Genomic DNA, 62,958 nt, shown 5'->3' with positions numbered 1-62,958 from the left:
CAGACAAGGACAAGAAAATGCAAACACAATGTGGTACGCCAGATATTTTTATTGAACATGACTCTCTGGTCTGCATCCAATTGTCCGGAAAGGAGTGTGATTTAAACACTAACTTAACATTTAAAGCTGGAACATTTCACTAAGATCATTTTGGTCTTGGTAGCTTTTTAGCTTGGTTGACAAGCAGATGAATGTCTCAACTCAGCTCAGGGGAGTTAGCATGAATTGTTGAGATTCATTTTCTTTCATTCATTCATTTTCCAATACTGCTCATCCTTGAAAGGGTTGCGGAGGTTGCTGGAGCCTAACCCAGCTGACTTTGGGCGAAAGGCAGACCACACCCTAAACTGGTCACCAGTAGGGTACATTGATTCATTTTTCTTTTTCTCTCTTTTTTGTTTTGTATTTGAAACTTGCTATATGATATGATAGTTGAATTTTTTTAAGTTTGTGTATTAAATAAACTGTATTAAATTGCCAAAATAAAACAACTTTGTTTGATATTCTCTTTTTGTAGTACTATATATACTTAAATAAACACTTAAAGGTCAAAGAGCTGAATGACAGAAAATCAAAATGATTTAAACTCTGTGCCTTAAATAATCCCTTGGATGAAAAAGACAAAACATTTTATATGATACGTCAGTTAATTTCAGGGGAAAAATCTTACATTGTTCAAAATGCTTGTATCTAATATGATACAGTTGGCTATAGAGGATTAAATGTATTACCTGTTATAATAACTTTAATATTTATGACATAACATGGCAAAAAATGTAAAAAATGAGAGCAAAAGAATGAAAACATCAAAACAGTCTGCCAAAGCTCTTTGAAAGTGTGCCTGTGCATTTCAGCGGCTGTTAGTCCATCATAAAGTACCACATTCGGGGTTGAAAGCCAAAATTAAGTTATTGAATTGAATTCTAGGTTTTTATTGTCATTATAAGGGTTCGTGACCGGATGTTTGGTCGCCGGACTTTTGGTCGCCGGACGTTTGGTCGCGGACGTTTGGTCGCCCGGACCCAAACAACCGGCGACCAAACGTCCGGCGACCAAACGTCCAGAGACCAAAAGTCCGGCGACCAAAAGTCCAGCGACAAAACAAGGTAAAACAACACGGTCTACGCATCAATCAAAGCCAACAATGGCCCTGAGCAGTTTCACTGAGCGGACGTGTGAGTGTATGAGTTTGTATGTACATGAGTTGTCCCCTTAGGAAGGGACGTCAGTCAGGGTCTTAACAAGTTCTCCAACAAAACACAATAAAAGTACGGGAAATTTGGAGCTTTTCTTTAGCCTAATAATTAATAGGGCATTAAGTATGACTAAATAATAATTCGCAGTTTGTATTTAGGTAATTTGAGCAACAATTTTAAATGGTAATTATCAATAACCTTCCGGGCGACCAAACGTCCGGCGACCAAAAGTTCGGCGACCAAACGTCCGAATACCATAAGGGTTAGGGTAAGTATAATGAGATTTAAAGCTCTGACCACGTGGTGCACAAATAACAACAACAAACAGACAAATAAAAAAATCAGTAAATAAGAAATAAATAAATAAGTAGTCCAAGTGAGATCAGCAGAGTGGAGCGGCCTTGTTCCGTCTTGAAGTCCAGGATGAGTTCCATGGTTTTGGAGACGTTCAACGCTATGGACTCAACAACACACAAACACATAGATAATCAATATATAATAATGATAAAGAGATCATCAATAAATAGTAATAGATGAATAAGTGGTCAAAATAATAAGTAAGTAGTATAAGTAGTAGTAATAAGTCTTGATTCGGTCGTAAGTGCAGAACTCGAGTTGAGTATGGTGACAGCCGGTGGGAAGAAACTGTCCTTGAGTCTGTCTGTCCTGGCTCTTATGGCTCTGTAGCGCCTTCAGGAGGGCAGCAGTTTGAAGTGATGTAAGCTGGGATGCATACATATTGTCTTTTATGATGCTCTCTGCCATTCTAAGGCACCGGGATTTGTAGACACTGGACAAGGTAGGTAGGGGGCATTTGATGATCTTTTGGGCTGTGTGGATCACCCTCTGCAGGTTGGTGTTGAGTTGCTCCTTCCTGAGTACTCTCAGGAAATGTAGCCTCTGCTGCACCTTTTTGACAAGTGCTGTGGTGTTTTCCACCCAAAGTAGATCAGCAGAGATGTGAACTCCTAGGAATTTGAAAGTCTCCACTCGCTCCACACATTCGCCGTTGATATACACAAGAGACAGAGCAGCCTTGTTCCGTTGGAAGTCCAGGATGAGTTCTCTGGTTTTGGAGATAATCAGCGCCTAGTTGTTGAGAGCGCACCACTCGCTGAGTCTAAGGACCTCATCTCTGAAGGCCATCTCATTCTCCCCTGTGATCATCCCCACCACCGTTGTATCGTCCGCAAATTTCACAATGATGTTCTCAGGGTGCGTGGGTCTGAAGTCGTGTGTGTAAAACGAGTAGAGTAGTGCACACAGCCTCAGCGAGCCAGTGCTGAGCGTTCGGGCAGATGAGAGGGGGCGACCCAGCTTCACGTGCTGGGGTCAGTTGACCAGAAAATCCTTAATCCAGGAGCATGTGAAAGGTGGGAGCCCCAGGCTGGCAAATTTGGGGTAAAGAATGTCTGGTCTTATGGTGGTAAAGGCTGAGCTGTAGTCGATGAAAAGAATTCTGACATAGCTCCCACTTTTCTCAAGGTGACTCAGTGCAGCGTGGAGGGTCATGGTTATTGCATCTTCCGTGGATCTGTTCGGCCGATATGCAAACTGATGTGGGTCATGGATGAGGGGAGGACAGACTTTGATGTGTTTAAATACCAATTTTTCAAAGCACTTAGTGATGATTGGTGTGAGAGCTACTGGGTGGCAATCTGGTAGCACAGATTGTTAGCGGGTGACTTCTTGAGTACTGGGATGATGGTGGCCGATTTCATACAGGCTGGAATGGAGGCTTGTTCTAGTGAAAGGTTGAAAATGTGAAATGTGCATCTGAGTCTGCGGAAGTCGCAGCTCGGCCCTTGTAGTTGGTGAGGGTCCGTATCCTCTGCCACACCGTTCGGGGGTCGTCAAGTTGCCCTTCTAACTTCCCCTTGTATTCTGCTTTGGCAGCCTTAATGCCTCTCTTCAGGCTGGCGTGAGCTGCGCTGTAGAGTGCCCTGTTGCCCGAAGGCTGCATCTCGGGCCCGGAGAAGTGATCGGACCTGGCTGGTCATCCACGCTTTCCGGTTTGGGTACACCTGGATGATCTTCTCCACAATGACCGTAGCCATGCAGTACATGATGTAAGACAATATGTGATTGTGAAGTTTCCCAGGTCCTCATAGTGGAAAGTTTCCCACTGTGTCTATTATTGCACAATCACCCCAATCCTTTGTCTGGTGCAAGCTAAAAATTGTCAGCTTTAGGCGGCAGTGAGAATGCATGTGGTGCTCAAAAACATTCACATCTTTCATATGTTCATTCAGTTTATCTCTGCCTTACAGCTCACAAAAGTTATTTTTGGTCATTTTCTCCGAACCCCCTTATATCTGTGGCCGGGTAAAGCGCACCTGTAGCTGCAGATGTGCATTACTAAAAGAGTAAATAAGCATTGAGAATGAATATTTTTCATCTTTTTCAACAGTAACACATGAAAATTTTTCTGAAGTCATTCATTAATCTTCAAAGCTGCTTATTCTCAGGAGTGTCACAGGGGTGTTAGAGTGAGAGACCTCTGTTTTCAGCCATTTTCTTAGTGGCAAGCGGAAGACAGGGGAGTGGCTTCCGCTTGCGAATTTCAGCGTGGATTTTTAAAAGGGAGCGTGCCAAAAAACGTGAGTATCACAAAGTACAACTGAAGTAGCCCGACCAAGAAAACGAACGGCAAGAAAAGTCAGAACTAAGTTATGCTGACATCTATGCAGTTAATAAGGTGCAACAAAAAGCACAACAGTGTCGCCGAATAAACTAAGGACGCAAATTCGCAAAATAATCACAAGAAAATAAAACCCTACGACGGCAGTAAGGAAACAATCCTCCGCCAATCAACTGATTTTGGCGGTTCTCCTTATTGACTGGGTGGACCAATCGCTGCAGGTATGTTGCAAAGCAACTACAGCGTAATCAGCTGCTGAAAAGACACAATCATTGCGGAACCCAGACTGTGACAGTGGGAGGCAGACATGCAACCACTTGCCCACCGTGCCGCCCGGTTTTTCAGAATTCATTCCTTCATTCATTTTCTGAACCACTTTATCCTCACAATGGTCACTGGGGGTGCTGGAGCCAATCCCAGCTGACCAGAGGCAGGGGACACCCTGTATCGGTGGCCGGCTGATCGCAGGGCACGCAGAGATGGATAACCAATCACGCTCACAATCATACCTGCGGGCAATTTAGAGTGACCAATCAGCCTACCATGGATGTTTTTTTGGAATGAGGGAGGAAACCGGAGTACCTGGAGAAATCCCAGAGCATGCAAACTCCACACAGGTGAACCAAACAGGATTTTGCACCCAGGACCCCAGAGGCCGTTCCTCTAACCCAGCGGTGGGCAAATCAGTCCTCGAGGGCCGCTGCAGGTTTTTGTTCCAACCAATTCAGCACAAACACTGAGATTTTTGCATGAAATAAAAAGCACCTGACTGCTATCCACTGATTGCACTTGTAGGACACCAGATTGGTGAAAAGGTGTCCTCTTTATGGGTTGGAATGAAAAGCTGCACCCACTGCAGCCCTTTTTGGATTAGTTTACCCATCCCTGCGCTAACCACTCAAGCTGCCGGGCTGCTCATTTTCAGAATTTTGACGTTAATTGTCCTCATACGCCGCCTCGTGGTGCAGAGGTTCAGTCGCCTGACCTCAGTGTGGGCAGGTGCGGGCTCGATTCCAGCTGGTGGTGGTATGATTGGGAGTGTGAATGGTCGCTTGTCTTTCTGTGTGCCCTATGATTGACTGGTGACCAGTGTAGGGTGTAGTCTGCCTTTTGCCCAAAAACAGCTGCCAGCAACCCCCGCAACCCTTTCGAAGATGGGCGGTATGGAAGATGAATGAATGAATCAACGAATGAATTGTCCTCATCTGCAAACTGGATTGAAAAGGTGTGCATGTGCCTAATGTTAATATTTTATTCAAAATATAACTTAAATATGGCGGCACGGCGGCTTGAGTGGTAAGCGCGTCGGCCTCACAGCTCTGGGGTCCTGGGTTCAAATCCAGGTCAGGCCACCTGTGTGGAGTATGCATGTTCTTCCCAGGCCTGCATGGGTACTCCGGTTTCCTCCCACATTCCAAAAACATGCATGGTAGGCTGATTGGACACTCTAAATTGCCCCTAGGTATGAGTGTCAGCGTGAATGGTTATTTGTCTCCTTGTGCCCTGCGATTGGCTGGCCACCAATTCAGGGTATTTCCCGCCTCCTGCCCAAAGTCAGTTGGGATAGGCTCTAGCAACCCCAGTGACCCTTGTGAGGCTACAGCTGATTAAGCTGTAGATGCTCTGCAACACACGTGCAGCAATTGGTCCACCCAGTATTTAAGGACAACCGCCACAATCAGTTGATTGTCGGAGTATTGTTTCCTTACCGCCGTCGTAGAGTTGTATTTTCTTGTGATTATTTTGCGACTTTGCATCCTTAGTTTATTCGGCGACACTGTTGCACTTTTTGTTGTGCCTTACTAACGGTATAGATGTCGCCACACCTTAGTTCTGACTTTTCTTGCCGTTCGTTTTCTTGGTCGGGTTACCTCTGTTGTACTTTATGGTACTCACGTTTTTTGGCATGCTCCCTTTTAAAAATCCACGCTGAAACTCGCAAACGACCCTAGTGAGGATAAAGCGGATCGGAAAATGAGATGAAACAATGGATTGACAGAGAAACAAGAAAACGAAATGGAAACTGATTTTTTAATGGTAAAGTTTTCTGGGAAAATAATTACCATTTTCCATCGAACACACTAGATGGCGTTGTAAATTGATGACACCCACTGCACTACAGAGGCTCAAATGGGGACCCCCACCTCTCTCTATTGTTGAATGACACCATTGTTTCATAATAACACACTTCTATTTGTTAAAAAAGGATAAAGCTAAAAAAAGTTGCAAGGTGACCAATGAAGACCGTGCTTATATTTGCCTGTGTCCACAGACTGCAGTATTGCAGGAAGCTGGGGGAACCGATAGATGATGGTGCATTTGGTATTCAGGGGGGCCTGGTATTTATCTGTCTGCTGTCTTGTCTAGTCTGGCCTGTTAACAGTGTCACACTGCAAGCTCCCTTGGGAATTAAATTGACGCTCTGGACAGACTGAGTGTATGAGTCTGAGTGTGTGTGTATTGTTTAATGGTGTTGGGGTGTTTGTGAGGAGAGGTGAGTAGCAATGAGAGAAAATGAAAATAGCTGGAATGTGCATTAGTGCCCACTTCCCAATTACAACATGATCTTTAGAAAATGAAAGAGTTGAGGCTCTTCTTTTGAACTACATTCATTGTTTCATTTTCTGAATCGCTGCACACTATAAGGGTCGCGGGGTGTGTGGAGCCTATCCCATTTGACAATCGGGCACGAGGCAGGGGACACCCTGAATCGGTGGCTAGCAGGGCACGAGGAGACAAACAACCAGTCACGCTCACACTCATACCGAGGGGCAATTTAGACTGTCTTTGGAATGTGGGAGGAAACTGGAGTACCCGGAGAAAACCCAGACAGGCTCAGGGAGAACATGCAAACTCCACAACGCTGGACCGACCTGGATTTGAACCCAGATCCTCCACAGTGAGGCCGACGCGGTAACCACTCAACCGGCGGGCCGCATGACTTATGATCATTTACATAAAATATATACGTATATGTGACGTGGCACAGAAAAATGACTCACAGTGAGCCTTTAAAAAAAAACTGAAGTTATGGTAAATTCAAAAATAAGATAATGACATCAACAATTAAGTTACATTTTAAATCTGAATCATTATTGTCATTTCAGTTGATTTGATTCAGATAGGGCAGCTGGGTGGACAAGTGATTACCGTGTCAGCCTCACAGTTCTCAGATTCGGCGCCCATATTTGCACACCAGCACACCCCACGACCTTTGTGAACGATTTGCGGCTTGGAAAATAAATTAATGAATGATTCGGATGGCAAGAAATTATGATGGAATATTGGAAGTATTATAAAAAAAATCCATGCACATTTTTACCAAATTTGTTTTAAGTTGAAAACTATCTAGATTTTAAAAAAATAATTACCAAATTTGCAAATGTTTATACTGATTGGCTGATTGTTGAAATCTTTAAGAATCAGAATCTCCAATTTAAATGTCCCCAGGTTAATAAACTCTTAGACTAAAGAGGCAGCGGCCTGGTGGCGGGAGTGGTTAGCGTGTCGGCCTCACACCTCAGGGGTTCAAATCCAGGTCATGTCCATCTGTGTGGAGTTTGCATGTTCTCCCCGGGCCTGTATGGGTTTCCTCCGGGTACTCCGATTTCCTCCCACATTCCAAAAACATGCATGGTAGGCTGATTGGACACTCTAAATTGCCCCTAGGTATGGGTATGGGTGTGAGTGTGCATGGTTGTCCGTCTCCTCGTGCCCTGCGATTGGGTGTCCCCCGCCTCTGGCCCGGAAACAGCTGGGATTGGCCCCAGCACCCCCCGCGACCCTAATGAGGATAAAGCAGTTCAGAAAATGAGATGAGACTAAAGAGGCTTTAAGAATGGCTTGATTTATTAATTTTCAGTATATGTGTGTTTACATTTCTTTGCATGTTGCCTGATTTAGAGAGGATATGGTGGGGCAAAAGGGACACTGGGGGTCACGCCTCCAGACAGCACATGTGGCCCTGAACCACAAGACTGTTGCTGGGGTCAACTCAAGGTTAGCTTCTAAAAAAGGCCTTCTTCATTGGTCGAGGCCAGTCATAACAAGGGAGTGAAACTTGAAGCACTCATCCCTCCCCCATAAACACACCAGACCAGCCCTCTTCCTTCTCCTCCCCTCTAGTCTGCTCTCCCAGTGCCATTGTCAACCACAACCTGGACGTCTGCTACTCCTCTGACTCAAGTCAATGCTTTCAGCCCCTCCTCTTCCCCAAGCCATTCGCACACACACACACACACACACACACACACACACACACACACACACACACACACACACACACACACACACACGCACGCGCGCACAAACACACACACACACACACACACACACACACACACACACACACACACACACACACACACACACATGCATACACGTGTATATTACTTACACCCCTAGCCTTTCTTCATTTGTCTTCTGCATGACTTTATCACAATTTTATTTCTTCTAGATGATATTTTTGAACAAAAGCATACACTCACGATGAACTCTTTACAAAGCATTCATTTAACTCATTGTCTGCGATTGTCGACAAAATGGATTAGACGTCTAATGAAGTCAATGGCACTGAAAAAGGACCATTCACAACCATTCCTCCTGGTTTGTGATCAATACTCAGATACTATTTTAAAGACGCAAATGTTTAAAAAAATAGGTGGGAGTAACTAACTGTATTGTTGTTTGTTTCATTTTTTTCATTCATGTTCCGTACCACACATCCTCGAGAGGGTCGCGGGGGTTGCCGGAGCCTATCCCAGCAGACTACACCCTAGACTGGTCCCCACTCAGCCGTAGGGCACACAGTGTCACGTTTTGTTGTGGATTTGGGTGAATGTGTGCGTGTTTTCCTTGTGCATTTCGCCTCTTGTGTCCCTCTGGGCTCCCCTTCCCTTGTGTGGCCAGGTGTGTGTGATTGGTAATCTGCCCTTGTGTGTGTATTTAAACCCCTGTGTCTGACGTGTCTCATGTTTTCCCTGTCACGTAAGTCATGCTTTTTCCTCTTCGTCGGTGTGCGTCTCCCCCAGTTTGGTCGCCATTTCGTCCCCGTGTTATTTTTGTATGGTTATTATTTCATTAACAGTCCTAAGTTGTGCACCAGCTCTTCCCTCACCTTTTCCTTCCTGCTTCCTGGGTTCTGTCTCGCTATGCAGCCGAGGCATATCATGACACACAGAGAGACAAACGACCATTCACACTCACAATCATACCGCCAACAGAGGGAATCGAGCCCGCACCTGCCCACACCAAAGTCGTGAACCACTACACAAACAGGAAGCTAATTGTGTATAATAATTAGGGATGGGACTCAATTGAAAAATTATTTGAACAACAAACAACTGTGAATGAACCAGCATTTTGTTAGTAGTAGTAGTCGTAGTAGTATTGGTAGTAGTAGTATTCGTCGTAGTAATAGTAGTAGGAGTAGTCGTAGTAGTAGGGGTAGTCATGGTAGTAGTAGTAGTCATAGTAGTGGTAGTAGTGGTAGCAGTAGTAGTCGTAGTAGTAGTCGTCGTAGTAATCGTAGTAGTAGTCGTCGTAGTAATCGTAGTAGTAGTCGTCGTAGTAATTGTAGTAGTAGTCGTCGTCATAGTAGTAGTAGTAGTACAGTAGTGTACAGTAGTGTACTATTTGGCACATTTGAGAAGAGATTTGCTTGTCACTTGTCTTGCTCAGGTTGGCATCATTTAGAAAAAGAACAACGAACAACTGTGAGGGAACCAGCGTATTGGTAGTAGTAGTAGTAGTAGTGGTATTAGTAGTTATAGTAGTCGTAGTAGTAGTGGTATTAGTAGTTATAGTAGTCGTAGTAGTAGTGGTATTAGTAGCAGTGGCGGGCGGTGCATTTTCTGGTAGCGCCTTCAACGTATCAATCCAACCCTCAAAAACTATTTTATGGCTATAAAACCTCTACTGCAGCTACAGCTGCGACACATAAAAAATAATCAATAAATTAATGCACAAAAATGGGGTAAAATCCACTTCCTAGCAGCATTTCATGATTAAATACTTAAATACAAATACTGGAGCTTTTCAGACATTAAAACCAGGCCAGGGGGGCGATTTTCCCGGGAAAAGACAGCGATGAACGTCAATGGCGTACGGGCAAACATTGGGGTAAAATCCAGACGAAAACAGCATTTATTGATTAAATACAAATACTGGAGCTTTTTAGACATCAGAACCGGGCCCGGAGTATCATTTCCCCGGTAAAAAGACAGCAATGAACGTCGATACGTCCATACGTGAAATGACAAAAAATGCACTAAAATTAGGTAAAATCCACTTCCTAGCATCATTTATTGATTGAATACAAATACTGGAGCTTTTGAGACATTACAACTAGGCCAGGGGGGTGATTTTTCCCGGGAAAAGACAGCGATGGACGTCAATGGTGAAACGCCAAAAATTAAACTGGGGTAAAATCCACTTCCTAGCAGCATTTTGTGATTAAATACAAACACTGGAGCTTAAATACAAACACTGGAGCTTTTCAGATATCAGAACTTGGCCCACAATTGAAATATTATTTAGGAATATAGCCATATTTTACTCACCAAAAATCCTTTTTACACAATATCCATCCTCCTTTCTTTCTTCCTTCTTTCCTATCGCCATCGAAGCTAATGATGAAAGTCGAGCCTGTCCTGTCATATTTCCGGCATAGTCCGTTTTGAAAATAGCATTAAATCAACACAACAATATACTATTTGCTTGTGGAGCTAAGTTAGCGCGTTGAAAGGGCCCCACAAACCATTTTCCCGGCTGTAACAGGCTTGCTAGCTTCGGAGTTGATCGCCCTTTCTTAATGATGTCCATTTTTTTCTGGAAAAGTCCGTCTGGAAAATAGCTTTGTGAGCAAACAGAATCCATTTGTTTTTGCTTCTGTCGGCCATTGTGGGTGGAGTTTGCGATCTCGGCTGCCTCGGGTACTGCTTTGGCCCGCCTACTAGCCAATCATAGTTTGTGAAAGCAATGACGTGTCCCAGCCAGCAAAATGCTAACGCCTATGAAAAATCAATGTGGGGTTGCCAACTCGAAATCTGATTGGTTAAAAGCAACAGTCTAGTTTAATGCAGCAGAGCCCGCAAGAACTGATTGTGAAGGCTTTGAGGCAGATCTGATCTGGCAACAAATAATGGCTGAAATGTAATTGGTTAAATGCTTCAATATGAAAATACACATCTGGAAGCAGTGCAACCAGGGGGAAAAGCAATGAAAGGAAGCTAACAGACCATTTGGAATAATAAGTATTGATGGACAAAATATAATATGATTAAGATATTTCTTAGGCCAGCAGAGAAGGGCCTTGAAGGCCCTGATGGCCCGCCACTGCTACTACATTTGTAGTAGCAGTAGTAGTGGTAGTAGTAGTAGTAGTGGTGGTAGTGGTAGTAGTGGTAGTAGTGGTAGTGGTAGAGGTAGGGGTAGGGGTAGTGGTAGTGATAGTGGTAGTGGTAGTAGTGGTAGTTGTAGTAGTGCTACTACTACTAGTAGTAGTACTAGTAGTAGTGCTACTACTACTAGTAGTAGTACTAGTAGTAGTGCTACTACTACTAGTAGTAGTGCTACTAGTACTAGTAGTAGTGCTACTACTACTAGTACTAGTAGTAGTGCTACTACTACTGGTAGTAGTACTAGTAGTAGTGCTACTACTACTAGTAGTAGTGCTACTACTACTAGTAGTAGTGCTACTACTACTAGTAGTAGTGCTACTACTACTAGTAGTAGTGCTACTACTACTAGTAGTAGTGCTACTACTACTAGTAGTAGTGCTACTACTACTAGTAGTAGTAACGGTAGCACTACTAGTAGTAGTAGCGGTAGCACTACTAGTAGTAGTACCGGTAGCACTACTAGTAGTAGTAGCGGTAGCACTACTACTAGTAGTAGTAGCACTACTACTAGTAGTAGTGGTAGCACTAGTAGTAGTAGTAGCACTACTACTACTAGTAGTAGCAGCACTACTATTAGTAGTAGTAGCACTACTAGTAGTAGTAGCACTACTACTAGTAGTAGTATTAGTAGCACTAGTAGTAGTAGTAGTAGCACTACTACTACTAGTAGTAGTTGTAGCACTAGTAGTAGTAGTTGTAGCACTAGTAGTAGTAGTAGCACTACTAGTAGTAGTAGTAGCACTAGTAGTAGTAGCACTAGTAGTAGTAGTAGCACTACTAGTAGTAGTAGCACTACTAGTAGTAGTAGCACTACTAGTAGTAGCACTAGTAGTAGTAGCACTAGTAGTAGTAGTAGCACTACTAGTAGTAGTAGCACTACTAGTAGTAGCACTAGTAGTAGCACTACTAGTAGTAGTAGCACTACTAGTAGTAGTATTAGTAGCACTAGTAGTAGTAGTAGTAGTAGTAGTAGCACTACTAGTAGAAGTAGCACTACTAGTAGTAGTAGCACTAGTAGTAGTAGTAGTAGTGGTAGTAGTAGAAGTAGTAGTAGTAGAAGTAGTAGTAGTAGTAGCAGCACTAGTAGTAGTAGCACTAGTAGTAGTAGTAGCAGTAGTAGTAGTAGTAGCACTACTACTAGTAGTAGTAGTAGTAGCACTACTAGTAGTAGTAGTAGTAGCACTACTACTACTAGTAGTAGTAGCACTAGTAGTAGTAGTAGCAGCACTACTACTACTACTAGTACTACTAGTAGTAGTAGTAGTAGTAGTAATAGTAGTAGCAGCACCACTAGTAGTAGTAGTCGCAGTAGTGCAGTCGTGTACTATGTACTTGGCACATTTTAGAAGAGATTTTCTTGTCGTTTGACGTCCTCCTCCGAAAAGTCTAATTGGTCGAGACCAGCTGTCAGTTTGGATGTGGGCGGGGTCGAGCGGACCCGTCTCCTCTGTGGTCTAGTTGGAAGACAGCTGCTCGCGGCGGCGGCAGCGGCGTCGTTCGCAGCGGAATAAGGGAACAACAGCACAATGCGAAAGACGCCAAAAATGGCTTAACCTAGAACTGGCAACTCCTTCACTTCCCTAGGTCTCTTCGAGATAAATATGGCGTGAGAAAATACGTGCGAAACTGACGGGAGTCAGCCGAAACGCCGGACGCTGCCTGGAAGTTTTTCGTTGTTTCCCCGTCGGGGGTCCCCGACGGTGGCGGCGGCGGCTCTTTCCCCGGAGCGGTGTCCCGGTCCACCGAGCCCCATGCAAAACCTAACGGCCTCTGGCGGCTCCGGCAACTCCAATGTCACCTGCTCCTGCAACTGCACCGTTTCCCAGCCACAGGGAATGGAGATATGTGAGTATTCCAGACTTGTGTATTTTCCGTGACCTTAAATCCGACCCAGAGACGATTGGAGAGTCTAATCCGTCACACATATACAGTTCTCCAAGTATAATTCAGCTTTAGGATGACACATGTGTATGTCTTCATCCAAGAAACGTCGAAGATTTCATCTTTTTATGAATACGTAGATGATCCTTCAATTTTCCATGCGTCTGCGCAGTACAGTACAGTAGAAACTTCAAGAGGGCTCCATCGTGATTTTTTTTTCATTTATAGCTGGCTCTATGACTTTAAAGTTTCAACTGTGTAGTCACTTTAAGTGTGACGGCAATTTTAGATCGTACACTAAAGCATTTACATTTATCGACATGGTGCAATGCTGTCACAATGGACTATTATGTACATTCGACTCTTAACGTGCATTTTTGATCTAGAATAAGTAGGAAAAAAACTCGACGTCTGCTTTGTTGCTCTATGATTTTATTGGCCTGTGCTCACATAGTATATATAATAAGGGATCCACCCAGAGGGTTAAATAGTTGGCGGTCAGCACTAACAGGAAACGCTGGAATGGTATGATATGTCTGTCTGCTGTCTGAGCAACCCACAGAGAAACTGTCATTATCAGCTCTGCTCTGTTACATTCATTGCAGATGTTCCTCTTTATGACTCAGGCAGGGCAGACAAATACTGAATGCTGGGAAGTAGAACTCAAAAACAGCCACAGCATGCAGCCAAAGCCGAATAAACAAGAAACACTTAGAGATGCCTTGGCAGCTAGACAAGAGCCATGGCAAAAGTGTGTTCATGCACTCCGACATGCCGACATACAGAAGGGCAGAGCTCCAGTTATGTTATTTCCGTTGTGGCAGAGTCCAGACTTGGTTAGTGTTGGGTGAATGTAGGATATTCCATTTAGATTTGGCAGCAATGCATGGCTGCAGTGACGCCAATATGTAACTTAGAACTTGCATGTGTTTATTTAGCACACTGACACATGGCTCACCTTGTCTTGCTCACGTTGGCATCATTTAGAAACAGAATCTATCTATCTAAAAAATAAAAAATAAAAAAATGAAAATCAAAAGACGTCAGCGTTGAAGGTAGTTGATGGAGACCACTCAGTTCAACTTGCTTTAAACTCAGACAGTGATATCTTTGTTGATTTACACAGTGGTATTTGGACATGTTTTTAATTTTTGTTAGTTATTTATTATTATAAATTTGTCTCTATTTCTTATTTCCTTGTACACATTCATTCATTCATTCATCTTCTGTACCACTTATATCAATATATTAACCTGCCTTTGAATGAAAATACAACGGAAAACATAGGAAATTTATAACATTGTGAAATTGTAATTTCTATCATTAGCATCAGGTTCTCATCAAGATAGACTTATTTCTTTTTTCAAATTGAATAATTTGATATTTTAAAATTGCCTTAAAAACGTTGAATTTTACAATTTCTCTCGTATGATGCCCCCTGATATTGGTTCCAATGTCGAAATGTCTCGATTCTTTCGATGGTTCACATTACTGCAATAGTTGTGACTTTTGAACAAGACAAAAAGAAAAAAAAAAAAACGCAGAATTTTGTTTTATTTCATAATCAAAAATGCACAATCATTTCCTTTCTGTGTTCCGAAAGGGTGTTGCCTGCATGTAGACAAATTCAAAATGGTAGTAACGTGAGCAGTACAACCAGGAAGTGTGTCCGTAGCGGTCTAGTGTTCAACAAGTCTCTGGGTGCAATAATAGCATGAGATACACATTACGCAGGTATCAAGGCTGATATTTTAATGGTCGACCGCCAGCCGCAGCCTTAATAACTATTGCGATGTGCTGACATGGTAAACACTACGAACACATCTATAAAGACTACCCGCGTCTGGCCAATCAGAGCACTTTTAACTACGGTAAGATGGCGACGCCCTGAGCGAGCAGTGGCAAGCACAAGTGAGTGAGTTTTTTCACGTTTTATGCAAGATACTTCTGGAACGAATTAATTTTGAAAGTAAAGGTACCACTTAATCTCAAATGTTCAATTGAAACTTTAAATTTTACATTTCAATCTAGAGAGAGTTATTTCACTGTAACAGCTTTCACTTAATATTTATCTTCTATGAGAAAATACCAAATAAATATTTGGGTTATTTTCACAGATCGTCCACTATCCGTTCTTTGAGTTTACATCTTTAGACAGAGTTTACGTATTTGCTCTCTAGGGCAAGCAATTGAGGTCACTATGCCAGCATGTTGAGTGGCTGAATATGTCTCTGTGTTTGTAATAGTCTGCAGTATAGGTCAGTCGGATGTAAATGGTCTGATCTGTAATTCTGCATAATGAGTGCTGTTAGTGTGTAGGTCAGTGTTTCCCAACCTTTTTTGAGCTGCGGCACACTTTTTGCATTGAAAAAATGTCAAGGGACACCACCATCTGAAAATCTTTTAATTTAGAACTATGTCGCCTATACTAACAATAGAAATTCTCATCAAAGTTTTATCAGCAAGAATCAGATAAACCTCCAAAATTATTCAAAAATATAATTTTTCACACTGACCCAGAAGTTGATGTCTGCAGACCCTGAATAACTTGTGGTTCAAGTTATGCAAAAATAAGTAATTTATTTTTAATTTGTTTTTAATCGCATAATTTTATGACTTTTCTCTAAATATTACTTAAATCTCCTAATATTAGGCCAAAGAAATGTGCTCACACAGACTTTACGCCGCCAAAAATTGATCCCCCAGAAACAAGCAACTTCCGGTTCATGTTAGAGAAAAATAAGCAACATAATGACTGTTTCGTAATTCTATTCTCATCTCATCTCATTTTCTGAACCGCTTCATCCTCGTTAGGGTCGTGGGGGGTGCTGGAGCCTATCCCAGCTGACTCCGAGCCAGAGGCGGGGGACACCCTGAATCGGTTGTCAGCCAATCGCAGGGCACAAGGAGACAGACAACCATGCACACTCTCACCCATACTAGGGGCAATTTAGAGTGTCATATCAGCCTACCATGCATGATTTTGGAATGTGGGAGGAAACCGGAGTACCCAGAGGAAACCCACGCAGAACATGCAAATTTCACACAGGTGGACGTGACCTGGATTTGAACCCAGGACCCCAGAGCTGTGAGGCCAACACCCTAACCACTTGCGCCGCCGTGCCGCCCTGTTTCACAATTTGAATCTTGTAATAGTATAATCTATAATTTAACATTCATCATGTTTTGATTTTAAACTTGTAATAGTTCAATTTTAATCTTGTTATATTCATATGAATTTCTCTCTCTGAATATTACATTGTATGACTTCTTGCAATTTTCCCCGGCAGACCTGACCATTGCTCATGGCACACCAGTTTGCCGCGGCACAGTGGTTGGGAAACACTGGTGTAGGTGGCTTACATATGCACAAAGCTTACTAAAAACACACAAAGGCATTTGTGCTCATATTTACACCTGACAGACGTCACACGACGTCACACACTCAGAATTCCGAACGTCCATTAGTTAGTTGTCTGTTGATGTGCTGTTAATTTTGAATGGGGCTATTTTTTTCGTCAGACTTTTACATTACTCCTGTCTCAGAAATAAACTGAACCATACTAGTTCATTTCAAAAGAAGAGTTAGGTGCTGGTTAAAGTACAACGATGGAACAATTAATTACATTGGTACCTCTACTACTTATAAATACCTCGATGGGAAACCCTTTGTTCTAAAATACAAAAACAGTCCAAAATACTAAATGTCAAACAAAATCAAAAATCCCCCAAAACATAAATACACTTCCTTTATCCAGTATTTTATTTAGAAATAATCGTGACTATCTCCCAACTATGATGTCGGATCCCAAGTTAGCGCGCTGTTGTTGTACTCTAGAGCCAGCTTGTGGAGGCTAGAGGCCAATGGGTCCAACAAGGGGGTACAGTGCCCTTTAATACCAGTTTAAAGCTCCAGATATTGACTAGTATTGACACCATACCTAAGCGAGGGTTATGTGTGAGAAGGGACTCTTTTGTCCACAGTGCCCAAGCTATTTCATCATTTTTATCAGGAAAATGTTTAATCTGCGTTGTTTAGAAAATTGCGACAACACACACTGCGGATATAAAATCAGTGTATTGGATTTAAACATTAATCGGAAAAGGATAGAGTGGAGTGGAGCAGGGGAGTATTTTGTTGTTCCGTCAAAACGTTTTACTAAAGACTGCTTTTAGCAAGTTACAAAGGAATTGTTTCCAATTAAAGAGTTGTTGACAATGGCATTGGCACCAAAACAAAAACGTACCGTATTTACTCGCATATAAACCGTCCCCGCGTATAAGCCGCACCCGTAAAATTACCGTAAAATTGTTGAATTTTACAATTTCTCGCGTATAAGTTGCCCCGTGATTCCCAATTTTCACCTCCATATTCATGGTTTTAATAGAGAGTACAAATGTGTTACTTTGAAGGGAAAATCTTAGGGTCAATATCATAAGGAAGTTAATAGGCCCGCCTTTGTAAATACAAAATATCAAATTATTCAATTTGAAAAAAGAAACAAGTCTATCTTGATGAGAACCTGATGCTTTTTAATGATAGAAATTACAATTTCACAATGTTATAAATTTCCTATGTTTTCCGTTGTGTTTTCATTCAAAGGCAGGTTAATATATTGATTCTTTTCGTTCAGACACCTAAGTGCGCAGCTCAGTGTCCTTAAGTTTTCATGGTATGTTGTTTAGGCACTTAGGCGGGCAGCTTGGGGTCCTATATGTAGTTGTAGTTAGAGTTGTAGTTCTTTTGCATGGAGTACCACGAACGTTTTCAGCTGAGTTTTCAATGTTCGTCTAATAGGTGATTGTAACGCGTTCGCGGAGAAGAATGCCATGCTCTGTCAATTTCTTGGAATTCATATGAAGGGAGCTGATGTGTGTGTCTTCGTCTCACTCTCTGACCGAAGTATCTGTGTAGATGAGGTGTCCCAGCGCTATCAACAAACACCGTCGCTAAGAGTTTTATCTGTTTTTCGTTTCTCTACTTTGAAATAAATGACCGTATCGGCCGCATTGTCTTGCGTTATGGCGTTTCGTCTTTGTCACTTTGCAGTTTCTTGCATGTCGTCATTTTATGCGCATATAAGCCGTACCCTCGATTCAGTCATCATTTTTTTGTCCCGACAAATGTGGCATATATGCGAGTAAATACGGTACTTACTCCCTTCTGACCCATTTTCAATTCTGTATTCCGACTTGTTGAATGATAAAGTCGAGAAGTCTCAACTAGTGTTTCCATTGATTTGAATTCCTCCTGGCAGAATCCTTCTCTTTTGATACCTCAGTGTCTACTATGCTGTGGCAAGGGAAGTTTGTCACGATATGCAATAAATAAATTTATAGCACGATGAATAAAAATGAGAACAATACTTTTCACGGATGGGTTTTCTCGCCGGGGCATGTGCACATGCTCTCGACACACATGCATGTTCAAACTTCGTCCATTGATTGCATGCAAGACTACAGTTCGTATCGGGTTTATTCATCATCAACACCTGTTAGATTTATGTGCTTTTGGTGTTTGGTATTGATATAGTCTTGACATTTTCTCTTTGTAACTTTTCCTGATTGTCCATTGCTTTCACCTGTTGTTGCCTCCTCATGTGTCTCAGCCTTTCTGTTGCCCTGTGGGTCACCCACCTGTTCTCAATGTCTGGTTAACCTATGTCTGTGTACTTAAGTCCCTTTTGTTTGTTCATTTCTTATTGCATCCTTTTCCATGTCACGTCTGTGTTAGGTGTGCGTCCCAGATATGTTTTATTCCGCGGCTTTTAGATTCCCTGCTTTTGTTTACCCTTTGATTTTGGTCTCTTTAATTAAACCCTTTGCGTACAGTAATCCCTCGAACATTTCAAAATAAGAGCACATCACAAAGAAATTTTAGTTACTCTCAAATATTTCAGAGTATACACTACGATTGCTTTGAAGTGATTGGCAAAACATTAAATAATTCGTCTTTAAAATTGGTAACATACACACTTTGCAGGACAAGATTGCAGCCAGTTTGGATCAAATGAATGTTTTGATGGGCTATAATAAACAAACACCAAACATTCAGGTGTTGACCTAATTCATATTCAATGCTAAACTACCTTTCAAAAGACGTGTTATTAATTGATTACAAATATTTTTTAATTTTTTAATATAGTTTGCATATTTTACTTAAGAATGACCATTTATTGCATTTGAATGTGTGGTTTATTAGAATATACAGTGACAAGATTCAATCCCTTATTGAGTGTGGAAATGTTGACGTGGGACTTTAAGTCAGGTCTACATTGTGTCTGTTATCGTGGATCAAGTTTTCACTCATATTTTCAAATTGAAAAAAGCTGTTACCACTTAATACAGTCAGTCCATGGGCAAGTTGAAGTTTTGCGGTGTTATCTTGGATAGCAAAACACGTCGTGCTTCTTTGTGTGTAATGTAACATTCATGGCCTTCCTAAATGAATTAAAGGATAAGTGGTGGCGGCTTGAGTGGTTAGCACGTCGGCCTCACAGCTCTGAGATCATAGGTACAAATTCAGGTGGGTCCACCTGTGTGGAGTTTGCATGTACTCCCCGGGCCTACGTGGGTTTTCTCCGGATACTCCGGTTTCCTCGCACGTTCCAAAGACATGAATGGTAGGCTGATTGGACACTTTAAATTGTTCCTAGGTATGGGTGTGAGTACAAATGGTTTTCCATCTGCTTGTGACCTGTGATCGGCTGGCCACTGATACAGGGTGTCCCCCGCCTCTGGGCCGAAGTCAGCTGGGATAGGCTTCTGCACCCCCCGTGGCCCTAGTGAGGACAAAGCAGTTCAGAAAATTAATTAATGAATAAACAAGTGGTCACACACATGCTTGATCACATTAATGCCTCTGTCAAGCAGCTGGTTGTCGATGACATTCATATATCTATAGTTGATTGCCAAAAACAGCGGTGGGGAAACAATTCCACAAAGGGCCGCCCGCACTGGGTGCAGGTTTTAATTCCAACTCATCAATACATACCTGTCAACTTTTATGATGTTCTCGTATTTTATGTTTTTTCATCATTTCAAATTATGTATGCCGGGTAACAACTTTTCTACAGATAAAAAAATGTCACAAAAAGTAAGTTTTTTTGTAAAACCGATCTTGTTTTACCCTCTAATGCAAGAAAATACTGTAATTACTAGAAATAAAAAAATTGAACGCCCGTGACCTAAGGACGTCAACATCCAAAAATAATTAAAATGCACACATATATAATAGTATCCCAGAATAACCCCAACAACACTCAATGCTCGAGAGCCACACAGAACCCCCCTCGCCCCAAACAGATGAGGACCTCGTTGAAATGATCCCATTGGGGAGGGAGGAAGAAGAGGCACTAGACAACGATGAGGATGAACAACTTGGTCTACCTTTAAGACATCTGCAGGAGATCTTCAATATCCTTATATGCGAGAAAATACTGTAATTACTCGGAATAAAAATATTGAACGCCCGTGACGAGAGGACGTCAACACACTCAATGCTCGAGAGCCACACAGAACCCCCCTCGCCCCAAACAGATGAGGACCTCGTTGAAATGATCCCATTGAGGAGTGAGGAAGAAGAGGCACTAGACAACGACGAGGATGAACAACGTGGTCTACCTTTAAGACATCTGCAGGAGATCTTCAATATGGCACGCAGTTTGCAACAACGGGTCCAGGGGAATGATGACAACATGGTCGCAGCCCTTGAATTTGGCAATCGTCTTGACAGTGTCAAATGCATATTTGTACAAGAAAAGAAACAGCGGCCAGCATGTTGCTTGTGCGCACAAAAACCTCTCGCAGAAAGAAGCTCCTCCTGTTGCCCCTACAGCGTCTCTTGAAGATTCCATCAAATCTGACAGAGCTCTTGGACTAAAGCTCCCCATAACCTGTAATTTATTTATTTTTCATTATTATTTAAATCAAGCGGTGAGGAACTAGTACAGGACCAACTGAGTACAGGACTTTAAAGTATTTACATTTTTTTTAATTTATAGATTATATTTAGCTAGTAAAACATTACAGTCTTCATATGCATATAACTGTAATATTTAATACATACGCTTCTTGATAATTGTACTTATTGGTACTTGTATTTTTGTATAGGCGCAAAAACATTTACTATGGTACTAATAATAGGGGTAATCCTACTTTGCGGTTTGTCGATTATTGTGGCCATGACTCGATTATATTATCCGCAATATTTGAGGGATTACTGTATGTCAACAATTTAGCCATAAATTGCTCACTCTGGACATTTTCAGCTCTCAAAAACATGTATGTACTGCAGAAACAAAATCACAAAAATTACTTGATGTGCCCTAAGTTTACCACTACTATAGGTCAGTTTGGCTGTGACAGTCCCAAGTGATAAAAAGTTAAAGTCCTTTGTGTCCTGGGTTCAATGACACCGTGTAACACTAATGCTTCAATAGCACCCAGCCACTGTGGCTGCTAGGATTCCCTTTGTGTCTAGATTTTGCACCCCCATTCAACGCGCACACACACACCAAACTAGGATCCTCCCATGGCTCACAAAGTGGCCTTGGGACCAGGGCAAATTCTGCAGTCTGGTTGTGTTTGAGACAGTCCATCCGTCAAGTGTATGTTGGGGTGGGCATCTAGTGGATGGTGGCAGGGACTTTCCTCTATTTACACAGTTTGACTATCTGAGATACAAAATACTTCAGGCGAATGAATCAGACTGCTGTGTGTCTCATGACTACAGGTCTGTGGACACAACGCTCCAGACACATATTGGCAGATGGTAAACAAGAGCACAGTTCCTTTTCCCCCCTTCATGAGCTGATTTGTCCTCTATCCAACCTACAATTCAGCTACATTTAATGGTTAGCATACTATGTGTTCCCTGTGTCATTGCATTGGCACTACAGCAAAGAAAATCAAGCAGATGGGCTAATCTCCCACTGCTCCTGTCAGTAATCTTATATTTTCAGACATAAGTGTACCCACTGTTCAGTAGATCTTTGTCATGTTTTAAGGGTGTACCATGGATTTTGGAGAAAGGATAGCATGTGTGATGAGTATCACTCCAGGGATTTCATGAAGAAGATCCTTTTACTGATGTCTGTCTTTAAGAAGCATTTCAATAATATGTCTGAGATCACTTTCCAATACAAAAACAACCCATCTGCTCTTGAAGGTTCAGACAGCCATGGCTTGTGTTAACTCTGAAGATAAAATGCAGAATGTTTAATGACCATTCATCTTATTTTCCAAAATGTTATGTTCTTCAATTAATTGATATGATCCTCATACAGTGGTACCTCGTCATACAACCGCTCGTCATACAAAATTCTCGTCTTATGGCGGAAATTTCGATCGAATAATTCGCCCGTCATGCGATCAAAATTTCGTGATGCGACCAAGCCTGGTCTTTTTTGCATATCTTTCGTGTATAACAATATCTACGAGCATGGAACGATTAATCCAGACGAGTTTCTCCTAAGACCAGGAAACGCACAACGCGCATGCGCGGGCAAAAAGAGGGCTTTCTGGGTAATGAAGTATACTCGTGCACACAACACCCATAGGCAATGGCAACCTTTCTCAGAATAAAACTTCATTACCCACAATCAATTCGTGGGTAAGCTCAACTATTGTATTTCCTGTTATTCTTTCTAAGGAAAGAAGCTCCCGCGATCGTTCTTTAAAGACTATTTCTCGTTGGCAAGTGGTCGTGCGTTATCCTATTGTGAGGACATTTGTGGTCATCATTTTGGGAATATTTTGAAGGCAATACAACAGCAAACAGTCCATCGATAGCGAACGTGAGGGTGGAGGCGTGGCACACCGCCAACGCGGAAAACGAAGGTAACAAAGGATTACAACAAAATTAGAATTCAGTTTTGTGTAAAGTTACATTAAACGTATGTTTGAGTGTTTGTATATGTTAATCCAAGTTAATTTAAATTTGTTTGTTCCGTTTACGAGTGCGTTGTCGTGGGAAAAAAACGAACCCCACGCCCCCAAACGTCTCTGTCTCCCGTCGGCGAAATCTGCCCAATTTTAGTTAGATTAAACACATTTTATTACTATTAAACCACTAGTTATGTGTTACTTTGTTAATAGATGGCGAATTAGAAGAAATAAAACATTTTTTCCAATCCAATATCCTGTTTTTGGTGTTTTTTCAGAGGGCTGGAACAAATTAATTTGTTTTCCATTCATTTCAATGGAAAACGTCCGCTCGAGTTACGAGAATCTCGTCATACGAGCTCAGTTCCGGAACGGATTAAGCTCGTATCTCGAGGTACCACTGTATTATTATTTGGGAATCACCCCAGGTTACCGTTCTAGGGTTAAGACATTTCCATGGTTATATAAATGAAAAATAATCGAATGGTTGTATCAAAAACGCCCATTATTTTTTTTTGTCCCCCACTAAATGGCATGTTTCATGCGACACAAAACTGCCATTCTCACTGTTTCATTATAATAAATTTTAATCCATAAACAATTGTCCCCTCAAATATACGCAAGGAACGACACTATTTCGTTCCAACAAAAATTCAAATCGAGTAGGCCACTACCAAAATAATACCTTCTTGTTAAAAATATGATCAAAACTCACTTTATCTGAACCTGCTACTTAGTTTGGAATAAACTGTTGTGAAATAAATGACGTTGTTGAGTGACCCATACGTATAGCTCGCTACCAATAACCACCTGCTCCATTTTTCCGACCCTTATTTTTCTTGAAGAAGGAATACCGTATTTACTCGCATATAAGCCGCACCCTTAAAATTGCCTTAAACTCGTTGAATTTTAAATTTCTCGCCTATAAGCCTCCCCCTGATTCACAATTTTCACCTCTATTCATGGTTTTAATAGGGAGTACAAATGTGTTACTTTGAAGGGGAAAATCTTGAGAAAAATCATCACACATGGTATTTCTGAGATAATATATGAATCAAAAGCACATTATTAGGGTCAATATCATAAGGAATTAATTCATCCAGTAATGTTTGTTTTCTTACTGCAAAACAGAAAATAACCAACAAATAGTAAATGTTACTTTGCCAATATCTACTGGTGAAAAAGTACCACAAGTCTTGTGCGCATATAAGCCGTATCGTTGATAAAGTCATATTTTTTTCGAGTTACAAATACGACTTATATGCGAGAAAATACGGTACATCTGGGTCCAGAAACTTACTTACTTACATTTTTTACATTGTGACTCGACAATCGTCAAAAAATCTCAGGTGAGTATTAATCGTTGCGTGGGCACACTTGTGGCCAAATTAACATTGTGTTGTTATATTGTTTTTAGTCCGTCATATGCATTTTGTTTTTGTGAAGTCGAATGAAAAGGAAAAGCATGTATTGCCATTCCCCCCCAATTTCAGAAAATAATTAACATTTAATCAGCCATGTTACCAATGCTACTTCAGGCATTACAATAACTATTTAGTGATTATAGAACAGGGGTGGGCAAACCGGTCCTCGAGGGCCGCTGTGGGTGCAGGTTTTTGTTCTAACCGATCCCCCACAGACACTTTGGCCAATGAGATTTCTGCAGAAAACAATAAGCACCTGACTGCTATCCACTGATTGCACTTGTAGGACACCAGATTGGTGAAAAGATTTCCTCTTTATGGGTCGGAATGAAAACCAGTACCCACTGCGGCACTTTGTGGAATTGTTTGCCCACCCCTGTTATAAGTTTTAACCATTTAGCATATTACTGAATAAATCCATGATTGATTTTTTTTTTCATCCCCCAAAATGGTTTGTGTTATACTTGAGACTCAGCATATCTTGACCCACTAACAGTCCAAATTTATGTTCCCCCAAAGGTTGTCGTTCTCTACTGCAACAAGACACCAATCATGTTTGAATGAGTCAACAAGCTCCCCCTGTGACAATAAATGGCCCCTGTTGCTGTTTTGTAATTGCCTGAATATAAATGCTGTATGTGCAATGATTGAGTAAAGATTGCATCCTCCTTAGCATCACAAGGATGCCTCCCACTGGAGGAACACATTAGTTTGACTGTAACACAATAAAATACAGAAGGCACAATTGATTATTTTATGGATAAGTTATTTCCTTTTTATTTTCACATCAGTAGGTTTATAATAACAGACCTTGCTGACTCCAGCACTTTCCAGTATACTCCTTATGTTGTCTGCTGCCATAAAATTTTGTAGTACAGTAATACAGTGGTACCTCGACATACGATCTTAATCCGTTCCGGGACTGAGATCGTATGACGAGATTCTCGTAACTCGAGCGGACGTTTCCCATTGAAATGAATGGGAAACACATTAATTCGTTCCAACTCTCTGAAAAAACACCAAAAACTGGATATTGGATTGGAAAAAATGTTTTATTTCTTCTAATTCGCCATCTATTAACAAAGTAACACATAACTAGTGGTTTAATAGTAATAAAACGTGTTTAATCTAACTAAAATTGGGCAGATTTCGCCGACGGGAGACAGAGACGTTTGGAGGTGGGGGGGGGGTCGTTTTTTTTTCCACGACAACGCACTCGTAAATGGAACAAACAAATTTAAATTAACTTGGATTAATATATACAGACACTCAAACATATACGTTCAATGTAACTTTCAATGTTTGCTGTTGTATTGCCTTCAAAATATTCCCAAAATGATACACACAAATGTCCTCACAATAGGATAACGCACGACCACTTGCCAACGAGAAAAAGTCTTTAAGGAACGATCGCGGGACCTTTCCTAAGAAAGAATAACAGGAAATGACATAGCTGAGCTTCCCACGTAGTGATTGTGGGTAATGAAGTTTTATTCTGAGAAAGGTTGCCATTGCCTATGGGTGTTGTGTGCAGGAGTATACTTCATTACCCAGAAAGCCCTCTTTTTGCATGCGCGTTGTGCGTTTCCTAGTCCTAGGAGGAACTCGTCTGAATTATTCGTTCCGTGCTCGTAAATATTGTTATACACGAAAGATATGCAAAAAAGACCTGGCTTGGTCGCATCACGAAATTTTGACCGCATAACGGGCGAATTATTCGATCGAAATTTCCCCCGTAAGACGAGCATTTTGTATGATGAGCGGTCGTATGACGAGGTACCACTGTACTAGTATTTGTATTTGCGACATCAAATGTTGGATAAGCACTGGGGAAAACACCGTTGATGTGTGTGGTGCTTACACTTAGAAAAATTTGTGGAGCTCAGGATTTCAGCGGGGCATCAGCCAACCCAATCCGCTCGTGTCACTATCCTTGGTTACGCTCGGGGAAAAACGCCACCGATGTGTGTGGTGCTCACGCTTAGAAAAAAATTATGGTGCTCAGGATTCCAGCGGGGTATGTGTCACCCCTGTCCGCCCACAGAGCACTGTGCTCGGTGAAAAACCCCTCCAATGTGTGTGGGGCTCAAATTTGAAAAATTTCTGGAGCTGCAGAAATTCAGCGGGGCGTCGTCCAACCCAGTCCGCTCACGGTGCACTATTCTCGGATAGGCTCGGGGGGGAACCCCCGCCGATTTTTAAAGTGCTCAAACTCGGGAAATATATGGAGCTCGATAATGAAACTCAGCATGTGTCATTAAAATCCGCCCACGAAGCACTATTCCCGGGGAGAAACCCCTCCGATGACCGTAGGGATATGATTTACCTACTCGGCGGGCCGGATTAAAAATCCTAACGGGCCGTATATGGCCCGCGGGCCGAGGTTGCAAAACATGTACACCCACGATCCGGGGGCGGGGCGAGCGCGCGAATCCCGTTTCAGCGAAACCTCCGTTCGGCCGAACCTCCATTCGGCCGGACGGCCGAACGACCGTTCGGTGGAACGTCCATTTGGCGACCTGTCCGTCTGTCAAACGTCCGTCGGCGAAACGTCTTTAGGCGAATCATCCGAGTACCATGTTTCCCATAGAAATGAACTAAATACAAAAAAAAACGTTCCCACCCTCTGAAAAAAACACCAAAAACAGAATATTACAGTGGAAAAACATATTTTATTGGTTGCAATTCACCATCTACTAACAGAGTAACAAATGGTAATGATGTTTAATAATAAAATGAGGCATTATTTTATACAACGGGGAGTTCGTGGATGGGGAGAAAGAGAGAGAGAGTCACTTGACGGATGCGCTCATAACGTAACATATGAACTAAATGAACTTAGATTCCTATACACATAATTTAAAAAGTTTTAATCTTTTGTTACACTAAATTTAAACCTTCTTGTGCAATAACCAAGGCAAAGAGGTTCAGGTATTCCACCGCGCTTTCTGGGCGAACTTCCTGCTTTTCCATACGTATTGACGAGCCAGCTCAGTCACGCGTATACTACTCATGTTTTTCGATTACTTCGTGCTTAATATCGATTTTCATCATTCGCCTTTTCTTCGCACTACCCTCCATTGCACCGGCTTGCTTTGGATCCATTGTGTTTCCCTTAATTCTGCACTGACTAATGAAAAAAAACGGAAAAGATGCAACGCTCTGCCCAGTGCTCGTACAACTCTGCACGAGGGAGATGCGGCGAGAGAGACAGTGCGGTGAAATCATAAAGCAGCCTCTCGCGGCCTGGCCAACTGGCTGTCTCAAATGCTCGTATCTCAAAATTTGTCTCATTTCTCAAGGTAAATATTTGCTCAGAATTTTACTCGTATCTCAAATTCCTCGTATGTCGGGGCACTCGTATGCCGAGGTATTACTGTGGAGATTTTGGTTGGACATCTGCGCTCATACTCCGCCAGTGACCGCTATTCCGCTAATAGACATTGGCAGAGAAACTCATGGAAATTTACTCATGGAAATAAAATACAGGATGCTACAAGAGGCTGTTTGAATGTTTGTACAACTGTATTTCATCATGTTTTTCAGTCACATTTTCTGTACTCCATTGTTTTCAGATGCCTCAAACCAACACAAATTGTAATTTTAATGCAAGCTAACAATGAGTCATACACTACAAAGTTAAAGAGGCCTGACCCATTCTTTTCTTTGAAACATTTGCATCTTCCTTTAATATCATCTTGAGGCGGTCTTCATGATGTTCACTGTTTGGTAAAGAGGCATTCACTGGTTAGTTTTGTGTGCTTCGGTTATATCATCAAGTCGCCGAGCCAAATAGGATTCTTACCTTATTTTTGGCAACTCGCTCGTTCCCTCTGGTCTTCCTCCTCTTGTTGGCAGTCAGCAGCTGACCCTAATCAGGCACAGAACTGCTCTATTGTCTGCCTGGGGAGAGGGGAGTGCTCACTCAGACACCGACAAACACACAGACAGAAACTGACACACAAGCAGAGGAAACAGGGGGGTTGGGAAAGAGAGGTTGTCTGGCCTGGCTTGCCTCTTGACTCTCAATTCCAAAGCTGTTTCTTTTCTATCTTACCAGCATGCAGGGTGCAACGCATAAACCGTGTCAAGCCAAGTTCACAATAATCAAAAGAATGTTGGGAAAAGTATGTAACTGCTCCAAAATTCAAATTGTGTTGATAAAATGATTAGGTTGTTTATTAAGTAACAGTATAATACACTACTACAATCCCTCAAATTTTGCGGATAATGTAGACCAGACATGGTTGCGATAATCGAAAAACAGCAAAGTAGGCTCACCCCTATTATTGCTACCATACAACTTGTTTTCGCACCTGTACATAAATACAAGTACAATTATCAAGAAGTGTATTACTATAAGTATATGAAAAGACTAATCTATTAATATCTAAATATACATGGGCAGATGCTTGCTTTGCTTTCAAGTCCATGTAGATTCCGCTGTCTTTTTCGCAGATTATCGAGTTGACCACGCTATCTCCGCTAACTGTTTATCTTTTAACGATGTTAAACGAAGGCACCCGGGGAAGGACCTGATCCCTGACCTCGAGGACATGCTATGCTACCTTTTTCCGACTAAGGACCATGGTCTCAGATTTGGAGGTGCTGATTCTCATCCCGACCGCTTCTAACTCTGTTGCGAATCGCTTCAGTGAGAGTTGGAGATCACGGCCTGATGAAGCCAACAGAACCACATCATCTGCAAAAAGCAGGGATGCAATACTGAGGCCACCAAACCGAACCCCCTCTACACCACGGCTGCGCCTAGATATTCTATCCATAAACGTTATGAACACAATCGTTGACATATGCAGCCTTGGCGAAGTCCTACCCTCACTGGAAACGGGTCCGACTTACTGCCGGCTACGTAGACCAGACTCTAGCATCGGACATGCAGAACCCCATACTCCTGGAGTACCCCCCACAAGACTCCCCGGTGGACACGGTCGAACGCCTTCTCCAAGTCCACAATGTAGACTGGTTTGGCGAACTCCCTTACCCCTCCGAGGACTCTGCTGTGGGTGTAGAGCTGATCCACTGTTCCACGGCCAGGACGAAAACCACACTGCTTGTTCTCCATGGCCTCACTGAACTCATCCCATGTTTTTGCCTCGGAGACGACCAGAGCCGCGTGCTGGTTGGCTCAGCTGCCTCCATAGTTCCGTGGGCTAAAAAGGCCCGATAAGACTCCTTTTTTAGTTTGACGGCATCCTTTACCGCTGGTGTCAACCAGCGAGTTCTGGGGTTGCCGCCACGACAGGCACCTAACACCTTGCGGCCACAGCTTTGGTCTGCTGCCTGAGCAATAGAAGAATAGAAGCGCAGAACATGGTCTACTCGGACTCAATGTCCCCCGCCTCTTCCCGGACATGAGAGAAGCTCTGTCGGAGGTGGGAATTGAAACCCCTGACAGGGGACTCCGCTAGGCGCTCACAGCAAACCACTAATGAAACTTTGCATGCCACTTAAATATTTTTTCCGAGGCAACATTTCATAACACGGTGAACCAAGCATGCAAAACAAAAACGGTTTGATACGCTCATGAAAACGGTTAGAGCCAAATATGTGGTTTTTACACTTACAGTGGGAGTCCTGGGTTCAAATCCAGGTCGCTCCACCTGTGTGGAGGCTGCATGTTCTCCCTAGGCCTGCGTGGGTTTTCTCCGGGTAATCTGGTTTCCTCCCATATTCCAAAGACATGTATGGTAGGCTGATTGAGCACTCTAAATTGGCCCCAGGTATGAGTGGGAGTGTGAATGGTTGTTTGTGTCCTTGTGATTGCGATTGGCTGGCCACCAATTCAGGGTGTCCCCCGCTTCTGGCCTGGAGTCAGCTGGGTTAGGCTCCAGCAACCCCTGCGCCCCTAGTGAGGATAAAGCAGTTCAGAAAATGAGATGAGATGAGATTAAATTGAACTAGGCGAGTTTTACAATGAGATGGAGGTTGAGTCTGTCCTTTTGATTTGGAAACTCTTGCCACTATATAATGGTACTAACTTAAGGAGACCTTGATAGATGAAAAGGTAGTATTACTGCTAATGGAAATAATTTAAATATAGAAGACAGAAATCTCACATTTGCAAAGATTTTGCAGTTCTTTTACTGAATGCATAAAAAGATTTTGTTAATTAAAAACATTCATTCATTCATTTTCTGAACCGCTTTATCTTCACTAGGATCACGGGGGGTGCTGGTGCCCATCCCAGCCGACTTCGGGCCAGAGGCGGGGGACGCCCTGAATGGGTGGCCAACTGATCGCGAGGTACGAGGAAACGGACAACCATTCACACTCAGACTCATACCTAGGGGCAATTTAGAGTGTCCAATCAGCTTACCATACATGTTTTTGGAATGTGGGAGGAAACTGGAGTACACGTAGAAAACCCACGCAAGCCCAGGGAGAACATGCAATTTCCACACAGGTGGTCCGACCTGGATTTGAAGCCAGGACTCCAGAGCTGTGAGACTGACGCGCTATCCACTCAGGACGCCTAATTAAAAACAAATCCTGCAAAATGTTTTCTTCCCTTAACAACTGTTTTCTGCTTGGAATTCCTCTGGAAGCCGATGTGGCCTCTTGCTAGTGTTGCTAATTATGCCTAGAACTCCTGCTCTGAGCAGCGTGGTGATCCTGTTTGAATTATTAATATAGGTCATGGTCACAGCATCTGTCCTGGCCCAACCCTGTGCTGTTCCATTGCTATCAGAGTACTCACACCCTGCCCCATCTGTCAAACAGATTATCCCAGCAGATCACTTAAACTGAGCCACCTCGTGGTGTAGATGTTCACTCGCCTGACTTCAGTGCGGGAAGGCGCGGTCTCAATTCCCGCTGGTGGCGTTATGATTGGGGGTGCGGATGGTCGTTTGTCTCTCTGTGTGCCCTATGGCTGACTGGCGACCAGTCTAGGGTGTAGTCTGCTTTTTGCCCGAATACAGCTGGATTAGGCTCTGATTTGTGCAGTTTCAATGGTGGCTCTGCCGAGCGTTGCATTTAGTCATGCGTCCGTTTTGATGCACATCGACCAACTCGTCAACGTCCTTATTACTGACAATGCGGCCCATCGCCTGCCCCCGCAGTACAATTTAACCCACCAAAGGCTGCCGTTCAGGTCGAGGCAGTGGCCCCAGCTTCCCCAAGCATAAATAAGTTTAAGCAGACAATGGGTTAAAGAAAATGGACGGTTGTTGTGAGACAGCCAATGAGAGCCCAGTATATGGTGGAGTGAGCTTTTAAAGCGAGAATCAATGCACCCGCGACAATATTTTCAAAATAAAATGACGGATAAGGAATGCTAGTACTTTTGGGGAGTTCTCGTAACTTGGAAATTTTTCTTATTTCGAGGCACTCATTTGCATATAAAAAGCTTTCATAACCTGGAAATTTCGCACCTAGAGGCATTCGTAAGTAGAGTTATGACTACTGTATATTGGAAGGAATTTATCAAATTATTTACGCTAAATATTGCCTCATATGCACACCGCTAACTCAGTTATTATATCATTCATTCATCATCCGTACCATGCATGCTTGCAAGGTTTTGGGGGTTGCTTGAGACAATCACAGCTGACTTCGGATGAAAGACACTAGATTGGTCACCAGTCAGCCATAGGGCACACAGAGAGATAGACAACCATTCCCATGCACAACCATACCGCCACCGAGCGGGAATCGATCACACGCATGCTCGCAGCGAAGTCAGGCGAGTCAATCACTACACCATCAGGTGACGGTTTTTTTTCAATAAAACCTTTCAGACATCGTCTTGTGTACTATTTTTATCACCCTATACCTACCCTTCCAACGACCTCAACATAGTATTCCATTTTCTCTGTTTTATAAAATTTGTGATCATTCCAACTGGACATTTAAAAAATATATAGTCACATTCTAAATATTGGGACACTGATACAGCCTTTTGATGCTGAAACACCACAGCAATTGAATAGAAACATAACAACGGTTTTAATAACTGCAGATTTTAAGATTTGATTTGTAAAACCAAGTCAGGTTAACGATGTAGGAATTACAACACAATTAAAATTGGTGTCTTGCTGGTTCTTCGGGGCTAAGTAATCCGACAAAGTGACGATCATAAAACAATGTATACCAATTTTTCTGATTTTGTTTCTAATTGGCTGATTGGTATAGGGTGGGACATTTGTTATAAACACAGAATTTAGAACAATATTTTTCACAGGCTCACAATCAACTTTTAAAATGGAAATATATCAGCTTGACCATCGAGAACCATATTAAAAGTACAATGGTACATGTTTCTTTAATGTCTATTGAAATATTAAGACCATTCTTTTTCCCCGGTACTGTATATCTTCAAAAGGGCTGCGGGGGTGCTGGAGACTATCCTAGCCAATTGTGGGAAGTAAGCGGTGGACACACTAAAATTGGCTGGCACCCAACCCGAGGCCACAAAGAGACGAACAACCAACATAGAATATATGAATAATTGAGAGGCAAATCTTGCATATGGCTCCTTTACCACCCTGGTCTGACCGACTATATAGCCACCTTAGTCAGCAGTTAGTAGTTTCTTTTCATAGTACGATCTTCACCTTCATTTGAAATCCCAAATTAATGCTTCTAGAAGTGCACAAAGACAGAGTAGAAAATGAAGAAAGATGGTGGTTGGGTAAAAAGGAGGATTGTGACAAATGAGAAAGCAAAAATAATATACCAATAAAAAATTGACAGTAGTAGAGGGACTACCTTCTCACATAATCTCCAACTACAACCTGTGAGGTTTTTTTTTTCTTCAAAAATGCATAATTTGGTAACAACTGAGATGCTTTTTTAATAGAGCTTTTAACTATCAGGGCATTTGTCAGAGAATGCAAAGAACCTATATTTTTTACCTACTAATCGACGGGAAATGTAGGCGGCCCGGCGAATGAGTGGTTAACGTGTCGGCCTCACAGTTGTGGGGTCCGGAGTTCGAATCCAGGTCAGTCCACCTGTGTGGAGTCAGCATGTTCTCCCCGGGGCTGCATGGGTTTTCTCTGGGTACTCCAGTTTCCGCACACGTTCCAAAAACATGCATGTAGGCTGGTTGAACACTCTAAATTGCTCGTAGGCATGAGTTTGAGCGTGAATGGGTGTTTATCTCCTCATACCTTGCGATTGGCTGGCCAACAATTCAAGGTGTCCCCCACCTCGTGCCCGAAGTCAGCTGGGATATGGTCCAGCACTCGCCACAACCCTTGTGAGGATAAAGTGGTTAAGAAATGAATGAATGGACAGTAAATCTGCTACAAGGACAACCCATATTCATTGCATCAACGTGATGGAAACTTCGCTGAAAATGTCAGTTGTTGTTTAATAATAGCACCGTGCAGGAAACTGCATACTCGTCAGCAGTTTCATATCCGTACAATTTAAACTGATAAAATTTGTTTCCTCCAGCAGATTGTTTACTGATTAGAAAGTAAACACTGATAGTCCTTTTTACCAATGTTATTCATTTGCAATTCCTACTGTATGAATAAATAGAAATATTATGAATGGAATGTCTAATTCATACATTAAAGCGGCTTGTCTTTGGCAATATTCGAAACGATTAACTCCTTGATTGTCAAGCTTGCAAAACAATGAAATAATTTTCTTGTCTTTTCGGAAATTTCCCCTTCCGTGTCTCATGCCAATTTCAACAACCTTTAAAGGTCCTATGAAATGGTGATTGTGAAAAAAATGGAAATAACTACCTACACTAATGTAATTTCATGTGTAGAAAATAAATTTTACTGTGTTTTACCATTTCAGAGTTATTCCACCCAAAACAATGCATCAGGGTCCTAACCTATGGATAGCATAAATCTGGTTTTGCCATTATCTGTTTGGAGATTTATTTTATTTTTTTACGGAAAAGATTTTTGGATGCTTGTTTGTAAGATGGCGACCCGTTGGAAAGTGGTTAGTGCGTCGACGGCACTGTCTCGGGGTCGATGGTTCAATCTCTGGTCTTTTCTCACTGTATGGAGTTTTAATATTCTCCCTGGGCTTGCATGGGTTTTCTCTGGCTACTCTGGTTTCCTCCTACATCCAAAAACATGCATGCTAGGCTAGTTCAACGCTCTAAATTGTCTGTAGTTATGAGTGTGAGCGTGTATGTTTATCCCTCTCTTTGTGCCCTGTGATTGGCTGGCCACCAATTCGGGGTGTCCCTCGCCTGGTTAGCTGGGATAGGCTCCAGCACCCCCATGACCCCATTGTATGAAAGTAAATCAAAAGGCTTACCTGAATGATGATCGTCATTATGACATCACTTTACCACTTTTTATTCTAATCATGTGCAACCGAAAATGTGCTACTGCCCATTTCACCATAATGAGGCGATATACTCTGAACCTAAGCTTTGGAAATGTCCTCTTTACTGCTCCAAAATGGCAGATTTTTTTATATTGCAAATGTAATGTGGGTTGTAAACACGGTAAAACAAGATGCAACTAGTACTTCAGAGTACTAGTTACAGAACAGTTACATAACTCTACTTTATTTTGTGCAGCCGTCAGTCTACGTTTCTGAACGCACACTCTGTCTGCTTCCTTTCTCGTTACCTCTCAATTACTTCTGCCAGTCGCCCTCGTTTGGTCAACTTTGATGCCCACCCATTAAAAATACTTCACTCAACACTTTCAGTTACCAGAGTATGAGGCTTCATACGCTTTTGAACCTTGACTGTGTTTCTTGTTTTTCTTCAACTTCAGCATCTGCTGCTCAGCACCATACCAGGTTCAGCTTGCGGTCATGGTCCTCTAGGGTTCTTAGAAAAAAGACTTTTAAACATGCATTTGGTTCATGTTGTACTTTTCTTTCCCCTATTTACCATTTGGATGTTACTGATTTTGCTTCCCCTTTGTCCCACTCACACTGTTTAGCCTTGTTTGTTTCCTTCTCTTTTTCCTTGTGTTTCTCACTTCCTCTATTTTCTGTCTGAGTGTCTTGGTTTTACATAATCCTATCTGCAAGGCATCGCTTTATAGTTAAGCATCTCAATCCGATGCATGGAATACAGAGAGGAAGGGTTTTTAGTTATTTTGTCAAGTGTATTGAGCAAAGTAAGCATGGATGGCTTTGCTGTGTTGGATTAGCACAAATAACCTGTAAAAGACATGTTTACAACCCTTCATTTGTTCCTAGATTGTGAGTTTAAACATAGATTTCGAAACCCAATTTGCAAGTAGCAAAATGAGTATTGAAAAGATTACACAGGAAAAAATAAATACAATTTGATCAAGATGATACATTCAGAGGCACAGCGGCTTGAGTGATTAGCACTTCAGCCTCACAGCTCTGGGGTCATAGGTTCAAATCCAGGTCGGTCCACCTGTGTGGAGTTTGCATTTTCTCCCTGGGCCTCAAGTTATCTGCTGAAACTATGCTAAAATGCTACAGGTACTTTGACTCCTACAGTAATCCCTCGAATTTCACGGATAATGTAGAACAGATATGGCCGCGATAGTAGAAAAACAGCAAAGTACGATCACCCCTGTTATTACTACCATACTATATGTTTTTGAACCTATAAAAATATACAGGTACAATTATCAAGAAGTGTATTTATTAAATGTTATATTTACAGCAATATTAAAACACTAATTTATATTGAAATGTAATCTATATATATTTAAAAAAAATGTAAATACTTTAAGTACTGTACTGACAAAAATAGTTCCCCTACACTTAATTTAAATTAAAAAAGAAAAACAGGTCATTGGGATCTTAAATCCAAGTCCTCTTCGTCAGATTCAAGAGCCATTGGAACATCGATGGAATCTTCAGGAGGCGCCGTAGGGGCAGCAGGAGGAGCTTTTGCGAGAGGTTTTCGTTAAAGGCAAGGAACTTGGTAATGGGGAGTTGTGACCACTTTTTATTGTTTTGTACAAATGTGCTTTTGTACAAGGAAATGTCTTCCCCCATATTCTTAGTAGCTTAGTGTCTTCCGCTTGCGAGTTTGAGTGTGAATTTTTTATACTTAATGTAAAAAAACGCCAATGTTGAAGCTGTGAAGTGGTGAAAGATCAAAGTACTAGGAATCTTCCATAGTTTCCTACGCCAGTCTTTACCAAACTACAAAATACCGTATTTACTCGCATGCAAGCCGCTTTTGTCGGTAAAAAAAATGATGACTGAATCGAGGGTACGGCTTATATGCGCATAATCTGTTTTTCCCCCCTACTTTTGTTAATTACTCCAACCCCGAACCCTTAAGCATGATGCATTGTACCACATTAGACTTCCCAACATTAGTGATTTCATTCCCTTTTCACAAGCTCTAAAAAGATGGTTTCAGGCAGGGGAGGCCAAACATTTCCACAAAGGGCGAAAGTGTGTGCAGGTTTTCGTTCCAACCCATTAAGAGGACACCTTTTCACCAATGTGGTGTCCTTCAAGTGAAGTCAGTGGGTTGCAATCAGGTGCTTTGTGTTTCCACAGAAACCTCATTCTTTACACTGTCTAAGCTGGGTCACTTTGAACAAAACCTGCACCCAAATTGGCCCTTAAGGACTGGTTTGCCGAGGACTGGCAATTTTATTTGTATAGCACAAATCAACACAAGGTAACTCAAGGTTCTTGAGGCTACGTATGAATGTACAGCAAAGAGCTCATTCTACTAAGGAAGAGAGTCATCCGATTGTGGGACGAATGCATGTCATGTTCCATCTTTAGCCTTCTGAATGGTCAAACTGGCTTTCAAATCCTTGAACTTAGTTTTTGCAACTGTCCCTGAAGGGGTGTGCCAATTTATGTGTTCCATTGATATATTTGTGTATTGTGTTCATACAATGTTTTGAGTTATGTGTATTTTGTTCCTTTTCTTTCTATATTTCTCATAATATAAACCGTGAAGTGAAATTTTGAGTTTAGAAATGACGTGAGGACATGAAAGAGTGGTCATGTGACCAACACAGAGGGCTGTTGGGAAGGACGTACTCTCAGTTGAGACTTGTAGTGCACTTAAAAGAAAATGCGTGCAACAATTTGTTAAGGCTTTAGCTGCTGCTAATTGTTCAGTCAGAAGGCACACACAGTAAGAGGAATTATAGTTGTTGTCTATTCTGTTTATAAGATATTCCTTTGTTGTAAAAATAACAATGTTAAATTGTGATATTTATGTTGTTTGAGTTTTTCAAGGTATTGTCGTTGTTTGACGCTTGGAGGAAATAAAAACATCACTCCCGTCATACATCAGTCGATGCTTGGTTTAATTCTGACCAGGTGAAGAGAGTTAGGGTCAGCTCAAGTTTTCCTGTGGAATTGTACTGTCAAATATTTTAATTATTTCTTAGAATATTATTTTGTACTTGATGTTTAAAGATAGTTTTATTTAGTGCGTGTGCATGTATGCGTGTGTGTGTGTAGAGCTAGCCTAATTTGCCCCTGATTTCAAATCCGTGTGCACCTCAAACCTCATTCAAAGAAGTTACAATCAGGAAGCCCCTTGGAGATACAAAATGCATGAACCGCTACCCTAAAAACACCCCCACTCACTGTGACCAAGGCTTACCATGATCAACACATATACAATACACACACTTTCTAACCCTGACATTAGTCTGACCCTTCCAGTCTGGTTCAATCACTCAGTGAAGGTGGGGAAGGAGGGGGTGTCTAGACGCTATCCTGTCTGTCTAGTTCCGATAATGTACACATGCATGCGCACAGACACACACAAACACAACATGCACATGTGCACACACACCTGGGAAACAGGCTTTTTCTGTGCTGGGGTGTGTGCCAAATGTTTTGTGTTTGATTCTGCAGGTGCATGTTTAGCCAGAAATGTGCGCGTCACTCACTGACAAGATAAATTCATTTTGTATTTTGCATCAACAGATCTCTACAGTTCATAAATGTTGCACCATTGAAATGTTGATAATATTAGATTATATTTTAAAATTTGTAATAACTTAGGCTTACACTTTTGAAAATCTCTGCTCATATACTATTTATGCACATAGAGACGGCAGATGTGTAATTAATTTTCAGGAGGTAAGGGAAGTAAGTTTATTGCCAGCTCAGCATTGGGTCTCATATCAGGCTACTTCAGCAAAAAGTGAACTTAATCGGTTCAAAATGTGTCCTGTGAATAATATCAAAGCCTTTTATGCATACAGTACTTACACAACTTAAGGACGTAGTTAACATTTTCAAGCTTCTAGCAAGATCTGGATGTAGCTTCATTTTTGTAGCATGTTTTTGGGACGGGGGAGAGGAAACCGGGTGCCCAGAGAAAACACCCATGGGCATGGGGCGAACATGGAAACTCCACACAAGCAGGGCAGAGCCCGGGATTTAACCAATGATCTAAGAACTTTGAGGCACACGTGCTAAACACTCCTCTACTGTGCCGTCCCTTGTAATGAGCAATCAAATAAAAATACAAGAATGGTGATTAACTTACCGTATTTTGTCGCATATTAGCCGCCTCCGCGTATAAGCCGTACCCTTAAAATGGCCTTAAAATTGTTGAATATTACAATTTCTCTCGTATAAGATGCCCCCTGATTCACAATTTTCACCTCCATATTCATAGTTTTAATAGGGAGTACAAATGTGTTACTTTGAAGGGCAAATCTTAAGAAAAATCACTTCAATGTGGTATTTCTGAGAGACTGTATGAATCAAAAGGATCATCTGCTAGATTGCACATTCCAAAAAGGTGTTGCCTGCTCGTAGACAAATTCAAAAAGGAAGTCACGTGAGCAGTACAGCCAGGAAGCGTGTCCGTAGCGGTCTAGTCTTCACCAAGTCTCTTGGTGCAATAATAGCATGAGATACACATTACGCAGGTATCAAGGCTAATATTTTAATGATCGACTGCAAGACCTTCGATCAGCCTTAACAACTATTGGGGATGTGGTGACATTGTAAACACTAAACACTACAAACACATGTATCAAGTCTATTCGCGTCTGGCCAGTCAGTGTACGTTGAACTACGGTAAGATGGAGGCGCCCTGAATGAGCAATGGCAGGCACAAGTAAGTGAGTTTTTTCACGTTTTATGCAAGATATGTTTTTTTATCTTGAATTTCATTCATAGAGGTCCAAATAAATTTTGTTTTGCATTTTATCTGTTTATCTTTTCTCTATCTGAAATAAATGACCGTATCGGCCGTGTGTTGGCTTTTATTGATGCGTAGACCGTGTTGTTTTACCTTGTTTTGTCGCCGGTCTTTAGGTCGCCGTCTTTTGGTCGCCGTCTTTTGGTCGCCGGTCTTTTGGTCGCCGGTCTTTTGGTCGCCGTCTTTTGGTCGCCCGGACCGCGACAACGGGCGACCAAAAGACCGGCGACAAAACAAGGTAAAACAACACGGTCTACGCATCAATAAAAGCCAACAATGGCCATGAGCAGTTTCACTGAGCCGACGTGTGAGTGTATAAGAGTTTGTATGTACATGAGTTGTCCCCTTAGGAAGGTACGTCAGTCAGGGTCTTAACAAGTTCTCCAACAAAAAATCAATAAAAGTCCGGGAAATTTGTAGCTTTTCTTTAGCCTGATAATTAATAGGGCATTAAGTATGACTAAATAGTAATTCGCAGTTTGTATTTAGGGAATTTGAGCAACGATTTAAATGGTAATGATCAATAACCTTCCGGGCGACCAAAAGACCGGCGACCAAAAGATCGGCGACCAAAAGACCGGCGACCAATCGACCGTGTACCGTATCGGCCGCCTTGTTTTGCGTTATGGCGTTTCGTCTTTGTCACCTTGCAGTTTCGCGCATGTCAAGTGTAATTTGTGCGCATATAAGCCGTACCTTTGATTCAGTCACCATTTTTGAGCGACAAAAACGGCGTTAATGCGAGAAAATACGGTACCTGACGTCATTGGTAGTGTGTTTTCAAACCCGTGTCCCCCGGCTCGTTCCCGAATTCAGCTGGGATAGGCTCCAGCACCCCCCGTGACCCTAGTGAGGATGAAGCGGTTCAGAAAATGAATGCATGGATGAAAATGAATGAACGAATGTTTGTTTTACATTTTAAAAAATCTGGCCAAGAAAACTATGCCAGGCAAGTGTGGCAGTATAATGGGTCATATAATTGTTCTAGCTCTTGAAGAATGGTTGACAGATCCCTCAGTCTCTGATTGTCTTGATTTGCTTACACCAAATTGGTTTTAAAATAATTAAGTAGGTCCAAGCAGCTACAAAGGGGTTTCACAGACCTGAGCACATTGTGGTACTCGCATGTCAGGCAACCATCACATTTTGGATAATCTCTAAGAAGCTTGTTGCACATTCTAGGGCATGTGTAAACCTCACTTGGTCCCCACCATCTACAAAATGTCAGCTGTGACTCACCCTACCATATGGAAAGATTTGATTCATAGGAAGCTAGTGGTAAACTCAACAGATTTGTTTACTCATCAGTGTGACGCAACACCAAATGCATTTGATGAAATGAAACCAATTTATCTTTTCATCTTTAACATCTTTAGAGGTTCAGATGGTCAAATGACAGTTAGTTATTAACTTATTAAGGCTATTGCAAAAGATTTTTTTCCATATTACCCAGCACTACCCTAAGGTAGAGCCTAGACACCTTGTGGAGGGAACTCATTTTTGTCATTTGTATTGCATTACCATTAGTGAAGGTAATAAATGTAGGTGTAGTGAGCGCTTTTCCTTTTTGTTTGTGTATACTGCTGTTTTTCTTTTAGTGGGTAGAGGTATTTGGACACTTGTGGAGTTTCCTAAATTCATCTGGAAATTGGAATAACTTTTTTTTCAATTCATCTGGAAGCAGCATGTCATGATATCAGAAAAAGAAAATGCACAAACTTCTCGAAATATGACTTAGTCACTTGTTTACTGACAGTTTGTTTTGAATATCATGGGCCTCGCCTAGCCCTTTTCAGTGACTTCACTGTGGAATTAATGGTTCATCTGATTACTGTGAGCTGAGTAAGGAATAAAGAAAGAGGCAGCAGACAGGCGGACAGCAGTATTGTAATTATTTGTTCTGATGCCCTGAGTCACTTTTGCATGTCTAGCACCTTCCATCTCAGTGTTTCTCTTCCGCTTCCTTCCCTCTCTTTTAACAGTCCTTTTTTTGAAAACCCCTTTGTCTCACCCTTTATATATTTCCTACCCCGATGATACTTTTAAAGGTCTTGTTTTTATGATACACACACATACTGTACAATCCTAACATAATCAAGCCCTTTATATCCTGGGTTGAACAGCTGTAAACTAGGTATTAAGGCTAAACTTACTGAACTATGGAAGGCTGAGTTCTCTTGTGTGCTGCGTTACATATTCATCCTAACACAGGCGGGGAGAAACTGTTTCTCCAAGGCTGATGCCAGACGTCTAGACGTGGCGGAGAATTGCTCCCTAGGGGAAAGAAGTGTGTTTGCGTGCGTCCGTGCGCGCGTCTGTGTGTGTGTGTATGTGTGTGTGTGTGTGTGTGTGTGTGTGTGTGTGTGTGTGTGTGTGTGTGTGTGTGTGCGTGCGTGCGTGCGTGCGTGCACACCAATGCTCTATTGTACCTTTGCAGTCTTGCATTTTGTCACTTTCCTAACCATTGTCATTTCCTTTAACTTGTACAATCTTTTTCAGTGTGGGTGCTCTTCACTGCCACTATCCTCCCACCTTCTATTTCTCTGTGCCAGCTAGGTCGCTGCCATGGTGCCCCAGCAGCTTCGGGCCTTGTTGATCACAGCGGCATGCTGAAATGTTACCATGGTAACGGCAGTGGCAGCAGACAGGGCTGTGTGTGTGTGTGTCTGTATGGTGGGCAGCAGGCTGTGAACTCAGCAGGCTTCTAGCTTAGCTGGATCTATCAAGAGAACCAAGTTTAAGCAAAGAAAGCATCCATTATTTTTGGTCTCTGCCTCAGTTAACTTTTTGGATTTTTGCAGAGCAGTTTGGTTGAGAAGAAGTGAGTTTAGGTCTCATGCCCAAAATTTGAGAATCAGCGTAGTAATACTGCACTGGAAGTATGTTTAAGTTAACGATAAAAGTACTGTGTTGAATTTATATATCATGTTTATTGCTAGGTCTAACTTTGGTGGTGGTTATTTTATAACTCTCAGACGTACCATAGTTACAGAAGAAATGATCTGATCTAAAACTGAATAAGCAGTCAGGGCAACAAGATTTCCCTATTTTCTATTCCATACCTGATTTGCCATCTGTTACAATGCTTCTTAAACTCCTGCCTTGGTTTTTGGGGCTGTGTAGTGTTTGGCATTAATGGTGGGATTTAGTCTGTCTGATTATCTGAAATTAGCAGGTGGCTAATGTTTAATTCTCTGCATGAATGAAGCTCCGCATTCTGCATACATCAACAATACACAAATATATTCATCTCAGCTTTATGATTAAGGAAAAAACTGACAAAAAAACAAGACAGTAGCTAAATTCTAATAAGAGATCCAATTGCTAATGTTAAATTCATTGTATGAGGCTCCAATGTACAACTTTTTCTATTTAGGCCCAAAGTTAATACGATTGCTTTTATTAGTCACAGAAGTGAGTTTCTAAAAAGGAATTCACTTACTTAAAAATAAAATAGTAAAATAGCTAAATGCTTTTTCTAAAACGATTTCATTTTGCTTTATTGCAAAGAATATAACAACACTACATGACAGTCATCTGCCTATTGAAGTAATAGACAGGTCTGAATGGGTCCACAATCAGTCTGTACCTGTTTTTTATTGACCGCCTCTTTCAACTGACTGGTCTGTTGAACTGTTCGACCTCTTGTTGGCCCTCAACAACCTCTCTCTCTCTCTTTCTCTCACACTCACTCACTTTCTCTCTCCATGTCTCTCTCTATCTGCCTTCATATTTAATCTCTTCTTCGGCATGGTTGATGAGATGATGAGTCCATGATATCTACCAATTCTCTTCCAACTTTGGACAGTGGTTCTGTGTTCTCTGTTACACTCCCCTTTCTCACTTTAATAATGATATAATATTGGTTAAATCCCAGGCGGCCCAGCGGCTTGAATGGTGAGCACATCAGCCTCACAGGGGTCCTGGGTTCAAATCCAGGTCGGTCCACCTGTGTGGAATTTGCATGTTCTCCCTGGGCCTGCACGGGTTTCCTCCCACATTCCAAAAACATGCATGGTAGGCTGATTGGACACTTTAAATTTCCCCTAGATATGAGTGTGAGCATGAATGGTAGTCCGTCTCCTTGTGCCCTGCTGGCCACTGATACAGGGTGTCCCCCGCCTCTGGGCCAAAGTCAGCTGGGATAGGCTCCAGCACCCCCCACAACCCTAGTGAGGATAAAGTGGTTCAGAAAATGAATGAATGAATGGTTGAATCCTTGAGTGGGCTTTATGTAATAAGCAATTAATGGATTGTTTTGTCTTTACGTTGCTGCTGCTTTTATTGAACATATGATAGGTATATTCAATGCAATTTGAAGCACTGTGTTGTGTGCTTGTCGTGACAAAAAAAAAACGGCCAATATATTGTCTCATGAATTATTGCATATATGTTACATTATGAGCCTCGTGGTATAGAGGTTCACTCGCCTGACTTGGGTGAGGGCAAGCTTTAAGAATCCCCCATTGTCGGAATGCTTTCTGTGGTTACTGTAAGTGTTACCTGAATAAACAGTCTGAAAGAACAGTCATTCTGAGCTAAATGTCTCAAAAAAACAAGCAGAAATATGTTCACATAAGGCAGGGCTTCTCATTTATTTCCTGCAGTAAGTAGCGTGTCGGCAAGAAAGGAAACCAGTCAGTCAAGCGTTCAGGGTCATACAAAATTTTAAATTTAGTGCATAACCAAGGCACACTGAATGATTGGGGGCCCTGTCCATTTTAGAGAAAATTTTAGACCTAAAAGTGTGAACATACGGGAAACATTTTGCGCCCCCCAACCATGTATCTGCTGCCACTGTAAATAATTTCATTTTTGTTTAAAATTCCAACTACACTTCTGCATAAGATTGTATCCTTGTTAAAATTAACTACAGTGAGCACACCACTGCCAAACACTGAGTGAATGTGCAATTGCATTTAATTCTAGTAAAAAAGTATTGTTGTATTGTAAAAGTAATGTTTCTAAGTCAGCTGCTCCCAATAAGACAAATAAATACTTGGAGTTACATGGAATAATTATGAATCCCAACCAACCACGGGCAGCAAGCGGGGGGACACCTGAATTGATTGCTAGCCAATCACAAGCCACGCTCAAACACAACCACTTATGCTCACAACCGCCACTGAGTAGGAATCAAGCTCATACTGCCTGCACCAAAATCAGGTGCAAGAATCACTGCACCACAAAACAATCCTAATGTATGTTACCTTCTTGACTATTTTTCTCGAGCATTGAACTTAGTATATAAAAACTATGTAAATGAAAGACATCTATTGCCTTATAGAAGCTCATTGGAGTTGTCATCTCCTTTGGTAGCAGTTTGAATCATTTGTTCATTCATCTTCCATACCGCCCATCCTCAAAAGAGTTGCTGTGGTCGCTGGAGTCTATCTCAACTGTCTTCAGGCGAAAGGCAGACTACACCCTAGACTGGTCGCCAGTCAGTAGTAGTCGCACACAGAGAGACAGACAACCACTCACACTGCCAACGAGTGGGAATCGAACCCAGACTGCCCGCACTAAAGTCAGGCGGAAGAACCACTGCACCATCGGGTGGCTAGTTTAAATAAAAAATATTGAAAAAAAGGAGTTAATACACAGTAATTCAAGTAAATCACATGTTTGAATTCATCTCAGTAGTCCCACTGCAACAGGAGCTGCAATGGAAAATTCATACTACTTAAAGAAAAAAGGGTACTGCAGACATCAGACTGATATTGTTTTGACAAGCGGATTACCATTGTAATAACATCTGACTGGTGCTGGTAATGCAGACTGCCAGCACACAGTGTTCTCTAGCCCTTTGCCAGAAAAAAGTTGTGTCCATTATACGATGGAGACACTGAGCTTAGTGTATGCAGTGGTTTTCAGTATTAAAGGCCTTCTTCACCTTCATTTCCTTATTTCTTTAATATACATACTCCTCATCCTTCCTCCCTCACTTACTTTGGTCAATTTGACTGATCAAGCATGATGAAGACAAGACAAATACACATAGTTTTGTTGCCTCTCTAAGTGAAAAAATGGTGACACACACATTGGGCTGGTTGAAATAGACTCAGAGTTATTATTAATGAAGAAATGCTTAGTTTATTCAGTCAAGTTAATTCATAAATAAAAACATTATGTAATTGTAAATGTCTAAAATCATGTATCATTACTGGTTCATTTCAATGCGTATACATGCATTATTTACTTTTACTGTAGATAATGAAAACATGTTCAAAGTCTGGTTTTGTAGAAGAATTGGGTACCTCCTAAGATTTCCATCAGCGCTATAGAGGATGCTTTTGCGTTTGACTGATGCTACCCCCTGCTGTTAAAGGACCGTTAAAACAGCCAGGCTACGTTGTATGTATGTATATAGTCATACCTCTTTTTACGTAATGAATTGGTTCTAGAACTTTTTTCGTAACTTGAAAATTTCGTAAGTAGAGCAGTACTTCATATGTAAATTCTCTAATTCGTTCCACGGTCCTCACACAACTACCAATTAAACCATTAACAATTGGTAAAGTGTTCCAATTTTGATGTGAAAAACACAAAAATGAGAGAATTATAAGAAAAATTATTAATTTCTTTAAATTAATAACAAGCATACAAAATCTATCCATGTTGAAGCATGATATGCGCACGAGCATTTCCCTATGACCCAACGGCGTCAGAAAGCAGTCCACATTGTTGTACATTTTAGACTTTAACGTGTGACTATGTGTGTGTGTGAAAATATGTGCCGCGTTGCATTTGTACTGTTTTTACCGCTAAATAATGGGAATTGCAATCATTATAAGCGGCGCATTTAGCCGAGGTTGACAGGGCATGATATGCGCACGCGCATTCCCCTTTGACCCAACCGCGTCAGAATGCCGTACACGTTGTAATACATTTTTAGACTTTTACGTGTGCCCTATGCGAGGAAATATGTGCCTTGTGTGTAAATATACGCCGCGTTGCATTTCTAAATTTTCTCTCAATAAGGGAAATTGCAATCATCAAAATGGGAGCATTTAGCCGAGGTGTGATATGCGCATGTACATTCCCTTTGGCCCGATCGCGTCAGAAAGGTGTACACTCCGTAGTACATTTTAGACTTTTATAGTGAGGATAAAGCAGTTCAGAAAATGAATGAATGAATGAACGTGTGCCCTATGTGTCTGTGTATGTGCCAATTTATAAGTTCCATTGATATATTTGTGTATTGTGTGCATACAATGTGTTGAGTTATATGTGTATATTGTTCCTTTTCTTTCTATATTTCTCATAACCTTGGTCACAGTCTGCAGAAGTTCCCCATCTTGTGGAAGACTTCCTGTGTGTGGTTCCAGTTTTATCCAACTCTACAATGTCTTTTTCTTGAGTCTATCCATTTTTGCTACTGCAACCAAGATGGCACCGCTCATTCAATTCAATTCAATTCAATTCAATTTATTTGGCAAAAAAAAGCACTAGGCTAAGGGCCATGTAACAAGACACAAGAAATGTGCAACAAACGCGGTGTAGTCACTGGTTCACGGCCAAAAAGTCATCCAGAGCCCGCTTGAACTGGGCGACCGTCGGCTTCTCGACCACACCCTGCGGAAGCCGGTTCCAAGGACCGGCGATGCGCACTGAAAAAGCCGCCTTCCGCCGATTCAACCGGAACCCGCGAGGGTACAGCTTCCACGGATGACCCCTCAGACCACGATCAGGTGCGGGCGTGAAGAAGAGGTCGCGGGGCACGCTGTAGATGCCGTGGAGGATGTTGTAGGCCAGTATTAGGTCCCCTCGCAGACGCCTAGCCTCAAGGGTCGGCAGGTTGAGTCGCTGGCATCTTTCCTCGTAGGACAATAGCCTGAGGCCGCGGACCATCCTCGTTGCAAGCCTCTGGACCCGCTCCAGATGCTGGATGTCCTTGGCGAGGTACGGTGATGCGGCTTGGATCCCATACTCGAGAATGGGCCTCACCAGGGAAACATACAACGGAAGGAAGATGTCTGCTGTGATGACGGCAAAGGACCGGAACATTAGGAACAGAACTCCGCGAGCTTTGTTGGCTGCTTGGATGCATTGGGCCGTTGGTTTGAACGTGTCGTCGACAATGATGCCCAGATCTTTGCACCGTTGAGTTCGTTCCAGTTCCAGGCGTCCCGGTTCAAAGTCAAGAGGTGAATCAGGAGGAGCCCCAATAGCCAGATGACTGCATTTCGTGATATTGAGCCGCAGGTCCCACAGGTTCGACCAACTCCACACATGATGAAGGCACCTACGCAGGTCCTCATAGTCGCTCCGGGGAGCAACGAGCTTCACATCATCGGCGAAGAGGAGAACCCGCTGGGAGATGTGCTCTGGCAGGTCGTTTACAAACACCACGAACAGCAGTGGTCCAAGAACGGAGCCTTGGGGGACACCGCTGGGGGCGTTGTGAGTCTCTGAAAGTATGCCATTGACTTGTACTTGAAAGGTGCGGCCAGCCAAAAACGCATCAATCCACCTCACGACCGCTGGGTGAATCGCATACGCTTCCAACTTGCGGAGTAGCAAGCGATGGTTGACCGAGTCAAACGCCTTGGCGAAGTCCAGGAAGACCAGGTCGGCAATTTGTCGATCGTCCATTAATTGAGTGACCCATTCCTCCATCATCAGCAAGTTGGTGAGGCAGGATCTGTTGGACACGAATCCATGCTGACTATCGGAGATCGCCGCTGTGATCTGGAGATGGGCCATCATGGACGTTTTGATAATTGATTCCAACATTTTGCAGATTACTGAAGTGAGGGAGACCGGTCGGTAATTCAACGGGTCCTCTCGGTCTCCTTTCTTGTAGATAGGGCAGATGACGGCCCGTCTCCAGTCTTCGGGGACTTCACCTGATTGCAAGGACAGTGTGAAGAGATATGCGAGGGGAAGTGCTATGGTCGGAGCGAGTGCCTGGAGGACCCTCGGGTGAATACCATCCGGACCATGGCTTTTAGTGGCGTCCAGACACATCAAGGCTCGGTAGACCTCAGGAGGTGTAATGGCAACTGCAGGCATTGGGGGAACATCCCGAGCAAATGGGGGTGCTGGTCGCCCATCATCGGCTTTGTAAATGCCTGCGAACACCCTAGCAAAAAGAGAGCTTTGCCCCTCTGCATCCGTGACACCGACTCCATCAGCATCCCTGAGTTTAACCACTTGATTGTGCAGACGTTTGTTGGCTTGAACATGGGCGAAGAAGCGCTTGGGGTTTGCACGAGATGACTGCGCCAACCTCAGCTCATACTTGCTCCGCTCTTGCCTTTCAGTGAACACTGCCCTATTTCGTTGCTGCTTATAGACCTCATATGCAGCTGCCGTGCCTCGTTCCTGGAATTCGCGCCAAGCAACGTCTCTGAGAGTCCGTTCCCGCTTCACCTTTTGCGTCGCCCAGGGTTTGTGCTTCTGGTGCCGTGGCATCGACAATGGTACTGAGCGCTCAGTCACCTGGAGTATGGATTGTTTGAACAATGCCCACAGCTCGCCGACTGAAGTGATCTCCATGAAGGAAGCCCAGTCCACAGCCTCGGAAGCCTCCTCCAGTGCGTGATGATTCAGGGTAGCAAACCTTCTCTTCGGAAGCATCACGCTCTGTAAGGCCGGAATTGTTGCGTGCCAGTTGAACTTGAGCACCGCATGGTCAGACATGGAGAGCGGCGGGAGGATGATGAGAGACGATACCGACGACGGGTAGCACGTGAGTACCAGGTCCAGAAGAGACGGGCGTTGGTTACTGCGGAAGCGTGTCGGAGCTGCAACATGCTGTGTTAAAAAGCAGTTATCAACTGTGTCGAGGAGTGCCTGGTCGAACCGGTCGGCTGATGAGCAGACGACATCGCTCCAGTCTATTGATGGTGCGTTGAAGTCGCCAACAATAAGGCAGTCCTGGTGTGATGAGACCGAGCGAATTGCACTGATTACGTGGTTGTCGTCTTCGGCGGTAGCTTGCGGAGATCGGTAGACTCCCAAGATAGGCAGACAGACTCCGCCCACAGTTACATTGCATCGCACAACCTCAAAGAAGTCGGTCTGTTGAGCAGCGGGAGGGAGAGGACAAAGGGAGGGCTTTAGCTCGCCCTTAGCATAGATGATAACTCCACCACCACGTCTGTCTCGCCTGTCGCACCGGAAGGGGATGTAGCCCATCAGGTTTATCTCAGCGTCGTGCACTTCAGAGCTTAGCCAAGTTTCAGTAATGACGATCAAATCAGGCTTGAGTCCTGATACAATACTGAAGAGGTCACTGAACTTGGCGATCAAACTGCACGCGTTGGTGTAGATGATGACTAGGGGTGGACCACCGCCATCCCTTGTTCCCTCACCGTCACCCAGTTGTTTTGAGTCTCTGTGGTCACCTTCAGTGGCGGGTGGATGTAGCTTGTCAGGGCTAGTTGGCCGTTGCGGATGCACAGACCTCTTTCGCCCTTCTGCCGCCTCGCTGCCAGCTCTGCTACAAGGTTGCGCCAACGAATCCTCTCCCTCAAAGAGTACTCCTTCCGAAAATCCAGTTCGAGATCAGGCCATTGGATTTTCTTGGCGCTTGTTAAGAAGGTCTCGACTTCAGATGGAGTGCCAAGAGTCATCTTTAATGGACGGGGGCGCGCGTCAGCAGAGGATGGTGGCTCGCGTCCAAGCCTCACCGATCTTCCGAGTGAGAGAGATGCCCCGGGTGCCAGTGTCTCCAGGACCGACTTGATACAATATATGGCCAACTCGCGATCTTTCATCGCGCTGCCCACAGCTGGGAGTTCGGGCGACTCGGGAACACCATAGATGATCACACTCCTCTCGCGTTCCGACACTGCCTCTTTACTGGATCTCACGAAAGCAGTTGAATTTGCAGGGGCTTGAGTTTCAGGCTCACAGCTTTGCCTACCGATGACATCACTGCCACCTGCGGTGTCTAGGCAGGCTGACACGTAGTCATCGTCATGATCTGGCGCCTCGCCAGCGCTAAACTCCGCGGCTGAAGATTGCTTCGGAGCCTGTTTGGTCTTTTTTGCCTTCCTTTTCTTTATTGGACTATGGCAATTTGCTGTCTGTTCCGCACCCGTGCAGGGGGCAACAGGCAGACTCTGCGTCGTGGCTATACAAACAGAGCTCGCGTTTGATATCTCATCCAGCCTGATGTGTATCTCTGAGATAGCTTGCTGCAGCTGGTCATACTTTTTCTGGAGATCTAAAAAGCGATCCTCCCAGGGACTGCACTTACATGAGCAGGTAGGTGCAGCAGATGAACTTGGAGGTCTGTTCATTTTAGATCTTGTAGTCGCGGGCATTTGGAAGTTGAAAGGTCCGTTACGTAGGAGCGGAAAACTTTTGCTAACAAGCTAATGCTACCAAGCTCATGCACGCACAATCAACTCTAAAGCTGATTGTTGAAGTTGTGATCTAAAGCTCAGTAATCAAAAAAGCTTCGCGATGGCGTGGCAGCAATAGTAGTCCAACTCACTAGCTTTTCCCGGCTGATTTTGATGAAATGTCGACAAGAGCTCCCTTTCTAGAGCTATGATGTCAGGCATGCGTGCTAGTGACTGCTCATGTGGCAGCCGGTAGCGGTAGTTCCGTCTGCTCTTGCTCGTTTTGTGTTTTTGCTGCTTTTCTGTCTTAATGATTTGATTTAATGATTCTTAATGATCCCACATACTTTGCTTTGCTTTGTACTTTGTACTTTTTGCTTTGTTGTTCTGTGGCCTTTGCGACTGTATTTTCTAACTTGTAACTATGTGTAACTATGCCTTTCCTGTATCTGTATTCTCACCATCTTCCTACCGTGACAAAGAAATTTCCCGAATACGGGATGAATAAAGTTATCCAACCCAATAATTTAAGCCGTGAACGTGAAGTGCAATTTTGAGTTTAGAAATGACGTCAGGACATGAAAGAGTGGTCATGTGACCAACAGAGAGGGCTCTTGGGAAGGACATGCTCTCAGTTGAGACTTGTAGTGCACTTAAAAAAAGATGCGTGCAACAATTTGTTAAGGCCTTAGCAACTCCTAATTATCCAGTCGGAAGGCACACACGGTAAGAGAAATTGTAGTTGTTGTCTTTTCTGTTCATAAGATATTCCTTTGTTGTTAAAATAACAATGTTAAATTGTAATATTTATGTTGTTTCAGTTTTTCACGGTGTTATCGTTGTTTGATGCTTGGAGGAAACAAAAACATCACTCCCGTCGTACATCAGTCGATGCATGGTTTAATTCTGATCAGGAGAAGAGCATTAGGGCAGCTAAATTTTACATATATATATATATATATATATATATATATATATATATATATATATATATATATATATATATATATTTATATATATATATATTTATATATATATATATATATATATATTTATATATATATATATATATATATATATATATATATATATATATATATAAGAAATTTATATGTCTATATGTAAAATTTAGCTGTCCTAATTTGATATATATATATCTATATAAATATAAATGTGTGTCTATCCATTTTCCTACAGAAATACCAATGCCGTCAGCTGTTGTTGGTTTAACTGACCAATGGTCACTTTGTGACCTTATTTATACAGAATAGATGTACTTTGTTTTTAGAACCACAAGATAGCCTTTATAATGAGGCTTTCTCTTTTATTTCTCTTGTCTGTGTTTGCAGCTGAACTGGAGTTTGTTCAGATCATCATCATCATCGTGGTGATGACAGTCATGGTTGTGGTGATCATCTGCCTGCTCAACCATTACAAGCTCTCCACCTTCATAACAAGACAGAGCCAGGCCCGTAGGCACAACCATTCCCTGCATCAGGTTAGTAACATTCGCTGCAACTGTGAGCCTTTATAGACTAAAGAAAACCCAATGCTGAGTCATTCTATTTCCCATGTTCAGTGTAACTGCTAGATGTGCTACTGTGACCCCCATGTGCTTTTATTTTTTTCTATATTCTGTTTCATTCGGTGTTGTTACAAGTATTATACGTTTCATCTTTTCTACAGCAAGACAAACAGAGCGTATACTTTGTTGTCTGTAATGTTGTCTTAAGCCCAAAAAACCTTTCGCTACAGCAACAGCATTGCTGCTAACTGAGAGGTGAAGCTCCTAAATTGGTTTCTTTGGTGCCTTGATGTTTAATTCAACTGAGCACCGTCTAGACTCTAGACTGTGGCACCTTCTGAAATGTCAAAACAGTGGGACATGTCCCCAAATATACATGCAATATAGTCAATATATATAAAATGTGCTGTTAGGGCAGTCAGTGACAAATTATGCCATTTTTGTATAGTTTAAACTTTTAAATCGTGAGATTAACTATTTGTATGGCAGACTTTATTGGACAATTGTAAGAAATAGAGCGAAATCAATATTTTTCAGAATTATAAGGATGCTGGTACCACCTTCAGACCATAAGATGCACTTAAAATGCTTTATTCCCACCAAAAATAAACTGTGTCTTATAATTCAGTGCAGTTTATGTACTAATTTTGTATGTGCTTATTCAAAAGGAACCCATTTTGTTGGAGTTTAACTGTGGGACACTGTCATTAACATACACCTTCACCAAACCCATAAATGAAACAATAAAACAAATACTTTAAAAAATGAAAAAATCAATTTTAACAATGTTACAATGCATTGGCGCCTGTGCTTACAAACGACTATACATACAAAATTTTCAGGTTACAAAAAACTGCAATGGGAACATTTTGTCTCTAGATATGAAAGAAAATTCAAGTTACTAAATGCGGTCTTTCAAATATCCTTTGTAGCATCCTGTATTTTAATTGGAAATTGTTCTGATAGATTTGTTCTCCCATTAGCTCCCAACAGTCCGCTGGCCTCCAATTGGCTAGAAGGAAGCTGCGTCCAGTTTAATTCATTTTTAAAATAATTGTTAGTTACAACCCTACATAAGGAATTACTGGTTTATCGCTACTGCACATGCCGCTAACAATGAGTGTGAATTTTGACACCCAGGGGTCATAAATTCATTCATTCATTCATTTTCTGAACCGCTAAATCAGAGCTGCCAACTTCTATAGAATTTCCGGAGTTTACCCAGACAAGTAACACAAACTCTGGGACTCCGGACAACTTCCCTAAACTCCGGAAATCCCCAAAAATTGTCACTTAAATTTTTTTGAAGCAACCATTTCGGAAAAGTACCAAATTTCCAATTTAAATGCCTCGAAATTCACACCATCACTACAGCTTCCACATCTTAATTCCGCATTTGATTCAACTGCACTGTAAACCAGATAAATTCGGTAAAGTTCTGACAAATCATTCGTCTTATGCGACTTCAGCGTGGCAATAGATTCGGAATCGATTGCTAGGTAGCCTCTATCGCTTTAACATTTTCATTTTCGTTTTTTTCACAAGGTAAGCAAGTATTATTAAGGCTGACTAAACCACCAGTCTTTTGTTTTGAAACAAATCCTATCATTTCCGGGGTTGTTCTAAAGGAAATAGGCATACACAGCACTGGTAAGTCTTATCAATATGCCTGCTCCGGATAAGTGCAAAATGGATGGCAATTTGGATTAAACTTCTAATAAGAAATCCAGACACTTTATTGGTTCGTATTCGACGAAATATCCCATGTTGAAGCCGTCTGCAAAAGGACCGACATTTGCACATTGCACAAGTGCGACTTCAGCGTGACACATGGTGGAATTATACTGACTGTAAAACGCACGTAGAAAGACTCAGATACAAAGATAAACTGATTTTCATTATGCTGCACTTTTTCAATAGTTTGCAAAAACACAATATTCCAATTAATGTAAAAACATGATAATAACGGTTTGATTTAAATTGTCCTGCGTTATTTTTTTTACATTTTATATCGATTTTGCGTGTATCGCATTCACTCTGGAAAAATTCCGGGAATGGGAATATGGTACTCCTGAAATGGGGTCGACGGAGGGCGGCTGCTCTGCTTTGTCCTCACATGGGTAGCGGGGGATGCTGGAGCCTATCCCAGCTGACTTTCGGGCACGAGGCGGGGGACACCCTGAATCGGCGGCCAGATAATCGCAGGGCACCAAATAAGAGTAGCATGAGAAATCCCCCAACTTTCCTGTCGGGCTTTTCCACTGTGTTGTATTTAAACACAAATTATTTAAAAGAAGCAGCCAAGAATGTAAAAATAAATTCAGCATAAACGCCACATGCCACTGAAGCTATGTTTCTTAAGAGACACAATATGACCACCTAGTCTAATCGTGCTTGTTTAGTTCAACTATTGGAGTAATAAGCGCTTCGGCCTCACAGCTCTGGAGTCCTGGGTTCGAATCCAGGTCATGTCCATCTGTGTGGAGTTTGCATGTTCTCCCCTGCATGGGTTTCCTCCGGGTACTCCAATTTCCTCCCACTTTCCAAAAACATGCACGGTAGGCTGATTGGACACTCTAAATTGCCCTTAGGTATGGGTGTGAGTGTGCATGGTTGTCCGTCTCTTTGTGCTCTGCGAGTCCTTGTGATTGCGATTGGCTGGCCACCAAATCAGGGTGTCCCCCGCCTCTGGCCCGGAGACCTTTTTCAAATTGAATAATTTAATATTTTGCATTTACAAAGACCGGCATATTAACTAACTTCCTTATGATATTGACCCTAATGTGCTTTTGATTCATACAGTATCTCAGAAATACCACTTTTGATGATTTTTCTTAAGATTTTCCCTTCAAAGTAACACATTTGTACTCCCTATTAAAACCATGAATATGGAGTGCAAATTGGGAATCAGGGGGGCGAGTTATACGCGAGAAATTGTAAAATTCAAAAAAATTCAAGGCAACTTTCAGGGTGCGGCTTATACGCGCGGGCATCTTATATACGAGTAAATTCGGTAAGCATTTTCAGTGTGGACTGATACTATCATGTCTAGTCATTTGGTAGCTCCATCTTGTTGTTGTGGTTTCTATGCTACCTCTTGAATGTGGGAAGGGATATTTATTTTCCTCGCGACTGAGATACGTTTCTTTCATCTGTGTTTGCTCCGTAAGTTGTTTAAGTTTGCATTTCTTTCCTTTTTGGTTTGGGAAAAAAAAAAGATTTATTGGTTTCACAAATAGAACATTTGAGTGTGTTTAGTATTATCATTTATGCCAGAATGTGTGACAAAAAAATCGGATCATCTTGTCACCACAGGACAAAGAGAGACAAGTTACGTTTTTATTCTTAAATAGCATAATCATGCATTCTTCTTTGTTTAACCTTGCATAGGATGGGTGTCTGTGGCCTTCAATCAGCAACTCTCGGCAAAGAACCGCAGAGGTAACAACATATTGCGACACTGAACTTTTACAGTTACACTGTGTTTGTAAAAGTCGAGCCGGAGTCAAACAACTTTCTGCACCTTATTTTGATTAAATGCATTTGACGTGAGATCCCACAAGGTTCTTGGAACCCATTTGTTCAGACGCTATAGAACTTGAATGTGCACTATCATGGCTTTGCATATGCTTACAGTTCCATTGTGATGTTGTTTTAATGACAAGTGTATGGCGTAAATTTTCCCACAGCAAACTAAACAGGTTTCATGTTAGAAAAGACCTGCATTTACCTCTTTCAAAAATGTCAAATCTGAAACGTGTTATGTCTTAATAGATTTGAATCTGACCCTCAGCATTTGCATCAAATCAATCAACCAAAATGTAATGACTAGGGATTATTGTAACGGTATTTTAATTGAACTTCCCCAAAAGAGCATTTAACAACTGGGTCTCATTCAGAACTCGGTAGCTTGGGTTGAACCTGATACAATATGAGTAGATGACCCCTGTTCTAAAGTCTTAACACAGTCAACTACAGAATAGAAAGTCCTGCTCTTGGTCTACAAATCATGAGAATGGATTCGTACATTCCTAATAATAAAACAGCCTGGTCTCTGTTACCAATACAGGTTAGGTCAGGACAATCAATCAAATTTTGATCATGATTTTACTATCTACAATTAAATCAAATCGCCCGTTGGTTGTAAATACAATTAAAATGTGGGTTCTGGTGCACTTCTAATCTGGTTCTTTTTTCTCTTTTTCAATGTTTTGTCAAGAAAGTATAGTTGCGAGTTACCTCAGATTTCCAAATCACATCGCAGCTGGCCTTTTCTAAAAGACAAATCCCTATCTAGTCTAGTCTCTGTGACCGTTGATCTGCTTGCTTCATGAGGCCCATGCCACACGGAGAGATTTACAATTCTCAATGGGAGGGGACATACTGGCAATATTACAAACAGCTAAAGGGCATCACATGATTAGGACAATAATTAGTGAATGGTTGCAAAGAGAAGTTAAGTTTTAGGAAATATCTATAAGGTGAACTTTGGTTTCCTATTCCGACTCATTTGGAAAGGTTGCCTATATCTGGCATTCAGAAACATTCCGTCTCAACAAATGAAGCAATCTTGCTCATGCTAATGCGTTAAAAGCAATATACAGTGGTACCTCTACATACGAGCTTAATTCGTTCTGGGACTGAGCTCATATGTCGATCTTCTCGTAACTCGATCGAACGTTTCCCATTGAAATGTACTAAAAACAAATTAATTTGTTCCAACCCTCTGAAAAAACACCAAAAACAGGATATTGAATTGGAAAAAAATGTTTTATTTCTTCTAATTCGCCATATATTAACAAAGTAACACATAACTAGTGGTTTGGATTGGATTGGATAACTTTATTCATCCCGTATTCGGGAAATTTCATTGTGACAGTAGCAGTGTTTAATAGAACTAAAATTAGACGGATTTCACGGAGGGGGGGGGTGTCTTGGTCGGGCCGGGCTTGCCGGGGGGGGGGGGGGGGGGGGCGTTTCCACGACAACGCACTCGTAACTGAACAAACAAATTTAAATTAACTTGGATTAATATATACAGACACACTCAAACATACGTTTAATGTAACTTTACACAAAACTGACTTCATTTTTTTGTATACCTTCTGGCCGGGTTAGCTGTTTGCCACGCCTCCACCCTCACGTTCGCTATCGATGGGCTGCTTGCTGATGTATTCCCTTCAAAATATTCAGAAAATGATGCACACAAATGTCCTCACAATAGGATAACGCACAACCACTTGCCAACGAGAAGTAGTCTTGAATGAGCGATCGCGGGAGCTAACAGGCTAAAGAAGGAACAACAGGAAATGCAACAGCTCAGCCGACCCACGTATTGATTGTGGGTAATGAAGTTTTATTCTGAGAAAAGGTGCCTTTGGCTATCGGTGTTGTGTGCACAAGTATACTTCATTACCCAGAAAGCCCTCTTTTTGCCCGCGCATGCGCGTTGTGCGTTTTCTGGTCCATGTGTAGGAGAAACTCGTGTAGGAGAAACTCGTGTGAAGAAACCGGCCAGTGCTCGTAGATATCTGTTATACACGAAAGAGATGCCGCAAAAAAGACAGTGCGCTACAATGATAAACAGCCTATCATGTCATGGCCACCCGGATTTCTCGCATCTCGAAATATTTCTCATATCTAGAGCTAATTATTTGCTCGAAATTTTCCTCGTATCTCGAGCATCTCGTAGGTAGAGCTGCTCGTATGTAGAGGTACCACTGTTGTGTGCAACTGCGGTTGTGTGTATGGTATGTCATTAATCAGCAGCTCCTCCCCTGACACTGTCTAGACAGCCGTCTGAGAGCTACCCTGCTCCGTTGCGCTCTGCTCCCTCTATCAGTTCCACACCTTTTTCCCCTCCACCAACCCCCAGTCTATCAATCTCTTCAGTCTGCGGCTATAGTTCTTGCCGTTCTTTATTCCACCTCTATCTCCTATTTCCGCCTGTGTCTCACACCTTTGTTTCGGTTTCCTAATCATGTAGTCTGCTCCCATGTTTCGTTGCTTCTCTTGTCATTGTTCTATTGTATTGTCTTTCTTAAATTACAAATAGTCCCATCATCCCCTCCTGATTTTCCAGTCATCTGTTCTTTCTATACAAATTAGCTAGCTGTGGGGGTGTACTTGAAAAAATGCTTCACATAATTGTATTCCCTCTGCATACAGTGGACTTTTGAATTGGTGAGAAATGACGAGCTAGTATATTTAAGGTGAATGATTTTGAATGTTTTCGGATCAACGCAGCTGTGTAATTAGGCTCTTTAGTCTAATATTTTCCACTGCGAGAATCATTTTATCTATGTATAAATGATAGTAATGTTTGTAAAATGTATCTCTATAAAATTTTATTTTTTAAAAATTTTGATTTTTTTTAGTGTCCAAGATATTGTAACGATTCACGTTTTAATTTTAAAGTTGTATTTTCTTACTGTTCCTGAACGAACCGTCAGAGTGAGCAGAGGGAAGAAGGGACGACAACAGACATGTGGAAGTGTTATACAAAGGTTTTCCGGTTCGTTTGTGGCCGTGTTGTTTTTGAAATCCAAATAAATTATTAAAAACCTCACACAGCTGGCGACTACTTTGCCGATGTTACAATATATTTTAGCGTTGCGCCTCTCCACCCTCAGTTAGTGGCGATCTCTCACGCTCGCTATGCCTCACAAACGTGAATGTTACTACGTTTAATAAATGATGACAATTGTCGTGAAGAGGCAAGTTCTCGCTAAGGCCAGGGAACACTTACGCTGCCATCTCGGTCAATTTTAGAGTAAACGAGTCTACCATTCGCTCTATCAATAAGGACTTTAGTAAGACCTATTACATCACTTTTAGTAAGACAGCAAACAGGATTGCTACATCTTATAAGACTATCGTGTGTGTGTGGAAGCTACCTTGACCATAGAAGAACAGCCTTGGATCTTGGAACCTATTTATTCTGCTATAGTTTAGGTATGACATACACTGGCAATGTAAATTATCAACACAGGCCTAGAGCACCCTCTTGCATTTCAATGTAAAGATAGCAGGTTGAATGATATCATATTGTGGGAATAATTTCACTCATAAATTGCACTGGAGTATTAGTCGCACCGCCGGCCAAATTATTAAGGAAAAAATAGACTTATAGTCTGGAAAATACGATAGTAGATTTTCTTGTTGAGAGCTTGAGAGAAGTGTACTGTGATACAATCAGATAAGTGCTCATCAGTCAGTCTTATATGAAACTTTTGACTTAATAATCATGTCAGAGAAGACTGCTCGCACAGGTTAGTAGACCCCAACAAAGCAGACAATGTGAGGATTGCTGGTGAGGTGCACATTATTTTGCCTGCTATTTAGTATCTCAATTTCTGTTTCTGTTGATTCAACACAAAATAGATAAGCCATCTGGGCTGACAGATCATTTATGTCCTCACACCATAAGGGGTTTGCCACAAATGTTATACAAGGCTCAACATTGAATGCCTTGACGGCACTGATTATGTCAGACACACTTTTATCCTTGCTTTGCAATTATATGTTTAGCTCATTAATTTATTCAGTTACGTCGGTCAGAAAAGCACGATCAAGAAGCCATTCTGTATTAGACAAAATAGTTGTGTCCTCTCCTCTACTTATTTTTCCTTTGCCCGAATGGGGTTGATAATCCTAATGACTGGTTCCATGACATGGTCAAAATCCAGAACATTTCTTTGCACATTTCTTTGAACACGTCACAGCCTTATAAATAGCAATACCTCTGTTGGTACGCACTTGTCATTGACATTAGTAAAGAACAATTCAGTTTCCCATTCGTGGTGAAAATTATAGTACTTTAGCTACTTTTCCGTTTTCATATTTGCTATAAGCCTCTCTCGTGCATAGCCATTGCGCAAACTTGCGTCAGTGGACTGTAGCCTACAATGATTGGTGGCTGTACATTTTGATCGACAAATTGCAAGTTTTGTAGGAACATGTATTAAAGTATTTTTTGAAGTGTAGTCAAACTTTGCTGTAAAACCTAGTTACGATTCAGAAATCCTTCTGCGAGCAACCAGTAGGTTGTTAGCTACAGGTTGGAAATGCCTGCTCTGACACGACCGTCTCTGTCTTTCAGGTTTTCTATGCTCGCCAGGCCAGGGATCGCTTCACCGCGCCCGCATTCATGCACAGAGACCGCTTCAGCCGCTTCCAGCCCACTTTTCCATACCTGCAACACCAGATCGACCTCCCGCCTACCATTTCACTGTCAGACGGGGAGGAGCCACCACCGTACCAGGGGCCCTGCACCTTGCAGCTTCGTGACCCTGAGCAACAAATGGAGCTCAATCGAGAATCAGTTAGGGCGCCACCGAACCGCACCATCTACGACAGCGACTTAATCGACATTGGGGGTGGCGTGGGATTTGGAGTAGGGGTGAGCGGTCCCAGGCCACCAAGCCATAACTCCGGGATCAGCCTGGCCAACTCTAATATCCACGGGCGCGTGGAAGCCCCCCCGCCTGCCTACAGCGAAGTGATCGGCCAATACCCCATCTCCACATTCTTTCTTCACCAGCAAAGCAATAACCAGGGGCATGGGGAGTCAGGAGGACCCAGAAGCAGGATGATCCAGCAGCAGAGCCAATCAGAAAGCACAATAGTCCCTTCCGAGGGGAAGGATGGCCAGCCGGATGACCTGGTGTGAGGGAAAACCCTTACGTCTCTGTCCACACGCCCATGCACAAAAGATTCCGCAAATCAAGGAAAGCTAGGACGAAAGTTTGTATTTTGTTTCTGTTTGTTTTAGTGAGTGGTCTACGATCATTGCTGAGGCAGGGTGATGATGATGCGAGAGGAGTCTTCATCGTCTTTATCAGAAAAGACACCAGTTGAAACATTTTTTTTATCCTGCTCGATCCTCGTTGAGGATTGTGAGAAAGGAGGATGAGGGTTTTTTTTCTCACACACTTTTTTGGGACTGGGATCTGTGCACAATCCCATAACTGAGAATCAAAGGGCCTAAACAAAATGAGTGACTCATATACACTCAAATCTTAGTGCCAAGGTTCACGAGGAAGAAAACATGGGAAGAGGATAAAAAAAACAGACATTGAAAACTAGAAGTTACAGTATCTAAAAGTTGCACTATCTCTTTGTTGGTAATGTAAAGAGGGAACTTATGTTTAATTTAGTATTCTGTCTCACAAATGGATAGAGTGACTGACCTTCAGCTCCAAAGGTATTTGGGAGCAAAAATCAAGTATTATAAGCTTCTCTCCTTAGTCTTTTGAAAAATCAAGTACTTGTACCCAGCCTACCACTTTTTTGATCTGCTTTCACCACACAGGCTGTATTCCAAGAACGTTGCAAAGTTTACTTTTTCTGTACTACACTTCAGCCCAATAGTGGAGAACACATGCATTCTGACCAGCATCTGGGTGGACAAACCTTCTAAATCATTCTTTTTATACCTTACTACTCAAACCTTTACAGGGCAGGTGACTGATTTTTTTTTTGGGGGGGGGATAAAATAAAAAGTAAAACAAAACTTAACCAAATAAAGCTACCTAGTGCCGTAAAATTAGACATGAGCAATTGCGGCCGGTCCTCCCGAATGACTTTAATTATGTCATTATCATTGTCAATGGCAGGAAATTAGTCAGTTATTTCTCATGATATTAGAGAATAATAAATCAATCAAATTTAATGTGTGTGTATATATATAAAAATATATTGATAGATATATATTTATATATACACATTAAATTTGATTTATTTATTATATTATATATATATATATACATACATATAAGTACACATTAAACACACACATGCACATATATACATATACATACATATATATATATATATATATATATATATATATATATACATACATATAAGTACACATTAAACACATGCACATATATACATATACATACATATATACATATACATATACATATACATATACATATACATATATATATATATATATATATATATATATATATATATATATATATATATATATATATATATACATATATATACACACATATGCATATAATATGTATATAACATTTTTGGTCATGTAGGTCACATATAGTGATGTCCGCACAATCAATCAATAAAATGGCACTAGACATCCAATCCGTTTTGCCTGAAAGGACCTCTCCAGTCAAAACGGATTGGACGTCTAGCACTGTCAATGTCAGCCAATGAGCACCCTCTGAAGGTTTAAATTCTTGAGGCTTAGCAGTAGGATGAAAAAGGACCTACAGTATGTTCATCTTGATGAAAGTGACCTTTTTTCAGAATTTGTCCACCCAGCTGCCAAATCAGCGTAAATTCCAACCTGCTGTTTCCTTGCGCAATTGCCTAACCCTGAATGGATTTTGCCATGCCACTGGTGAAGAATAAAAGCTCTATTTTCCATGATATCTCCACCACCACTAAAACCAAGACAATGCATAGCGCATATTCCTGTGGACGTCAAGATTTCGTGCAAACAGTCTGTGGTCCAAGTCCAAGGGCTATCAGGACGGCCTCCTTTTCAGGAGGAGAACAAACTTTTGGAAAATTTAGCCTTCTGCTCATGGTTGCCTTCTCCTCTAATTTTGTGCTTTTTCTGTTTTTTATTTTATCTTTTGACCCT

At 42.0% G+C, this 62,958-nt stretch overlaps 1 protein-coding gene and 1 long non-coding RNA gene across 3 annotated transcripts; one reads left to right on the top strand and one right to left on the bottom strand.

Moving 5' to 3' along the window:
- Nucleotides 1-12,661: 12,661 nt before the first annotated feature.
- Nucleotides 12,662-62,167, top strand: LOC144073671 (low-density lipoprotein receptor class A domain-containing protein 4-like). 2 transcript variants are annotated; one of them, XM_077599687.1, is made up of 4 exons: nt 12,662-13,082; nt 52,159-52,307; nt 55,725-55,775; nt 60,436-62,167. In XM_077599687.1, the coding sequence occupies exons 1-4, from the start codon at nt 12,989-12,991 to the stop codon at nt 61,003-61,005; spliced, it is 864 nt and encodes a 287-aa protein (XP_077455813.1). In that variant the 5' UTR covers nt 12,662-12,988; the 3' UTR covers nt 61,006-62,167. The 2 variants fall into 2 exon arrangements, with proteins under 2 accessions (XP_077455813.1, XP_077455814.1); XM_077599688.1 differs by lacking the exon at nt 55,725-55,775 and having other exon boundaries at nt 12,663-13,082.
- Nucleotides 27,156-33,696, bottom strand: LOC144073726 (uncharacterized). Its single transcript, XR_013300165.1, has 3 exons — nt 33,304-33,696; nt 28,233-28,330; nt 27,156-28,149 (listed from the first exon to the last, which is right to left on the bottom strand). It is a non-coding gene; the product is annotated as an uncharacterized LOC144073726 (long non-coding RNA).
- Nucleotides 62,168-62,958: the final 791 nt, after the last annotated feature.

This window comes from Stigmatopora argus, chromosome 4 (assembly GCF_051989625.1).
Source record: "Stigmatopora argus isolate UIUO_Sarg chromosome 4, RoL_Sarg_1.0, whole genome shotgun sequence".
NCBI classification, from domain to species: domain Eukaryota; kingdom Metazoa; phylum Chordata; class Actinopteri; order Syngnathiformes; family Syngnathidae; genus Stigmatopora; species Stigmatopora argus.
The sequence above is the reverse complement of the archived record's forward strand: the minus strand, read 5'-3'. Positions and strand labels throughout refer to the sequence as shown.

Bases quoted from the DNA above. Each gene is read 5' to 3' on its own strand.
- LOC144073671 (XM_077599687.1), top strand. From the start codon at position 12,989: ATGCAAAACCTAACGGCCTCTGGCGGCTCCGGCAACTCCAATGTCACC. The intron at 52,308-55,724 runs GTTAGTAACATT...AACCTTGCATAG, and splicing joins ACAACCATTCCCTGCATCAG to GATGGGTGTCTGTGGCCTTC. The intron at 55,776-60,435 runs GTAACAACATAT...TCTGTCTTTCAG, and splicing joins CTCGGCAAAGAACCGCAGAG to GTTTTCTATGCTCGCCAGGC.